Genomic DNA, 60,948 nt, shown 5'->3' with positions numbered 1-60,948 from the left:
AGACCAATATTTTTAATATGAATACTAAAAATATTGGTCTTTATAATTCAATTAGCCAATTCTGAGCCGCCTGCATCTAGCGAATCCCTGCGACTGATAGCCCAGTGGATATGAACTCTGCCTCTGATTCCGGAGGGTGTGGGTTCGAATCCGGTCCGGGGCATGTTTCCCCGGTATGCCGGTTGTGTATAATAGTTAATTCTAGTTAGTAAATCCGATAATTCGAGCAATTGGACAGCTTTTTGTAGACTATAATTATAATAATAATTGACCAAGCAAATGACTCACCAGTAAAGGATTCATTTAGTGAAAGATTATTATAAATAATCATCATCATCATCATTTTCAGCAGATGGATGTCCACAGCTGGACATAGGCCTCTTGTATGGACTTCCAAACAAAACGGTCTCGTGCCGCAGCATCCAGCGGCTGCCTGCAACCCGCTTTATTTCTTCGGTTCATCTAGTGGTAGGTCGACCAACACTGCGCTTTCCGGTTTAAATAATACTAGCTGACGCCGCGCAGTTTTATCCGCGTGTTTTCCGTTCCCGTAGCAAAACGGGGACAATATATAGCCTATAGCCTTCCTCGACAAATAGGCTATCTAAGACTGAAAGAATTTTTCAAATCGGACCAGTAGTTCCTGAGATTAGCGCGTTCAATCAAACAAACAAACAAACTCTTCAGCTTTCTAATATTAGTATAGATGTACCATTAAAAGCGCCTTTAAAATGGATGGATAAACAAAATACAGGATGTAACCCGGAAGGGATCGGGGAAGTTGATTGAGAAAGCAAAGAAACGTATTGCCGTGTAAAATATGAAGGGATAACACGACAGCGCTTAACTAGTTCGCAGATCACGACCGTCTTTCGACCATTGATATACAAAAGATTAGATTTATTTTATTTTTATTTATTTACATCTTTAAGGCAAGCAAAATAATTTTTTAGGCATGATTGTAGTGATAAAAAAATAATAAATTGGATTTGAGCCGCACGATAAGCAATCGTTATTTATTTGTTCCCTATGTGGGAAGTAATAACCCTAACCCTATTTTTTTTCAATTTTTTTTTATTCTTTACAAGTTAGCCCTGGACTACAATCACACTTGATGGTAAGTGATGATGCAGTATAAGATGGAAGCGGACTAACTTGTTAGGAGGAAGATGAAAATCCACACCCCTTTCGGTTTCTACATGACATCGTACCGGAACGCTAAATCGTTTGGCGGTACGTCTTTGTCGGTAGGGTGGTAACTAGCCACGGCCGAAGCCTCCCACCAGCCAGAGCTGGACCAATTAAGAAAACCCCAATCGGCCCAGCCGGGGATCGAACCCAGGACCTCCGTCTTGTAAATCCACCGCGCATACCACTGCGCCACGGAGGCCGTAAAAATAATAGAAGCTCACCAATACGTGAGAAGAAAAAAAACTGTCATTAGTAGAACTGAATGTCAGAAAAGAAAACTTTCTATATGTTCTGTTGCTAGCATGGCTGCGTACATACTTATGAATTGCACAAAATTTTTAACTGACTTCAAAGAAGGAAGAAGTTCTCAATTCGTCGTTTTTTTTTGTGTATGTATAATACGAGTACCTACCTACTTATAATCTGTACTCTGTCTGGATCCCCCTTACCGCTTTAATTTTTGTTCTGTCTTATTCTCGTCCGTATCATTTAATTTTCAGACTTTTAATTCAATCTATCATTAAGTGCATTTACATAATTATTTAAAAATACTTTTTGGTATAAGATTAAGTACCGCTACCCTAAGATTCGATTAATAATGTGATATTTTCACTACATGATCCTACGAGTAAATGTGAAATACACTGATCCATGACACGTTAATTTATCAAGATTAGCGATATAGCTCAATCAAGCGTATATACAGGAAGTCTTTGGTTTTTGTCCATCGACGTTCGCAGCCTAAATCTTTGGGAAAACATAACGGTTCATTAGACGCACCGAATGCTGAAAGCAAACATTCTACAGTTTATCTTACACAGTTTCACACATCAGTAGATACGGTGCAGGGTACGAAAAAAAAAGAAAAATCCAGTACAAAATATCGGATCGACTGTACACAGTAGCAATGCTGTTGAGGATAATTTGCTTGAATTTGCTCGTAGCTTGCAAAGCGAACGTTCGAGAGAGGAGGTACCTGGTTTACCCTGATGGTGGACCGGCTAGAGCTCAGGTATTACTTTTTTATAGGTCAAAGAGATTTGCTTGTTTAACAGATTGCAGAAACGATTGCATAATATCTAAGGGTTGTTAATACCTGTGTGCACTTTATAAATGCTTTATCTAACTGCGATTTTTATTTCGAATAATATTTTTTAATAGTCAATTCGTGTCCTCGGATTATTACTGGATAAATGATAATCTTGAATACAAACTTTCAACCACTATTTAACCCCTGCTTTTATATTTTCGCAATATAAAGTAGTACATCAAGTTCTGTTCCAAAGTTCTATTTATAACTGCACCAAAGTACATCTAAATCGGTTAAACAATTAATCAACATGTATCATACAGTCAGGCTTACCTTTATGCTATAACAGTAAAAAGTTACTTTTTAAAACACTAGCAATTTCGCCCATGAGAATCAGCGTAAGCTTTTACCCCCTTGTAATGTAAAATATATACGATATTAAAGTGTTTTTCAGATAGCATGGGTACGGTGACAGTCGACTGTATGACATAATACGTACTATATCGTGAATCGCGGCAAACTTTCAAGAGTGAAACGAACTGTCACACGCGTCATCCTACATGAAACAAACTGTGTGCCTAGAGGGAGTTTTCAATATTTTCATACTATTACTACCGCGTTGACGTAAACGCGAATTCAGGCACAGGCAGGTCATCTCCTCCCGGACAAAAATCCAGGTGGGGGTACGAGCCTCGAGGCTATGCCTCCTTGCCCGGGTAAGGCGCGGAGGATCTTGTTCCCCCGGTCATGTTCTTCCAGCCCCTTTCGGGGCTGAGACTTTTCGACCTAAGGGTAGTAGAGGATGTCAATCATGTGCCCCGCGCGAACTGCAATTACTCGCTATCCTACGCTGGGGCGGTATCAAGTCGCTGCTGTTTCAATTCCATATAAACGCGAATTTATATGGAATTGAAACAGTTGTGCAGTACTGCCACTAGATGGCGCTGTTTCAATTCCTTACAAATTCGCGTTTACGTTAACGCGATATTAACTGTATCAAACCGCTACTAGGCCCTCTGTAATTAGGTATATTTTTCATTTCTGTAACATTGGGTCCATTTTGAGTTTATCCGGAAATAGTATTGTTTACGAATACAAATCCGGTCTACAGTTTTGTTATCTTCGGTCTCAACGGATCCAAATTTGCGTAACGTTGCTGATTTTAACTTAAGCAAATGATGTTTGCCTCCACTGGATCCGGCCTAACGAAGCGATGTTTTTGTTCGCGACTCAAAATGCAATTAGCTCTGACGCCTCGACGCCGGGTGAATTATTTTTTTATTTATGCCCGATGATTTTAAAATTTATATAAGCTCGTGGGGCAGTATTATCAGCCTTATTTTATATATAGGGCAATAAAAAAAACTGACTTATAAATCACCGTTATGTGACATCCGCCATTTCCAAAATATATTTTCAACCCTTTTTCAACCCCGTTACATTTTACATTTTATCGATAGTCTATGTTATCTACTATTTATAAATTTTTAAGCCGACTTCAAAAAAGGATGAGGTTTCTCAATTCCACCGAATATATTTTTTTATAGTGTTTTTTATACGCATAACTTTGTCGTTTATGGACCAATTCTGATGATTCTTGTTTTGTTAGAAAGGAGGTACTGCGAGGGTGGTACCATGATAAGAATAATCTGATGATGACCCTGGAGAAATAGAGGGGAACTATCGAAAATCATAGGGGCGGCCTATGCGTTTTATATTTTTCTACATGCAAAATATAAATATTTAAACATGTACAATGTTTCTATAAAAACTTGAAAAATCGGCCAATTGCGTGTTGGGCCACGTGCAATATAGGGTTCCGTAGAATAGTACTTTAAAGCTATAAATTAATGCTACTATTTTAAACTACGTATTCATTTACCATAAAGTGATATCACAGTCAAGGGCAAACTTCTGTTTAAAAAAATTAAAAAAGAACCCAGAACCTTGTAGTTATAAAGCATAGACTATAGACTATAGACATTGTAAGGAAATCGTCAGTCTAAGTGTTGGATTTTTCCTATAACATAATTAGTATGAGGGTGAAAAATTATTATTTCGGGAAATTCCATTCCATTTGGCAGAGTTCTAGAGTAATTGAAAAATAATGGGCTGGTGGGGTGAGAAACATCATTAAAATTAAGCTCGCCGCTCATTTGTGCTACTTTATCGACTTTAAAACTTTGCATCTCAAATTAATTGTTGCCGTCCTTTTTCTTGAATGGAAACCATAGAAATTTCTACCATAGAAATCTAAATTTCAACGTGAAATATTTTCAAGGCACTGTGTTGTAACTTTAAAATTATGAATTACACGCATCTCATTTTCATCTGGGGTAATAGAAAGAAATTCATAGCTTACACTGCACAATGTTATAAGACAATATATAAAAGCTAATAATCTTAAAAAAAAACTTAAACAGAACAAGTTACATTACAGGCATTTCAAATTCGATAACATCTGGGGTAAATGGAAAGGAATGCATATCTCCTATATCTATAATATCTGTGCAGTGTTATTTATAAGAGAATAAATAGAAGCTGTAGCCGTGATAGCCCAGTGGATATGACCTTTGCCTCCGATTCCGGAGGGTGTGGGTTCGGATCCGGTCCGAGGGATGCACCTCCAACTTTTCAGTTGTGTGCATTTTAAGAAATTAAATATCACGTGTCTCAAACGGTGAAGAAAAAACATCGTGAGGAAACCTGCATACTAAAGAATTTTCTTAATTCTCTGCGTATGTGAAGTCTACCAATCCGCATTTGGCCAGCGTGGTGGACTATTGGCCTAACCCCTTTCATTCTAAGAGGAGACTCGAGCTCAGCAGTGAGCCGAATATGGGTTGATAACGACGAAATAGAAGCTAATAATCTTTTAAAAAAACAAATACGCACTAAGTAAAATGTAACAGAAAAAATGAAGTCAGAAAACAAAGATAAAGAAAACATAAATCAGTCTATCAAAGTTTTACAACTCTCGGGAAACGTTGCTTGACTAAACGGACAAATATTAATAGGCCAAGTTACAATAAGGGTTAATAACCACTAAAACTAAACGACCCGGGAAGAACCAATCGTATTAAATAATAAAACAAGGATATTGGAGTCGTTCGATTTCATCGTTTTTCGATTTCAGATTCGAACGGTACCATATAAAATAAAACGTTTAGGTGGTAATATTCGTATCCAATAATATATTACCCTTTTGAGTAAGACTTGAATACATTTATTATTATGCAGAATTGGAATCCCACTGTTCTCTACTTGAAAAAAATAATGAAATTGTTGATTAAAAAATATTAGTAGACAAAAATTACTACAAGAATTATTTAAGAGTAGAGTAGATTATCCCATGGGAAAACAAACTTGGGATGGTTTCGGTCTCTGGTGAAATAAGAAAAAAATTGCATTTTCTAATTTCGCCAGAAAAAAAATCTATTTTATTTAAAAGGTCTTGCCTTAAAGTGGTATTTTATCTAATTTCAGTTCATCATCGGTTTGGGTGTACCTGTAGATTTGAAGGAAGCTTCCGTCACCGTTGGTACTGTTATTAAATTTCAATATGACTTACCAACAAACAGTTCGGAATACACGAGCAGAATCTACGGCTTTGCCAACACTGTATCAAGGGACATGGATGGTGATGAACCAAATGATGACAAAGAAAAAGGCAATGAAATTGATGCTAACATCTCAAGAGATTTTAATGCAGACAATAGTACTATAGATGATAGATTTGACTCCAATAATAATACATTAGTTGACATCACTTTTGATGATAGAAGAAAAAGATCACTAATATATTCAGAAGGCGGTTTAATTAATGAATTAGATGAATCAGATGTTAAAACAGAAATTCCTTTAGAAGAAGCAATAAGGCGACAAGAGATACTAGATAAAAAACAAATGGAAGAAAATTCAGAGCCTCAAAGAATGAACAGATGGGACTTCTATAAAATTATTGAACATATGATCGAAAGGTATGTGATATATCAATCGAACATAAATAAAGCTAAAGTCACATGTCTAGCTATAGCCATGGCTAGTAGCCATATTTTTTTAAATATTTCTTCGGATTTGTTACCGTTCAGATCGCTTGAACGAACGAAAAATTAACTTTTTCAATAGTTTGTTGGACTTCTTGAGTAAATTTCACTCAGCCAAAGTTCATTTTATTCCTCGCATTCACGGATCAAGTTTGTTGATTTCAGCAAAGCTTATTCCCAAGTTAATATTTATACTTATACATAAGTATAAATATTAACTTGGGAATATACATTGTTCAAAAGTTGTGAGACTGAATCAGATGACAAACAGTGTTAAATGGATACTCGAGTTTGGCTTAACGTAACAGAAGTTTTATGTTGTTTATAGAAATGCTACGCTGGAAAATTTCTGTCAACGCTTTAGTTGAAAAATTGGGGGTACAAGAGAATAATAAATCACATTGTAAGAGAGCGTTTACACTAAACTTAAAACTGACTGAATGTGAACTTTTCGTTCGCAACAAAACCATATTGGTTTAGGTGGGAATCAAATCTGAGAACTTCTAGAGTTCGATCAACGACTTATGAACTATTATTAAACACTGGTTTTTGTCTACTTGGAACAGTATATAATAGTGATATAAAAAACGTTAATAGAAATTAATCAATTATTAATTATACATAATAAACTTCCACACAGTAACTGCTATTCAATGGTGGAGAAATAACGTTCAAGTTAAACGATCTTTATACAAGAGAATATTAAACCACATTGTAATAGAGTCAACTTGCCGAAAATTTTGCAATACTCGCACATGTATTAAACATTATTTCAAAAACTTCAGGTACGGCTATTGAGGGAGACCTTGTTACGAACCATCTGCAAGGCGACGGAGGTACCTTTCACATACCAGAATGGGTTGATTGGAGAAATTGGCCATATATTCAGATAGTTTGCTAGTGATAATAACTAGGTCCGAGGGCTTAGCCCCCATTCGCACGAGCGCTTTTTTACCTTTTTTAGACGTTAAAAAAGCGTTCAAATAAAACCCTTGAAATAGAAGACCTAACTTCTTGTACGCTTTTTTAACGCCCGTTAAAAAACGCTCGTGGGAATGGGGGCTTAATGTGCTCTCCGAGATACGGGGGTAGGTATGTAGCACCACCAACTTCCCAACGACAGATTAAAATGTTTACGCTTAGTATTTCATAGCAACTGTAGGTACTATTCTTTTGTATAGCACGCAAATGCGTGTTTCAAATTTACCTCTATCTTTCTCATTCTATTGTATCGTATTAGACAGAGAGGTAGAGGTGAAATCGAAACTCGCACTAGCGAGTTATAAAAACGTCGTTACAGAATTAGTCCTACAGATATTTAATGAGCCTGAAATTGTTTTAAATTCTCTACGTGTGTGAAGTTTGCCAATCATTGGGCCATTGTGGTGAACTATTAACCTAATCCCTCTCATTCTGAGAGGAGACTCGTGCTCCACAGTGAGCCATATATGGGTTGTTAATTCATAGCCTGGCTCTGGACTCCAATCCATGAACAAGTCACGTAGGCTAACCAACTACCAACTATACCAAGAAAACAGGCTTCTATTCAATGATGAATAGTTAATTTATAAGTTAGACGATCTTTTATACATACAAGAGAATATTAAACCACGCTGTAATAGAGAAAACTTGCCGAAAATTTCACAGTACATGTATTGAACATAATTTCAAAAATTCTCCAGGTACGGCTATTCAGGGAGACCTTGCTTGTTACGAACCATCTGCGAGGCGGCGGAGATACCTTTCACATACCAGAACGGGTTGCTTGGAGAAATTGGCCATATTTTATTCACGTAAGTGTCTTGGCTACTTGTAGGCTATAAAAGATTTATAACGACGGTGGTTCGTAATGTATAGCTAGTGGAGATTGCAGTTTGAAGCTTTAGAATTTTTTATATCAAATCTATGTCTAGCATCTATACTAATATTATAAAGCTGAAGAGTTTGTTTGCTTGAACACGCTCATCTCAGCCAACCAACCAACGGTAATTAGACTTTAACTGAAAAAGTTGTTGTATAGGAACTACTATTTAAACACATTGTCTATTCATATACTTTATTAAAACCTATTGTTATGCAAATAAAAGAACAGGGGTTGTTACAATAATTACGTTATTATCGCACTCGACCACGAGTGCATCCGTTTGCTTATCGACGTTGTGATCAACTGCTGAGAACACGCGGGTTGGGAAACGTTAGTCCTTGTCCAGAAGTGGCGAATTCGTCGCGAATCGTATCGCGCGAATTCATACGCGCGTTTTCGAAGTACCAGACATCAATACAAGCATCGAACGAATTCAAAATGCGCGCGTAAATAGCGTGCATTACGCCAGACTCTCGACACGCGAATCGAGATACTAGGAACGCCTTGTTGTGTCCTGTTAAAGCGCGAACTCTAGAGCGAGTGCACGTTCAACTCAATGTTTCGTACTGAATTCCTCACCAAATGCTCGCGCGTTGGTCGCAACGGTCCAACCTTGTGGACGCAACGGTCGCGTGTAATACGCGCGAGAGAATCGCGGCGAACTCGCCCTTTCTGGACTAGCAATTACGAGTGATGTGCTATAGTTGTATAATTTTCAGACCATCGACCACCAAGGATTCTCTCTCCCATCATTCAGACAACGAATTCCACGCAGCGGAGAGACTGGGCAGAGAGGTTGGCGCGGACTGCGAGTCGATGTTTCCCGACTGCGAGTCCTCTATACTCGACACATTCACCGGGATTGGAATCGACACGCTCCATAAGTTTGGACTGATCTAATTTCAATAAACATTGACAGGAGTTGTTTCATTTTATTTTACAAAGGAGATGGTCCAATTTAGGTCCATTCTTGTACACCGTATCATTAAAATTTAAAAAATACAAAGATTTTATTAAAATCTAAGTATGTGAATAAATCTAACAAAATAAAAAGAAATAAAATTATAACCCAAATTTTTGAGTTATATCAAGATGGCGCCCTTAAAGCGTGACATGACAATTGAGAGCAAACGTCAAATCGACTACTGCATTGAAAACGTCATCAATAATCCGTTATTAGTGTTACATTTCTTGGGAGAGAATGAATGTATTATTTTGAATGAATTAAAGTAAATTCGTAGATTTGTATAATCAAAAATAGGTAAAAAAAAAATTTTTATTTCCGCCAGGGTACAACGACTGATCCTGTGCTCCATACAATTTTGGACCATTTCCTTTCATCCTTGTAGAATTATACTGGTTTTCTATATTTTTAACCGACTTCAAAAAGGAGGAGGTTCGAGCACGTGTTCGAGGAATATTGACGATGTAGCGGTGCAGATCTCTGCAATGCCTAGCAGTCCTGTGGAAGAACGGCGAAGGTGGTTTAGGTTTAAAAATTGATCCCATCCGATCATGGCCCATTTTTATTGTAGGAGAGGAGGTATCATAAACCTGTTTTTAATGTCCTTTAGTGGGCATAGAGTATTGGGGTAATGGTCCTTGGAGCCTTGATCCCAACAAACTATTCATTTGTGACCATATTGATTAAACTTTGTCTATGTATTAAACAAGGCCGGCTGACAAAATTATGAACCAAATGACTATTATAATGTTCGACACTGCAAGGATCCAAAGAGTCAGATAACAGAATATAGTTTTAGAATGTTTATAATAATTTTATTAGTGCAGACTAGTAAATAAATCAATCAGAGATATATGGCAATCATTGTATGAAACGATACAGTCTTTACATTTTCTACCCTCTTCGTACGCGTGGATGTATGGGGATGATTCTTCCTTGCTCTCCTCTGAGATATCGTTAAGTGGACTGAAAAAAATAAATTAAAACATTTTAATATCTATTCTGATAAAAGATTTTATTTATTATTATTTACAAGTTAGCCCTTGACTACAATCTCACCTAATGTTAAGTGATGATGCAATATAAGATGGAAGCGGACTAACTTGTTAGGAGGTGGATGAAAATTCACACCCCTTTCGGTTTCTACGCGACATCATACAGGAACGCTATATCTCTTGGCGGTACATCTTTGTCGGCAGAGTGGTAACTAGCCACTGCCGAAACCTCCCACCAGCCAGACCTGGACCAATTTAGAAATCTTCAATCGGCCCAGCCGGGGATCGAACCCAGGACCTCCGTCTTGTAAATCTACCGCGCATACCACTGCGCCACGAAGGCGGTCAAAAGATACCGAATTTAAAAAAAAATAAAAAGAAAAATTTAAAATTAATCTATTCAGTGAAGTCTGCCAATCCGCATTGGGCCAGCGTGGTGGACTGTTGGCTTAACCCCTCTCATTCTGAGAGGATATTCGTGCTCAAAAGTGAGACGAATTTGGATTGATGATGATGATGATTTAATTATTTATCTTTACTTACTTAAGTGTGTAAGTGGCTATTTCGTGCAGCAAGTCCTCGTCACTGGTGGCATGGAGAGGCTCAGCGCCGAGCTGACACAGCGTTCGTAGCACACACGACGTTCCGTTGTATCCAAAACTGTAGGAAAATAAGATTCTTATATAATATACATTACATTAAGTTAAAAGGGTTTTGAGTTGAAACGGTATTCTATATAATTATATTATCTATATGTTAATTTGTAAGTATTTAGTATTTTGTTTTGTAATTATAACTGGCTGTGACGTCACCCGGGCCTCAGCTGAAAATCAACTCCAGGCTTTGTTTTTTTGCGATGAACGGCTAATGCTGAGCTGTAAACCTTTTCTGTTTGGTGCCACAGACAGTCGTATAATATCTAAGATAGGATGTACTGTTTGTGATACTAAAAATGAATAAACATATTTTCTTTCTTTCTTATATTTTAGTAGATATGCAATGGCAGCGTCCACTTCACAGATGCAAAAAATTTCTGCTATTCATCCTACGCTGACTTACATTACAAATCTATACATTTGAAAAGGATTTTTTATAAAATCTGTTCATGTAGTGCCTACTCTGTACTACAGCCTTTCTTGATGAGTACTGTTTACCAACAGACAAATTTAGAATGAGGGCATAAATCACTAGTCATTTCACACCTAATAATAATTATAATTAAGTTGTTCTTAAATTAATGAAAATAAATTTGATTAGCTTAGAACAATTAGATACGGTTAATATATTTTATATAACATTTTATAAACAAACCATACATCATTTAAAATAAATAAGTTATTAGTTAGAAATGACATGCGTTTTCTACATTCATTTCTAATTTCTTTGTTGGTAAATAGTACTCATCAAGAAAAGCTGAGAGAGCCGTGATAGTGGATATGACCTCGGCCTCCGATTCCGGAGGGTGTGGGTTTGAATCCGGTCCGGGGCATGCACCTCCAACTACTCCAAATTAAATATTACGTGTCTCAAACGGTGAAGGAAAACATGGTGAGAAATCCTGCATGCCAGAGAATTTTCTTAATTATCTGCGTGTGTGAAGTCTGCCAATCTGCATTGGGCTAGCGTGGTGGACTATTGGCCTAATCCCTCTCATTCAGAGGAGACTCGAGCTCAGCAGTGAGCGAATATGGGTTGATAACTCTCTAAGAACGGCTGTAGTATAGTTATAAACCCTGTGCGTGCCACAGGCGAGCCCCATGCTAGAACTCGCTCTAGCATGGGGCTCGCCAATGGAAAGGAAAGGGGGGGAAAACTTATGCTACAGCTCGCTCTATGATGCATGAGTCTCCCCTCATTACCAAATCCTTGAATTTTGGCGGTTTCTCTCCCCTTCCTCCTAAGATCGTCACTGCGTTTGCTTTTACCCTATTGTAGTAATTTCTTAATTACTGAAAATGTAATTGATGATTTTTTTATAACAGTTACCCACACATAGCACAACTCCATTTAAACAAACATTATGCCATAATAAAATGAAAAATATAATTTATAACTTTTTGACAGTCCGTTATTGTAGATATAGGAAGCAATTTCCAAATAAATTACTTTCGTCAATTTCCATTTTCCGAATGTCATTTGTCATTTTAGTAATTTATTGCTGTTTACTCACTTCGATGAAACTTGCACGAGTACATTAGCATGCGCAATATTCATTTTATTGGCCATTCATCAAAATAATATCACCGCATGGAAATTATTAAACATTCACCAAAAATGGCGCTTCCAGCAATTAACCACAACCAAAACTCAAAAGTGAATCGCACATACGATTTCACACCCGCTCAGTCTTTCCGTTTCAAATGGTGAAGGAAAAACATCGTTAGAAAATCTGCATACCAGAGAATTTTCTTAATTCTTGGCGTGACTGAAGTCTGCCAATCCGCATTGGGCCAGCGTGGTGGACAATTGGGCTAACCCCTCTCATTCTGAGAGGAGATTCGGGCTCGGCAGTGAGCCGAATATGGGTTGATAATGATGATGATGAAGTCCGATGACATCGAGCGGATTGCAAGGAGTTGGATGCAGGCAGCTCAAGAATGAAGACTGGGTAAATGGAAAAAGGCCTAAGTAAAACTGTGAATGTGGACGAATAACGATGACCTTAACTTTGGTAATTCATGATTTATGTATTATGATAAATGAAAGTAGACATTACATACCACATCACCATGATTGTTCCCTAGACAGACAAGAAAAACAATTTCCGGATAAGGAAAATGGGGTGTACGGTATATTGTTATAGCGTGACATAATTAATCTTTCGGGCACGTGCACTATAATAATGAGCGGGGGTTATTATGGGATCTAATTGAGGATCTCAGTAATACCAGACGTCTACGCAGTTTGGGCGGAAATGAACATCCTATGTTACAACCGATGTGAATATAATTTTGCCTTAGAGAATAACCACGCAGACCCTTGTTTTCAGGTTAATTGACGTGTTACGGCGATTTAACATTTGGAAAGGCATAGTTCAACAGTTACAGAGATGAACATAAAACCGAAAGTCTTTGGGTCGATCCCTGCCCACAGTGGACTTTGAGTTGTACCCACTTCTTCTATTGCGTAGGTATTGCGTACCTTTGCATTGTCTTTACTTATTGATTGAAGGAATTATTTTCGGAAGTGATTTCTACTAACTTAACTTGTATTTTTTAAATATAGTCGAATATTAATGAATATTAGTGCACAAACCACTGGATTAGTCCCTTGTGTTGTATAGAGATTATCTGTCACATTTAATTTATTTTCGATGTTATGCTGATTTCTTGCTCGATTTATAATGTACAGGAACTTCTATCTTTTCAAATGGTGGAAATGGCGATGGACAATCAAAACAGCGATAGGTAAAGTTGTTCTTCCAGCGCTGGATTGACCTCGCATTATTACCAGCAAAGACGTACCGCCAAGCGATTTAGCGTTCCGGTACGATGTCGTATAGAAACCGAAAGGAGTGTTTATTTTCATCCTACGCCTAACAAGTTAGCCCGCTTCCATCTTAGACTGCATCATCACTTACCATCAGGTGAGATTGTAGTCAAGGGCTAAATTGTAAAGAATAATAAAAAACAATTCCATTACAATTTGAAACATGTACCCAGCTACCTATATTGTTTTCATACACTTAGCAAGAAGAATTTGCTATGAAGATGAATTACTATAATGCAATGGTCGGCATAACACCCAAAAATATTTCATATTATTATTATTTTTTTATTCTTTACAAGTTAGATCTTGACTACAGTCTCAGTGGTAATAGATGATGCAATCTAAGATGGAAGCGGGCTAACTTGTTAGGAGGAGGATGAAAATCCACACCCCTTTCGGTTTCTACACGACATCATACCGGAACGTTAAATCCCTTGGCGGTACTTCTTTGCCGGTAGGCTGGTAACTAGCCACGGCCCAAGCCTCCCACCAGCCATTAAAAAGCGTATTTGTTTTAATTAATTGCCAAAGTTCACTCAATTAAAATCCCATGTAAAAATTAAAAAAAAACCTCAACAATACCTCCCCAGGTTTACAACGTTCGATAACCGATCGTTCGCCCACTTCGATAATTTTACGCAAAAATAGTGAAAACAAAAGGAATCAACCATTGAAAACATTGGAATCGTTCACCTTTTTCCTGCAGCGCTTTTGCTTTCCGTTGCACAATCAATAGGAAGTTTGGCGGGCGGCCAGCGCTCGTTAGGGCCGCGAACCAAATAACCTAACCAATTATGCGCCCGGGAAATATATTTTAAAGACTGTATAGAAAGAAAGTAGCGAATAGGAACGACAAAATGTTTAACAGTATTACTTTTTACTACTTTACGGGTAAGGAACTGTGAGCTTTGTTTTAAATAAGCAAATAAAAATATTTCTAAAGCTAACTCAGGCAACATTGGGGTATGAACCAATAATCCACCCGGGAAATATATTTTAAAGACTGTATAGAAAGAAAGTAGCGAATAGGAACGACAAAATGTTTAACAGTATTATTTTTACTATTTTACGGGTAAGGAACTTTGTTTTAAATAAGCAAATAAAAAAATTTTAAAGTTTACTTAAGTGACACGATTATAAAGAAAGTGACAAATAGGAACGATGAAATGTTTAACAGTATTATTAGTGCTTTACTGGTAAGAAACTGTGTTAGTTATGTTTTAAATAAGCAAATAATAATATTTCTACAGCTAATTCATAATACTCGTAATATTAAGGTTTGAACCAATTATGCGTCCGGGAAATATATTTTAAAGACTGTATAGAAAGAAAGAAGCGAATAGGAACGACAAAATGTTGAACAGTATTATTTTTACTACTTTATGGGTAAGGAACTGTGTTAGTTGTGTTTTAAATAAGCAAATAATAATATTTGAAACATTAAGGAATTAATGAATTACGCGCCCGGGAAATATATTTTATAGACTGTATATTTTAAAGACTGATAGAAAGAAGCAAATAGGAATGACAATGTAACAGTATATTTTCACGAATCATCATTATCACCGCACTGCTGAGCTCGAGTTTCCTCTCAGAATGAGAGGAGTTAGTCCAATAATAGTCCACCACGCTGGCCCAAATAGGCAGACTTCACACATGCAGAGAATTAAGAAATTTCTGTGATATGCTGGTTTCTTCACGATGTTTTTCCTTCACGAGACACAATATGATATTTAATTTCTTAAAATGCACACAACTGAAAAATTGGAGGTGCATGCCCCGGACCGGATTTGAACGTGTGGGTTCGAATCCAGTGGATAACCTCCACTGGGCTAATTTAATAGGCATATCAAGCAAAATATTTATTGATGACCAAAATCAGCTGTCATGGTTCTCAGCTATTAGGTTGTAATTTTTTTTAAGAACTCAGTTTTTTGTAGATAACGAATATGAATACCTGGTCAACATATCTTCCACGTATTTATAGAAATGGTACAGTCTTGCATCGCTGGTATACTGTTCAGAAGTGTCTCTTCTCGCAGTTCCAACGTATCCGCTGTTAACTCCGAAGATGTCAACTGGTATTTGAGATCTGTTCCACGGCAGCTGGAAGTTGAGCTGGAACGCCCAGTTGACGTTGATGGTCTTGATTGGAGTTGGTGTTCCTACGCCAATGTTGAGCTGAAAGTTGATAAGCAACTGTGTTAAGCAATAGCTTTTTGTATAAAAATAATTGACGGACTAATGTTAGGCGTCCACAGAACTGCATCATACGTATCAAATGGATTTTAGATTTTACGGTAGATTGGTGCGATCCGTACGATACGGATCGGTAGACGCACTTGTATGGCTTTCTTTAAAATAATACTACAATCCGTTTGATGCGATGCGTCGGATTCGTACGATGTGGATATGTGGACGCCTAACGTAAGGCGCCAGAAATAAACATGATTTTTGTACATAATTTATAAATGATTCTTAGGTCCTCGTAACTCTAAAAAGCAGTGTTACTGTTTTACGGTCTAAAGGGAAAGAAAAGAAAAGAAAAGAAAAGAAAAGAAAGAAGTATCTTTATTTTTAGATAGTGCCACATATTACAATATTAGATTCTAAATATAAAGTTTATAGCTAGAATAAAAATAAAATAATAAATAAATAATAGAGGACGCCCTACAATATGTGGCATAACCTACAAAAAGGTTACTACACAAAAAAAAGTATGCAGCACTGATTTTTAGTTAGGATCCAGTTCAGGTGCCGCCACGTACACAGTTCAACATCCTATGTAAACCAACAACCTTTTAATAATGTAAACTATTATAGAAAGAAAGAAAAGAAAGAAATATCTTTATTTTTAGGCAGTGCCACACATTACAATAATAAATTTGAAATATATAGCTAGAGCAAAAAAGAAGAACGCCCTGCAATATGTGGCATAACCTAGAAAAAGGCCCTAACTCAGCATTTTGCTACATACTTCCTATCCAAAAAAAAGTATGCAGCACTGATTTTCAGTTAGGACCCAGTTAGTTCAGTTATCAATTAGGGTAGTTCTGTAGATGATTTTGCTGTTCGCAATTTATTAAAAAATATCTTTGTCAATATCCTTTGTAATTAGGACAGCCCACAAAAAGGTAACAGAGCTAAAATTTCAAATATATAAATAGTAGTAGTACATTTTTTTAGGTGTTCCTTTGCAGTAATATTTGCAAGACATCATATACATATAATCCAGTGTATATTGTATGTTGGTGTAGCAATGAAAACACATCACTAGAGTTGAGTGCACTTGCGGCGGAAGGCGTTAGTGGAATGGATGCACGTTAATTAGAAAACACACCCGCAAACCTACATAGGTGACTGGGTGCTTACGTGGCATCCTATACGTAGCTGTAGCCACATATGTTCCATTTACGCGCATATTCTTTACAAGGAAGCGCGGTGTTCAGCTTTACCGTTAAAATAACTACAGTAAAAGCTCATTATTCGCGGGGGATACATTCTCCAAATGTGTCGCGAATACCGAAACCGTGAATATGGAATGGTATTTTCTAAGGGATAATGGTTCTTGGGTGACAAAATAATTATAACGAAGATATAAAGAAAAAACAATTAATTGAAATTATTGATTAACTTGCTTGCTTGACGTTTTTTAAAAGCTTCTATACAGAGCAATTCAGAGTTATTTTACGCATAAACAACCATTCGCAATTTCGCCAATAGATATTTGCAAGTTTAAATTTGCAGATTTTACGTCAGTTCCGTCAGTCAGATTCGCGAATAACGAAATATTTAGCCGCGAATATAGGAATTGGGACGCAATTTTTTAATCCGCGCATAGTGAAAACGTGAATAAAGAAAGCGTGGATAAGGAGCTTTTACTGTAGTTTCCTGGATTAATACTATAATATTCCGCCACAACAATTGTTAACTAAATTAATCAGAAACGAAGACATCCTTAAAAAAACCATGGATATGAAGTAAGACCTAAAAGTACGACCTCTGCCTTCGATTCGGAAGACGTAGATTCAAATCCGGTCCGAGGCATGCACGTTCAACTTTGAAGTTATGCATTTTAAGAACCGGAAAATTCTTAGATATGCAATCTAAGAATTTTATTAATTCTCTACGTATGTGAAGTCTGCCAATCCGCATTACTGTGTGGTGGACTATCAGCCTAACCCTAAGTGTTGAGAGGAAATTCGTGCTCAACAGTGAGCCGAATGGATTGTTAATGATTACGATGATGAACTGACAATCAGTAGCGAAGCTGAAGTTGCAATAAGTGGGGCACATAGTTCGTAAAGCTGATAGATTTTGGGATCATGAGGTTCTACAATGGCGATGAATGTTCTGGAATGGAATAGGGCAATGTTGGTAGATCTACCACGAGGTAGACCAAAAAAAACGTAAGTAAAAAGAGTAAGATGGAGCAGCACTTTGGGACAGGATTGTTTGAAAAGCCTTTTACATTTTATTCCATGTAGTAAGCGAAATTGATATGTTTACATTAAATTTGATATGAGTCAACTACCCTATGCCACCGTTGTTTATTTAAGGCCTCATAATATCTAGCTATCGCAGGTACATAACGGAAAAATGCGTTGTGTATGCATTTGAAGTTCTGTTCACTTGGTAACACTTCACTTGCACTTTCCTTTGAGAAACCGCGAGTTCATTGTCTTGCCTATTGACACAAAAGTGTAGCTGTTGTATATCTAATTAAATTTATGGAATAGTTTTTGGCTAACATACTTGCAACAGTTTGAGTTTAGGAACAACTAAGTTTATTTAAACTTATTCAGATTAACGGCCGAGCTCTTTACCTATTGACATATTTATTCAAATTTAGAATAGTTTTTGGCCAACACACTCGTATTTGCAACAGTTTTGAGCTTAGGAACAACTTCGTTACAACGTAAGCTTATTTAAACTTATTCAGATAATCGGATGAGCTCTTTACCTATTGACATAATTATTTAAATTTAGAACAGTTTTTGGCCAACATACTCGTTATTGCAACAGTTTTGAGTTTAGGAACTACTAAGTTACAACGTAAGCTTATTTTAACTTATTCAGATTAGCGGCTGAGCTCTTTACCTATTGATATAATTATATTGAAATTTAATATAGTTTTTGTAAACTTTTGGAAACACAACTAAGCACTGCACTTTGCCTTTTGACATAAAAGTATAAATTAATATTTAAATTTAGAATAGTTTTTGCCAGCTTGTGGAAACACAACTAAACACTGCACTTAGACTTTTGACATAAAGGTATAAATTAATATTTAAATTTAGAATAGTTTTTGTCAACTTTTGGAAACACAACTAAGCACTAAACTTTGCCTTTTGACATAAAAGTATAAATTAATATTTAAATTTAGGATAGTTTTTACAACTTACTTTGTAACTACTTTGAGTTTGTAAACACAACTAAAGTGTTTTTCAAATATTTCAGAACTAACGTGTTAGTGGGCATGGTGACAGTCGCCTGTATGACGTTTATAATACGTACTATTATCGTGAATCACGGAAAACTTTCAAGACTGAAACGAACTGTTACCCGCTCCATCCTACATGAAACGAACTGTGAGGTATGTGCTTTGATTATTGTCATAAAAGTATGTTTATATAAACTTTTTGTCAACTTGAGTTTCAACTTAACCACTGCCTTTAAAGCAGTGAAACATTTAACTGAACTTGCTCAAACTATTGCCTAGACCCTGTGCTTTGCCTGTGGACATACGAGTACAAGTATTATATAATTGTATAATATATTCATTATTATCATCATCATCATCATCATCATCATCATCATCATCATCATCATCATCATGGTCAGCCGATGGACGTCCACTGCAGGACATAGGCCTTTTGTAGGGACTTCCAAACATCACGATCCTGAGCCACCTGCATCCAGCGAATGCCACTTCAGCTTCGCGACACGCCGAGCTATGTCGGTGACTTTGGTTCTTCTGCGGATCTCCTCATTTCTGATTCGATCACGCAATTTCTAGCATAGCTCGTTCCATCGCCTGTTGTGTGGCTCTGAGCTTCTTATGTGGCCCATAGTTAGCGACCACGTTCAGAACCATTATAATAAGCATAAGATACTCAGAGACACAAAATATCCTCCCACTCTAATATACTCGTGTCTTATCAAAGTGGGCGGATAATTGTGCCTCTGAGTATATATTAAGAATATTTATTTCAAACTTACTTGCAACAATGTTGAGTTGGGAAACAGCAGCTGTCTTCGACTGCGGTGTGAACTAAGCTTATCTAAACTGAAATCACTTATACTAACAACTAATAATGCCGATAGGTTCAATATTAATGTTAATAAGATGATTTTTCCCTTAAAATACATGTTTAACTAAGTACGTACAGCCAGTAAGTGCCACGGATATGGTTCCATGTGAGCTGTTACGTAACGCGTTTGCAATGATTGCAATTATCGAAATATGAGAAAATAATTTCGATGAATTTGAACACGTATTTTTCAATTGAAAACTACATATAACTAATATTTTTTTATGAAAATCATTATTTTATTTGAATTTCAATGCAGCCTTTAGTCATCATTTGTGATTATTAGATAGGCTATGAAAAAAAATAATGATGTTTAAAAGATGTCTTACTTAAAGAAAATTTATTGAAAGTAAATTTAGAGGTTTGGTTTTCAAAATTTACGTTAGGCAATATCTTTTTATCATAAACATAGCAATTGGAAAGTTAGCTTTTAAAATTACTTCTTACAATATTTTGTGGTTATTAAAAATATATAGAGACTCGAGTGAGAGAATAAAATGTGTTACATTTCATTGAGAGTCAATTATTTTCCTATGATCAGACCAACGATTTATTTTCACGTTTACAACATCAGCAAATATACGAATTAATCATTCTGCGATACAAGAAGGTAACAGGTATAATATTTCCAGTCACAATCACAAAGGAAGCGATCGATACGAGAACACGCAATAGAACCGCCCGCCGTATTTCCTCGTGACGCCCGTTGTTAGGTAAACAAATTAGTGCACGGGAGTCATGTGACTCCCGAGATTTGTCTCTAAGGTGGTGTTCACATTGGACTATCGTTAGAACGGTATTCATTTATTTCATAGAAACTTAATATGAATAAATGCCTGAGATATGTGAGAATTGAGGAGTATGTATAGGTAGGAATTGGTGTAAATACATTGTAGAACATTGTAGTTTTAAAAGAAAGTAGTTGGTCCAGGTCTAGCTGGTGGGAGGCTTCGGTCGTGGCTAGTTACCACCCTACTGACAAAAACGTACCGCCAAGCGATTTAGCGTTCGGGTACGATCTCGCGTAGAAACAGAAAGGCGTGTGGATTTTCATCCTCCTCCTAACAAGTTAGTCCGCTTCCATCTTAGATTACATCATCACTTACCATCAGGTGAGATTGTAGTCAAGGGCTAACTTGTAAAGAATACAAATATAAAAGTTACCATGTAGTTATCTTCAATGAAAGTGTTACATAGTAGGTATACAGAAGATGCGACCACGGCTCTTCTTTCGGACTAATTAATTAAAAATAAAAGTGCCACCAATGGCATTAATTAAATGAAAGTTAACTATGAGACAAATTAATAAATGAAAATTGAATCACCTAAAAATACATTAAAAAGAATACTCTAGGGTTACTTGTTTTTAGAGAGGTTAATTGTTATTGTAAATTGAAAAATCACTTACATGGACGTAAAAAATAAAAACAACTCGGAGGTCCTGGGTTCGATCCTCGGCTGGGCTGAGGTTTTCTTAATTGGTCCAGGTCTACCGACAAAGACGTATCACCAATCTATTTAGCGTACCAGTCCGATGTCGTGTGGATTCTCATCCTACTCCTAACAAGTTAGTCCGCTTCCATCTTAGATTGCATCAACATTTACCATCGTGAGATTGTAGTCAATTGCTAACTTGTAAAGAATAAAAAGAAAAGACTAAGGTCGAAAAAGGTAAATTAGGCACAAAGAGAGGATCAATGGAAGGAGATTAACAAAAGGGATTTTTAGGGCGAGGGTGAATGGTAATGTTAGAATGGTGAGGCCATGGCAAATGTTTTTGGACCAAATCCAGGACATTATTAATAAAGTATCCAAGCCAAGAGTATCCTTAACCGAGGAATTTGTAAAAAAAAGTGATGAGAAGGGAAGAAAGAAGCAAGGATTGTAGGGAGTGTAAGAACATGATTTCTGCCTGTTTCTACGGGAAGGCGTGATCGATGATAATAAGTATATAAGTAAACTTACGTAATATTCATAAAAAAAAATATAGTAGCAAATGAAAGACTTTGAAAACTCCCGATTATTACAAAGAACAGGTATTTATACTAAGTACCGGTTTTCGTTTCCTTACATACACTTTTTCTTAGTCAGAAAACAATATGTCAGCTTAACGTGTCGCGAAGCTGAAGTGGCAATGGGCGGGGCACATAGTTCGAAGAGCCGTTGGCCGTTAGGGTACCAAGGTGCTGGAATGACAGCCCCGCACCAGAAAGCGCAGTGTTGGTTGACCCCCCTATCAGGTGGACTGACGACATCAAGCGAGTCGCAGGTATTCGCTGGATGCGGCTCAGTATCGTGGCATTTGGAAATCCCTATAAAAGGCCATGTCCTGCAGTGGACGTCCATCGGCTGACATGATGATGATGATGATGAAACAATATGTCTCAAAAGGACTAATAAAATTACAGTTCTAATTTATGTTAAAACTATTTCCCTTTTAATAACTACAGTTATTATAATATCAGAATAGAAAATTGTTATTAATTTCCATTTCACGTTAATATTACAGTGAAGGCGTCCAATTAAATATGATTATGAATATAATTCAATAGGTATTTGATTATTATCATTCGCGATGAAATCTAACGAGATTCAATGGACAAAAGTTAATTTGAATATGCAATTTCAAATTAATCAATTATTGTTCAAGTAATGGATTAATATTTAAGGACGTCATAATTATGAAAATCTGGTTTAGCAAGTTTCATTTGTATGCTATAAACTTGGTTTATTTTAAGTATTTTGTAGATACAACAAAGATGATTTGTGTCAATAATTTGTTTGGTACGCTTTTTTACTTAAACCACTAGGCTGATTTTTAGCTACATTATGCGTGTGTTACGTTGACTATTTTGAGCCGTATAAATCTATACTAATATATAAAGCTGAAGAATTTGTTTGTTTGTTTTATTCAACGCGCTAATCTCAGGAACTACTGGTCCGATTTGAAAAATTCTTTCAATGTCAGATAGCCCATTTATCAATAAGGCTATAGGTTATATATTAGCCCCGTACTCCTACGAGAACGGGAACCACGCGGCTAAACCGCGCGGCGTCAGCTAGTCCATTATAGTGCTCGCCACGGATCTTTATGTTTGTGAAGTTAGCTCCGGAATCAGTATGCGCAATCTTGCAGACGCGAACACTCCCCGCCCACGCCGTTTGTACCGTTATTGATTCATTGCGCAGTCATTTGTTGCTAACTTCACAAACACAATATCTCGTGGCGGGTTGTACGTTGGGTATCTTCATATAACTACACAAGGAAATAGTAAATACGAGGGGTGAAATCGTGGGGCGCTCGTTCGTATTTACCTACCATATAGTAATCTAGATGAACGATGACAGAACGTTGGACTGCGTGCAATCCTAGAATCGCATTACACACAGAATAAAGAATGATCCAGAATGAGTCTTTACTCATTGTAAATATTTGTGTGATGAGCATGGGTGTTTTCAAGTGTCTGTGTGTATTTATACATTATATAAGTATTTATATGCAGTATATAAATGTACATAAATATTATAATATCAACTATCTTAGTACCCATAACACAAGCTATTCTGTATGCTTACTTTGGGGCTAGATAGTGATGTGTATTGTTTAAGTATATTTATTTATTATTTATTTATTTAAAACAAACGTCACGCGTCTCCTTGACATCCGAATATGCAAACTTTTTTAAATTTGTATTTCAAATTTTAATTCTAACAGCAATACCGTAAATTATTATAATAGGTAAACAATAATTACGAATAAAAAACTACTCCATCTTAATTCTTTTGTTTTCAAAATTTTCTTAAAAATATTGAATAACTCAAGACGCCATTTTTCTTGAATAATATTGATAATTGCGACTAAATAATGCGACGCTTCGTGTCGTACTGACTCGAGAATGTATTCGTTCTTAATTTTGTATTTGGAACGGCTACGACACCGTCGCTTTCCGTGCGCTCTATCTAGCTAATAATCTTCAATCAAATCGAAGAAACAAAAACATGTTTTTTTATTCAAGTAGATCATTGACTGTACAGTGTGTATGTGCCTTTAGAATCTTTTAGACTCGTTTACAGCGCCGTTGAAATTTACTCACAAAACTTGACGATTAGGCGCGCAAAGGGCTTGCTGGGAACATGTGATGTGCTGTGTTTCGTTTCGGAGCTTTTGTTTGAGCTTCAACATGCATGTACGCAGGTAGGAGCGGAAAATATTTTCCTAGGAAACAGTTTTTCTTATACTATAGCACGTCCCGCAGTTTTATCCGCGTAGTGCCTGTTCCTGTAGGAATATGGGAATAAAATATAATTCATGACACTCGTAAATAACGTGGCTTTCTATTGGTAACAGAATTTTTAATGTCGGTTTAGTAGATCCAGTGATTATTCACCATAAACTTTCAAATTGTACCACAGTTTCTCTTATACTATAGCGGATGCCTTGCAGTTTTATCCGCGTAGTGCCTGTTCCTGTAAGAATATGGGAATAAAATATAATTCATGACACTCGTAAATAAAGTGGCTTTCTATTGGGGAAAGAATTTTTAATGTCAGTTTAGTAGATCCAGTGATTATCCACCATAAACTTACAAATTGTACCACAGTTTTTCTTATACTATAGCGGATGCCTCGCAGTTTTATCCGCGTAGAGCTTGTTCCTGTAGGAATATGGGAATAAAATATAGCTTATGATACTCGTAAATAACGTGGCTTTCTATTGGGGAAAGAATTTTTAATGTCGGTTTAGTAGATCCAGTGATTATCACCCATAAACTACTGTACCTCTTTAGTATAGATTTGCGCTTGACTACCTTGCTTGATTAAAGGCAATGTTGCTTGAATTGAAATTTAACAGTGTTTTTAAAAGATTGCCACGATGGAACATGATTTCTATTCATGCCGAAGAAAATGTAAAAAATGCTACGCGCTACTACTTAGAACCCTCCCCTCTCATTCTGAGAGGAGACTCGAGCTCAGCAGTAAGCCGAATATGGGTTGATGACGACGACTACTTAGAACGTATGTCTAAGTAGTTAGCGCGTTTACCTAGAAGCTATAAAACGTATTTTTTATATTTTCTTCGGCATTGATAGAAATAATGTTCCTATTGTGGCAATCTTTCGAAAAACACTATTAAAACTTTAAGGGTTTCCTTCATCTAAGTCTATGGTGACTGGGAGATAATTTATCATATCATCTGTAAAATTAATTAATTTGTTTTTAAGGTCCACATTCATGTTGACAGTTGTGGTTATAACAATGACTCGTGGCGTAACAGCAGAATCATCCAAATCAATTAGCAAGGATTTCAGAGATAAGAGACAAGTCAACGGACTACCACTAGTGTACCCATATGGAGGAACTTATAAGGTAATTTTATTTATCTAAACATCTGTAGTAATATTATAAAGAGGTAAAGTTTGCTGAGGTTGAAATTATAAGGTAATTTTATCTATCTAAACATCTATAGTAATATTATAAAGAGGTAAAGTTTGGTGAGGTTGTAATGAACCAATTTTGGAAATTCTTTTAGCAATAAAAAGCTACGTTATTTGTGAGTGTTATAGGCTATAATATATCCCCGGGTTTCCACGGGTACGGGAACTATGCAGATGGAACTGCGAAACGTCAGCATCAATTGTATAAATTGCTGGAATGACGATCTCGTACCCCCAATAGATGGAACGATGGGGTCAAGCGGGTAGCAAAGGGGGCTGCTGGATTTGAACAGCTTTAAGCCGTAGATTTGGAAGTCCTTCAAACAAGCCTCTTATAAGGATAGCTTTCTATACCCATTTTATCTATCTTCAAAGATCACATAGTTATAGTGAAAGCCAAATTTGACGCTGACGAAGTAGCGAACTTCCGCTTTTATTTAATTCTTTTTTTTTAATCTTTACAAGTTAGCCCTTGACAATCACACCTGATGGTAAGTGATGGTGCAATCTAAGATGTAAGCGGGCTAACTTGTTAGGAGAAGGATGAAAATCACACCCCTTTCGGTTTCATACTGCGCCACGGACGTTTTATTTAGTTCATTTGAATACAGCCTTTAATTTTCAAGCTTGTAAAGAATCCACCAACTCGCACTTGCCTGATTTTTCATTTCAATTCAGTTACCAGTTTCAGTTCAGAAAAAAATATTCTGAAAATTACATTCGACGCATCATATTTGGCTTGTGAAATACAAAGTGCAAAAATGGAGCCGTATACGAAATTGTTTCCGAATAATAAAAAATATTACTTTTTATTAATAAAACTCCTGTCGCCTACATCGCAGAGCTTGTGGTTACACGCGGCGTGAACTGTCGCATATGTCAGTTCATATTGTGAATATTAAAATTGTTAACAGAACGCAACAAGTTTCCTTAAAAATTGCAATCATATTCATGTTTTAGCACTCTCTTTTGAGTGATATAACTTTTAACTGGTGGGAGGCTTCGGCCGTGGCTAGTTACCACTTTACCGGCAAAGACGGACCGCCAAGCGATTTAGAGTTCCAGTACGATGTCCTGTAGAAATCGAAGGGGGTGTGGATTTTCATCCTTCTAACAAGTTAGCCCGCTTCCATCTTAGATTGCATCATCACTTACCATCAGGTGAGATTGTAGTCAAGGGCTAACTTGTAAAGAATAAAAACAATTAATAGTTTATTCTCTTGTAGTTGGTCGGTTGACTGGTTGGTTGCTTTTGGTAGATGTTTGAGACAAGTTGAAAATTTATCGTGTACCTACTCTAACATAGAACTGGAGATCATCATCATCACCATTATGAACCCATATTCGGCTCACTGCTGCGCACGAGTCTCATATAAGAACAAGAGGGTTTTGGCTAATAGTCAACTAAAATAGGCTGTATTTTATTTATTTCTGTATTCTTAGGAATAGAATACAGCCTGGAAACAGGAACTGGACCTACGCGGGTGAATCCGCTTGCCGTTTGCTAGTAAGTACTTAATATAAATGATTGGAAATTTGAATTTTACTTCCAACATACTTTTCATCGTGAGAAAGCTTGCACACCTGAGAATTTTCTCAATTCTCTACGTGTGTGAAGTCTGCCAATTCGCATTGGGCCTCTCATTCTTATAGGAGACTCGTGCTCAATAGTGAGCCGAATAGGGGTTGTAAATGATGATGATACTTTTCATTTCAGCTCCTTATAGGCTTCGCTCTTCCAGTGCCAAGTGAAGACCATATCAATTTGTTATTTGCGTGCAACTTTCAATACCAATATCTTCAATTCCAAAACATAACAGAACTGTCCCGTTACTATTTCATCAACACAGTGTCGAGAGAACAGCGGGATGCCGAACTTGTATCGAGGAGGGATGAAAGGATCGTTTTCTATAGAGCTATGGCTGAATTATTGGAAATGTAAGTACTTGGCACTTTGAACTTTTTTTTGAAGTGATAACTTGTGGGAGGGTAAATCGCTTCGTAACGTAACGTGTTACGGCGTCACTCTGTCTGGCTTCCCTTTCTCTCACGCATATGGCAGCAGCTTCTGTCGAGTGTCCCGAGACGCAAACTTTTTTTTTAATCTATACTAATATTATAAAGAGTTAAAGGTTGTGTTATTGTAAAGGGTAATCTCTATATATATTTAACCGATTTTAAAAATTATTTTACCACTAGAAAGACACGTTATTTTTGAGTGACATATATGATAAATTATTATCCTGGTTTTATTATAGGAACGGGATATACGTGGGGCTTCGGATAGTTATAAAAAGAGTCCCTCGCTGTTTACGATAAACAGGAAAACTACTGAACGCATTTACAAACATCAAATCAAATGAGAAATGTTGTCCTACTGTATGATACCCCGACGGGTCGTTAGTAAGCATCGGATGACATTTATTATAGAATCTCAATGTCAACTAACATACGTCAAAGTTAGTGAATTGGCCTGCTGGCCATATAAGTCTTCCATTGTAAGACATTGTTCAATCTTCTGACTGTTGTGTTTACAGGAAAGGCATGAATGGTCAGGACTGCGTGTTGCGAGCTATTTGCGAAGCGGCCCAATATCCGGTACACGAGGAAGCTCTTGTCGGAGAGGTCTTACACATACTGTTAACGTGAGTACAAACATCTAATTCGATTTCAATTCCGGCCATACAGTGTCTATATTATGTTTGAAATAAGTACTGGTCTACGGCCCGAGGTTTCACTCGCGCAGTTTCTGTTTCAGTGAGACTACGGGATAAATTACACTCACAAATTACGTGGTTTTCTAGTGGTAAAAGAATTTTCAAAATCCTTCTACAACACTACAAACTTAACCTCTTATTAGGACATGATATAGATAAACCTATAATTAAATCGTAGTTTATTTATTTATTATTGTACTTGTTTCTACTCCAATTTCGTAAGCTTTTTTTTTATTCTTTACAAGTTAGCCCTTGACTTCAAACTCACCTGATGGTAAGTGATGATGCAATATAAGTTTGTATGTTAAGTTTTATTAATTCTTTTATTTTTTTAATCATGGTCGTATAAAGTTTTGAATTCCACTTCATAATTAGCTATTGTTGTTTATTTCTCTTTGCTTCTCTGTTTATCTGGTTTTTTGTTTACCTTGAGTTGTGGATTTGGAGGGTTGTTTTTGGATACCTTAGGCAAAATTTAGTCTTTGTTTCAATTTAAATTCGTGATGTGCAAAATAATATGCTATGTAGACTGTAACTAGTTTCTCGTCCTATAATTTAGCTTGTTTTATCTATACCGTCACTTACCATGCAGTTGCAGATCATCTTAGTCAATACCTAGTTACATTAATTTTTAGAAAAAGTTATTAAAACTTGTACCTGCTGCAACAACTCGTAAACATTTGTGAACGGACGAAGGCTGTAATAGAAAACGGAATGTTGTATTTCCGATGTAATCGTCAAGAACAGAATACACGTCAAATACCAACAAGCACAATCGCTATGAGAGCAGGTAGCTTGACTGCGGCTTTTCTTGAGTAGGGTGACCATATTAAACAAGAATGACCATAGTCTTCACAGACAAGGCAGTTTGAGTAAAATAAAGCTAATTTTAGTATTTAAACTATCGTGGGTTGTCAAAGTTTGGATCGTGCCGTGTTGTAAGAACCAGCTCATGAGTAAGGGTCCCGTATGGATTCTAGTCGGGCATACTCACACATTGTATCACGTGAGTTTTAGTCGTTTTTTATAATCAATTAATATAAAACTAATTAATATTAATATCATTAAATTGGCAAGTGCAACTGAATTATTTATTTTCTTTTCTGTATCAACTCCGTATCCACATAGTAGAGTATTCTACAGTCTTTTTAGATGAAATGGAATAAATGATAACTGGCAGTGGCAGTTAAAATTGGATCATAAAATAAAGATTGTAAAGACATTAACCAGTAAATAGCAATATCACTAACTAGTAAAAAACAAAAACATTTCTGTTACATTTTTGATGAAAATATTTAAAAGAATGAATTTTTACTTAATGCGTTAAGAAACTTAACCAATTTTTTCCTAATACCTATACAAATCATGCCTATGTGAAATGTTCGGAGTAATACATGCAGGCCGCTTCTCCGCGTTGGTCTCTTTAATTTCTACTCGCAATTAAAGTGAACTTATTGAATCAGCTTTCAAGATATTTATTTATATTCAACAGCGAAGTATTTATCCTTAAGTAGCCTTATTTTTGTATAACTTTTACTAAGTAAATTCAAATTCAAACTTTTGACACGTCAGTTGACTATTTGTAAAGAATCTACCACCGCACCGGTTCGCAATGCTGGTTCTGCTGGGAAGAAACCGGCAAGAGACTCTACAGTTGCTTCTTTAAAAAAATCATACAATTGAAGACAACTAAACACAAGTAATAAAACAAAATAAGTCTTCTTAAGATTACAATAAAAGTAACAGTACAAATGAAGTAAGAATTTAATCTACAAAGTATGAGTATCCTCGTAAGTCCAGTTTTGTTTTCACAACGTGTGGTGTGTCTTCTTTATCAAAACCACTGCTTGTATATTTTATCGCGTTTCAGTCTTCCCCTGTGGTAAAATAGAGCTACACGTACTACGTCTTTTAGAGTTTTAAAGATGAATGTATGCAAACTTCACCATCACGTGCAAAGAACCTTTAGTACGGAATTCTCACAGAGAAAGCTAGTTTGCGAGTATGGGTGGATTATTTTCTAGTCATCATTATCAACCCATATTGGGATCACTGTTGAACTTGAGTCTCTTCTCAGAATGAGAGGGGTTAGACCCAATAGTCCACCACGCTGGCCCAATGCGGAATGGCAGACTTCACACACAATGTTTTTCCTTCACCGTTTGAGACACGTGATGTTCTTAAAATGCTCACAACTGAAAAATTGGAGAAGAAGAAGAAGAAAGAAGAAATATACTTTATTGTACATTAAAAACAAAAATAAACAATAACTTATAATAACACTTAGAAACTAATGTACAAATGGCGGTCTTATCGCTAAAGAGCGATCTCTTCCAGACAACCACTGTGGAAGAGAAAAAAAAAAACGTAAGCACCGATTCGGGTATACGCACACAAAAAATAAGAAAAGTTAAGTAATTTAAATACATAAATATTAAGCAATAATACATAATAATAATACATAGACTATACTTAACTACATCATACATATATACAAAGAAATACATATATACATACATACATACATACATACATACATACATACATACACACATACATACATACATACATACACACATACATACATACATGAAAACCTGCAAAACATAAAAACAAGACGGCATCTAAGGGAAGACAAAAGAAAAATAAATAAACAAAATAATTCAAAAATAATAATAAATAAACATAATACACATACAAGCGTAATTTGGATTAATAAGTTAAATTAAAAGATCAGGGAGGAAAAAAGTGCATGTTTACCAGCCGTTTGAAAGAGGTTAGAGATTGGGCACGCCGAAAGTCTAAGGGCAATGAATTCCAGAGCCGAGCAGCTTTAACAGAAAAGGATTTAGAATAGAAGGAAGTATTATGGGAAGGAATTTTTAAGATTAGGTTGTCTTCAGAGCGAAGGGAGCGACAGTGAGTATCACTTAGAAAGCTAAAACGCTCTTTTAAATAAATCGGAGTCGTAGGATTAAACAGGACATTATACAAAAAAGACAGAATGTGAGTATTCCTGCGAAGGCGGATCGAGGGCCACTTGAGTTTTTCGCGAAATTCGGAAACATGGTCATATTTGCGAAGTCCAAATATGAATCTTATACAAACATTCTGAATGCGCTCAAGTTTATCCAGTAATTCTTCACTCAAATTTAGATAACAAGTGTCCGCGTAATCGAGAATTGGTAACAGGAGAGATTGTGCAAGCGCAATTTTAGTAGATAAAGGAAGGAAGTTTCGTAACCTACGAAGTGACCCTACGGATGCAAACACCTTCCCACTTACTCTGCTTACCTGAGGGGCCCAAGTGAAATACTTGTCAAAAGTAACTCCGAGATTTTTAACCGTGTCACTAAATGGCACACGCGTTCCATCAAAGATTACGTATGGAATATTATCCCAGTCAATACGTGCAACCAAACTGTGACTGCCTATAATAATAACTTGGGTTTTAGACGGATTGACTTTAAGGCCATAAGCCTTACTCCATTGCACTATACAATCTAAATCTTTATTTATGGCATCTATTGCATTGGGTAAATCAGCCAGTTTGGACTGAGCATATATTTGGAGATCATCTGCATACAGGTGATAGAGCGAGGTAAGTTGAAGAGTAATAGAACTTATAAAAAGAGAAAAAAGAAGAGGAGACAACACGCCACCTTGCGGTACGCCGGCAGAAATTGTGCACCAATCAGACACAGAGTCATTGACTCGCACACGCTGCCGACGTCCGAACAAGTAACTATGAAACCAGTCAATCACATTAGGAGATATGTTGAGAGAAGCTAGTTTGGCTAGTAGAAGTTCGAAATCGACATTATTAAATGCATTGCTGAAATCTAGTAAGGCCAACACTGTGACACACTGATTGTCCATATTAAAACGAATATCTTCGGTAATTTTTACTAATGCAGTAGTCGTACTATGACCAGTGCGGAAACCAGATTGAAAAGGATTTAAAAGATTCTGTCGGGTTAGGAAAAGGCTTAATTGACGATGGACTAAACGCTCAAAAACTTTCGAAAGGAATGGGAGGATGGAAATAGGCCTATAGTCAGAAAAGCAGGAAGGATTTAATTTTTTGGGTAGTGGAATGACTTGAGCATCCTTCCAAGAGGAAGGAAAACTCCCGGAAGACATGGAGAAATTGAATAAGGATTTAATTATTGGAGCTAGAAGGTTAATGAGAGGAATAATCATCTTCCGACTAATGCAGTCAGTACCAATAGCATCAGAGTTGACCTCACGAATACTTCTCTCAACATCACTATCAGTGACTTGACAGAAAATAAAAGCAGGATCATCAGAAGTGGGTAAAGCTAGTAAATTATTTTTAGTAGTAAGTTTAGTGGCGTCATCAATGACGCAAGTAGAGGAAAAGTGGCTATTAAGCTGATTTAAATTTATGTTGAAGGAGCTATTATTTTGACGCGCTAAATTTTTTCCTAGAGACTTAAGAAATGTCCACACTCGACCTGAATCTTCTTCTTCGAGTATGGATTTGTGGATATGGCGTCGTTGCATGTCTCTACACAACCTGTTGCAGCGATTCCGAATAATATGATATTTTTCCTTATTGGCATCACAATTGTTGGATCTATACTTGGCTTTAGCCGAGTTTTTTTTACCCTGTAAAATTTTAATTTCCTCAGTAAGCCAGGGAGCAGGGAGGTGCTTAAGCCGAACAGGACGTATTGGAGCATGTACTTCATATAGTTGAGTAAGGAGAGAATTAAAGCTCTCAACCCTACTGTCAATGTTAGCTCCAGTAAGAACATTGGTCCAGTCAATCCCAGCAGCGTCTTCCCTCAAGCGATTTATGTCCATACTACCAAAATTACGCAGCAGAAGGATTCTCGATTTATTTTTAGGTGGACGAATTTTGTATGAGAGAAAAATCAAGTCATGATACGAAAAGGCATCAGCGGGACATTGGCCATGTTTGGCGACATGATCAGGGGAAGAAACTAAGATGATATCCAGAAGAGATGGGCACGAATTAGGAAAAGAATGTGTAGCTAGAAGAGGAAGTATTTGTAAGTTGGCTGCTCTCACTATTGTTTTTAGACGCAGAGAGCGGAAATCTGCTTTTAGCAGGCAGGTATTGAAATCCCCCATAATAATATTATGCGAATACAATGGAATAAATCTGTCTAAAAGAGTTTCAAAAGCAGGGAAGTAGTCAATAGTGAGATTAGGATTATAATACACGCCAAGTAAAACTTTAGTATTAGAAAATAATACTTCGATAAATAAATGTTCCGCTCCCGGCGCGGCCTGGGCGTCAGATAAATTTATGATATTAAAGGGTATGTGAGAGCGTAAATATATGGCAACACCACCCCCAGTCCGGTGAATGCGATCATTACGTATTAGTTGAAATCCCGGAATTGCATAGGTTGTAGAGGACAGACACGGTTTTAACCATGATTCTGAAATCAGAATGGCGTGTATGAACTTATTATCAAAAGATGAGAGCAAATCTGGATAATGTGCAGGAATACTCTGGGCGTTGATATGAACAACATTAAAATTTTTAGGAACATCAGAGAAGTGAGAAGTAAGATCATCAGATAAAGAAGGAAGGCTGTGAAAACTGGAATCACTATTGATTCCCTCGAGGGATGAAAGTGAAAAAAATGAATCGTCAAGGTTTTCATTTTGACTAGACATGTAAAGTATAGTACTATAATATACTATATAAATAAATTAAAAATAGTTAAAGCAGAAAAAAAAAATAATAATAATAATACTAATTAAAATAAATATATATTTTAGATAATAAAAAAAAATTATAATAATAATAATAAATATATATTTTAGATAATAAAAAAAAAAAATTATAATAATAATAATAAAATAATATAAAATATAAAAGTAAATAAGCCTTGTGACGTTTGATCGCCAATCGAACCCTTACCTTCCAGATAAACATAAGGAAAACTAATTAATAATGCTAACACACAGAATCAGCAACAATAATAAAAAAAAAGAGAATTAAATCAAAAATAAATAGCAATATTAATAACAGAAATTTGAGCACGAATGGTAAAGATATTCCAAATATTAATTTTTATATTATTATAAACGAATCTTGAAATTCCTCAGAAACACAAGATGCTTGTATCAATTAAAACATTTTTAGTAAACATTTTTAGTTAGCCTGTGGTGCTTTGACACTACGTTGACAAATGACAAGTTGACATCATGTATACTACTCTGTGGTTGACATAGACAATACTGACGTACGATTTCACGACGTACGATTTGACGTACGATTGGAGGTGCATGCTCCGGACCGCATTCGAACCCACACCCTCCGGAATCGGAGGCATAGGTATATCTAGTGAGCTATCACGGTACAGTTTCTTGTAGTTATAGTTATTTGTGACAATGATCGACTGGAAAAGTGTTACAACCATGCTACCCGGTAAACAGCATTGATGTGTTGCGGTCTGGAGAGTATTGCAGGACTGCAGGTGTAATAACATTGATATGAGGTTTTAGCATTACTTCAAGTTGGTAGGACGTCCATAGCAAACTATTGCTCTGTTATATATTATACCTTTTTTGTAAAAAAACCCACTAAAATCGGCGCTGCAGCTAGCTGCAGCTTTATGAGTGATGACCTTTATTTGGTTAACATGTTATCATTTATTTATCATTATTAACAACCCATAATCGGCTCACTGTTACTGATCACGAGTTTCCTCTCAGACTGAGAGGGGTTAGGCTAATAGTCCACCACGCTGGCCTAATGCGGATTGGCAGACTTCTCACTTCGCACACGTAGAGAATTAAGAAAATTCTCAGGTATGGTATAATAATAATAATAATAATAATAATAATAATAATAATAATAATAGTTTATTTAAAGGTAAAAACCCAGTGTAAAACAAACAATAATATTAACAATACAAAAATAGTAAAAATAGTAATTAAAATTGACATTACACTAATTTAATTGTCTAACTAGTATAGGTATTATCTATACATATTCGTATGTTCTGCTACTTTCTATTAGGCTCTTGGTGCACTGAAAGCCAATGTATAGGTTTCTTGTCCATTGTTTATGACACCGAAAAGTCAGAAGAAAAGAAGACGCATACCTCAGACCAGATTCGAACCTACGCCCTTCCGAAGCGAAGGAAGAAGTTATATTCACTATACTATCACGATTTATTTATGTATTGTTATTATATTTATTTCCTTATATTTGCCTGTCGCATTACGATAACATTAATTACCTTCTTCTGCATATATGCAATGGTTTACGAATTAATTATAACGAGTAGACGGGTAATTCCTAAAAAAAAATACTTTGAGAAAAAAAAAATACATGTTGGTATTTCTTTTTCGTAAAACATAAATATTCACACTCGGGTGAAAATCGATGCTTTTATTAATAATTCGTTATATTGTTATTACAGGCCAGATTACGGGCATTCGTCTTTCGAAGAGCTAGAGCCGGAGTGGCAGGAAGCGATGTCGACGTACAACGACGCGGCAACGGCGGGGCGGCAGATGTTCGACTGCGGATACATATACAGCGGCTGTCCCCAAGAGCAGGCCATATTAGATATAATCACAACACTGAGAGATGAATAATCCCTTTATTCAAATGTTAGAATATTCCTTTATTCATAACAAAGTGTTTCTCCCCTTATAATAAAATCAAAAATCATTTATTTCAAGTAGGCTCAGTTTACAAGCACTTTTGACACGTCAGTTGACTATTTGTAAAGATTCAACACCGGTTCGGAAGGCAGGTTCTGCTGAGAAGAAACCGGCAAGAAACTCAACAGTTGCTCTTTTTAAAAAATTATACAGTAATCATCAATATTATATCAGCCGGTCATCATCATCATCATCATATCAGCCGATGGACGTCCACTGCAGGACATAGGCCTTTTGTAGGGACTTCCAAACATCACGGTTCAGCACGGCTATTCTCTAACGATGTTTTGTATAACTCGCAAGTGCGAGTATCGAATTCACAGCTATCTTTCTCATTCTATAGTTATCGTGTAAACAGAGAGAGATAGACGCGCTTGCGAGTTATAAAAATATCGTTACAGTTTTTGCCTAGCTGAGCCGCTTGCAACCAGTGAATCTCTGCGGCTCGCTTGATGTCGTCATTCCACCTGGTGGGGGGTCGACCAACACTGCGCTTTGTAGGGTCACCATTCCAGCACCTTAGGACCCTAAAGTCATACATTATGCATAAAGGAGTAAATTCAATATCTCTCATATTTAGTTATAGATAAATAAAATACCAGTAAAGTTAATCGTACGAATGGTTTGAGGGACAACCTTACTTTGCCATTGGAAAATTGTTAGCCCCATACATTGATATAGGTCAGTGTACCAACTGTATAAATAGGTTTCATGTGTATTAATTTTAACTTACGAATGTGTATGATATCCAATTTACCAATAACATTTTTTTTTATTTTATAACTTTACCAACACGGTGGAAAAACGTTCATTGATTTAATTTTATGTATGTACACGTACAGAATATAATGTACAGGGCTACAAAAACATATTTAAAAATCTTTTTTTAATGTAATTCATGTAATCACGTCTCGAAAAAATATGAAAAAACATTTTTTCAATCTAGTAAATGAATTATTTAAGAACATTAAAAAAGTGTCAACTAGCTTATTCAAGTAAATTTTGGAAATATTTAACCCTAAACTGACCCAATGGGAATCGAACCCAAGACCTCTCTGTTGCAATCCACATCACTACCAACTGTGCCAGATAGGTCGGCAAAAGTCGTTTACTAACATGCGAAGCTATAAGCGAAATCTAGTTCACAAGTCATGTAAAAACTAAACAGATATTGTAAAAAATATCTTCCAGACATCGTTGATCATTAAAAATCAGTTCGTCGGAATGAATCTCTCGTATTCGCCATAAAAACTCGTAAAAGACTTTGTTGTATGGAACATCACTTCAGTAAATTAAGTGAGCCTCATACCCCGGTCACGCGCCGCCACTCCTGAAACTATGCGCAGACTTCAGACACGACTAAGATTTTTACTTTTTATATTTAATTTTTCGGACACCTGCAAAGAGGACCCTTCTACGAGTTTCCTAGGTTGATCCTAGAAGGCAAGATAATCGGAAAAAAGCACGAGGTCGACAGCAACGTAAATGGGTGGATGGTATTAAGGAGTGGACCAAGAGTAATTACAGCCAGCTGAAAAATATCTCTAGTGATCGGAAAAGTTTTCTCCATCTGATAGCCAAACTTCAGTTTGAAGAGGGCACCTGATGATGATGATGATATAAGAATTTTTAAAATATATTTATATAAAGAGCGTTTTTTATCTTACTAAACCACTAACTATACATTATGGTCACTTGTTTTTTTAGCGTTTAAAGGGTTGCCTTTGACTACAATTACGTCAGATGGAAAACAATCACGAGGACTAGGATAGGACGCGCTTGCCTAGAAAGTGCCTATTCAATCTTGCCTTGAAGATGTTTAGATTGCAGGAAACACTGTCTCCGGAAGGGTATTTTGTTTTATTTTATAAGGTTGGTTGTTATATTTAGTGCTAATAGTCGTATTACACAAAGGGAAGTTGTGATTGTTTGTTTGTTTAATTTGAATAGGCTATGAAACTACTAGACCAATTGCTTTTACCACTTACATATTTCCCACGGGAATGGAAAATATGCGAGTGGAACCGCGGGGTTCTGTTAATATTTTATTAAATAAAAAGCCCCATCTATAATTTTACATGTATTAAAATATTATATTAAGATCATTTAACTTTATTTCTAAAAATATTTGCACACCTAATTTGTGGCATATACCCATGTTTGTATCTGTAAATTGTTACTTGTCCATGTTTGAAAAATTTAATGTATTCTCTTCTGTTCTGTCGTGTCTAATGTCTGCACCAAACATGATGGGTGCAATGCTTGCTGTAGAAGGTTTTATGGGAATGTATATGCAATGCTTAGAGTAGAAATTTTATAAGGCTGGTACATGCATCCAATATATCCAATATCGATAAGACCGTACACCAGGAATTGGTGTGTTGGAATTTTCAGGTACATTAAGGCAAGTAACGGCGAGATTTATGAAAATCGCTTTCCAAATATGCGGCTAAATTCCTAATAAATATCAGTGGTATTTTATTAAAGCCAAAGGCTAAATTACAAGAAGATTTTTTTTCAGAGTGACAGTTTCTTTCTCATTGCCGCCGATGGGCGTCCACTGTTGGACATGACTTGGACTTCCAAACATTAAGGTTGCAAACATCCAGTGGCTTTTTTCTAGTTAGGAGAGCCGATGGACGTTGGTCCCAAGGTGGTGGAATAATGACCACTGGAAAGCCTTGCTATGTAAAAGCAAGACTTCGCTAGAAACATGACCTACAAATGTCAACCTGTGTGTGTGTCAATGGAAAGAATCTAACCTTCAATGCCTCTTTGCCAGTTGTCAAATGCCTGAAATTAAATCGGCATCTATAGTGAGACCGAAACACAGCAAGGCTGCTGTTTGAGGCATGATGGTGGTAACTGGTAATACTTCTCCGTGAAATTATGGGCATGATAGTGGTAACTGGTGAAATTATGGACACAGCCTTGACGCTATGCCCAGCGCTATTCACTTCACTCCGCGGCTGTCTGAAGGTGGCGCCAGTGACAGAAAACTTGAGGAGTAGAAGGTTAGCTTGGTATGGACATGTAATGCGTAGGGAGGAAAGTCATATTACTAGGAAAATGTTGAATGTGCAAGTGGAAGGACATAAGAAGAGAGGAAGGCCAAAGAAGAGATGGTTGGATTGTGTGAAAGAGGACATGTGTGTAAAAGGAGTGGATGATGAGTTGACGAGTAATAGAGACGAATGGACAAGATTGACATATTTTTCCGACCACACTTAAGTGGGATAAGGGTAAGGAGATGAGTGGTAACTGGTGAAATTATGGACACGGCCTTGACGCTATGCCGAGCGCCATTCACTTCACTCTGCGGCTGGCTGTATGCGTCATGCGATAGATGAATTTGAATTTAAATAAAATTGAGGCAATAGAAAAATTATTGAATTAAAATAATCTCCTACTATTTAAAAAATACACCATAGCAATTACTAAACCTCCGACAAATAGATTGCCGTGTTGGGAATAGGTTAAAGTCCCATAATCCAGTGCTTTGCCCAACTAACTAATGACAATACCACAAAATGGATGTTCCCTAATAAATTCCGATTGCATTGAAATCAGTTTATCCCCCGCTGATTGTTCGCCTCACCCCGGGGATGTGCTCGCGATAGCGTCCATCAACTACCGTCATTATTTGTGGATTTTAACACTATTTTCAAAATCCCAAGTTGTGTAACGCATTTAGTTAAAGCTTGTTTTATAACGTACTAGCAGACGCACCGTGGTTTTACCCGCGTAGTTCCTGATGTCGCAGAAATCTATATTACTATTATTTATTTATTTATTTATTTATTTATTTATTTATTTATTTATCTATTATAAAGCTGAAGAGATTGTTTGTTTGATTGAACGCGCTAATCTCAGGAACTACTAATCAGATTTGAAAAATTCTTTCAGTGTTAGATAGCCCATGTATCGAGGAAGGCTATAGGCTACATATTATTCCCGTATTTCTACAGGAAAGGGAACCACGCGGGTGAAACTAGTACTAACTAGTAGGCGTCAGCTAGTACGAACATAAAACATAGCATATACCACTCGTAAATAACGTAAATAAAGTAAATGGGTTTTAAAATCAGTTCAGTAGATTCAGAGTTTACCCCCTTCAATAGCACCACAACTTTACTTCTTTATAATATTTCATCATCATTATCAACCAATTTTCGGCTCACTGCTGAGTCTCCTTTCAGAATGAAAGGGATTAGGCCAAATAGTCCTCCACGCTGGCCCAATGCGAATTAGCAGACTTCACACACGCAAAGAATTAAGAAAATTCTCAGGTATGCAGGTTACCTCTCCTTCACCGTTTGAGACACGTGATATTTAATTTCTTAAAATGCACATAACTGAAAAGTGCATATGCCCGGACCAGATTCGAACCTATACCATCCGGAATCCGGCAGAAGCCATATCCACTGAGCTATCACGAGCTGATGATTATGCAATATTATAACGATATAAAGCTGATCTGATGATGGAGCTGGAAGGTGGCTATTGGAACTTCGTAATTAAACGACGCTACCCAATCGAGTTTCGGCTCGTTTAATTTGTCTTGACGAGTATTTTAATACTAGAGGATAGCCAGGATCTGATGACGGTGCTGAAAGGTATCCATTGGAACCCCGTAATCTCTATTATAGTATGCAGCATACTTGTTTTGTCAATATAATTTGTGAGAAAGCTATCTATATTTTAACAGTATACTCGTATAATAAATGAGAAGTAGTCTACGTCCATTGGTTGAATTGACGAAGATATTGTATAGAAAAACAAGAATAATAATATAACAGTAATAAAAACATAATATAAAAAGGCTAACATGAAAAAGTTCCTAATGAAGCCTCGCAGTGAACCGGCCGCACTAACGAGCCGCGTCTCGCTGTTTTATAATCAAATCATTTGTTAGATGTATGACTATTCATACATTTTTTTTCGTTTATACAATTTTGACACTGTCTTCATACAAATAAATAAAATTTTAATGAACATTCCTACTGTAATGGACTTAAAATAGGAAATTTATGGAGAAAATATTGCTTAGCTTGGATCAATCTGGATCAATAAGTTAAGTCATCAATATCAGTTGCAGTTGGTGGCCATATGGTAAAAATGTTTAACTTTTTACGATTATACGACACTCCAAAGAAGTCTAAACGGTGGGAATCTCGAATCCAGAAGACAGGCCAAAGTCTGGAGAGATCTTTCCTCTTTCTTCGAAAAAAAAGGGGGATCGAATTGTACCCAAATGGATTTAATCCCCCTTATCTATTAAGCTTTCATTGAGGATTCTGAAAATAATACTACACTAATATAATATTCAAATTTACTTCTATAGATCGGTGTATGGAGATATATCGAGCACGGAGAAAGGGCACGTGTTGATTGATGTCCTGCAGTCTTCGTTTGTGTGTTCATGCCATTTGTCCGTAGTTGATGAATGCTTTCTGGAAAGAGGCAAGAAATAGGCAGATATCAATAAAGGATTCTCGTAATCTCGCAATATCGATGGCGTTTTGAATATTTATTAAACAATTCGTTTATTTTGCTGGCTCATTGAAGTAATTTTCAATACCTCAAAAACAGCTCTTTATTTATCAGGGAATTATATATGCTTTACTGGCACATTATGCTTAACATCTTTGCCTTAGGTTGATGGACCTATGGTCTGCAAAGTGTTGATCTATACTAATATTATAAAGCTGAAGAGTTTGTTTGTTTGTTTGATTGAACGCGCTAATCTCAGGAAGTATTGGTCCGATTTAAAAAAAAAATTCAGTGTTAGATAGCCCATTTATCGAGAAATGCTATAGGCATATATATATTATATATAATACCTATATTCCCACGGGACCTGAAACCACGCGGGTGAAACCGCGCGGTGTCAGCTAGTTTGATTATAAGCGATAGTTTTCCTTTTCGAGTGGACCATGCAATGATTTTTCCTCTCGTATAGGAAAAAGGAGACGTGAATGAGTGGGGTATTAATAATATCATCATCATCCTTAGTAATCCATATTCGACTAACTGTTGAGTACGAGTCTCCTCTCAGAATGAGTGGGGTTAGGCCAATATTCTACCACGCTGGCCCAATGTGAATTGGCACACTTCACACACGTAGAGAGTTAAGAAAATACTCAGGTATGCAGGTTACTTTACGAACCAGGGGCTAGTTTTAATTATTTAATAAATAGCATAAGTACAGAAAATGTAGTTGGTTACTCAAATGTAATTTTGATGTTAGGGAACAGTTTAAAAATTAAAAGGCATCAAATCATAAAATGTGTTGAAAAGCTTTTGGTATTACATAGTAGAACCAAATGTGAATTTACATTATGTGGATTTCCATACTTTAAGTCAAGTGCTAAAGAAAATAAGCATATCCATAATTTGAATCTATTGTTATACAACTTGACATACCATCACAGCGATGCAATTTTTTATTTTGACATGAATAAGTTTACCTCATCTTATTCGTTGACTAAAGATAATTTATATCTGCCAAAAAAATGTAAGCAGCATGTTGCGTCCCTGTTGGCTTACAACTTAAATAAGTCAGTTACAAATGTTGTAACGCAGTCTATTGACACTAATTCAACTTGTAAAAATAGTTCTTCTGTTTCTATTGACCAGAGTACGAGTGATAGTACTGTCTCAAATGTTAATTTTTATATAAACGATCCAGTTACAAGTAGTGTAACTCAGTCTATTGACATCTCTACAAACTGTAGTAATAGTACAAATATTTCTATATATGACTGCAGTACCAATCCTAGTACTGTTACAATTAAAAATTCTTTAAACTAGAAAATATGACAACGGAGGTGCACTGTAACTTTAACATTGTACACCAAAATATACAGAGCATCAACGGCAAGGAATTAGAAGTTGAACTATTTGTAGAGAAATTCAATATACACATCTTATGTATTACGGAACACTGGCTCACAAAGTCACAACTATCAGTACTTGATATTAAAAATTTTTCATTGTCAAGTGTATTCTCCAGAAGGGCTGGACATGGTGGCTCTTTAATACTCTTACTTAATAACCTAAAATACAAGGATAGAAAAGACATAGTTAGTCTTTCTGTGGAATGCATTGTTGAACTATCTTGTGTGGAGTTGGAGCGAATTGTTATAGTATGCGTGTACCGACCCCCTCCTGCTGACTTTGATCAATTTGAAGAGGTAATGGAGGATGTAATGAGACGTTTGTGCACATCTTCCAAACAAATACTGATTTGTGGCGATTTTAATGTTGATATTCTAACAGAAAACTCAAAGTCTGTTAGATTTCTTAACTTATTCAAATGTTTTGATTTGACTCATGCTTTTAATGAACCTACTAGGATAACGGCTACTTCAGGGACATGTCTGGATAATATATTTTACAATTGTGTGATTGAAAAAAAGATGATAATAAATAAATTAGGCTCTGATCACAGTGGTCAAATAATAACTATTTTAAACAATAAATCCAATAGCAACCAATGGTTCAAGTATAGGCCGATAACTGAAGGTAAATTAGAGCGATTTAAAAGCATAATTTCTTCAAAAATTCCAAGTCTTTCATTTGAAAATAGTCACCCAGACAGGCTATTTGGTACGCTGTTCAAGACAATAGACAAAGAGTTTTGTAAAATTTTTAACTTTAAACGTATTAATGTTACTCAAAAATTAAAGTTTAGCGAATGGGCTACTGAAGGCATTTACAAAAGTAGAGACAGATTGTACGAGTTGTACGAGGAGAAACAGTATAATCAAACGCGAACATATTTAGAACATGTAAAAAACTATTCAAAAATTTTCAAACGTGTTTGTATTCTTGCAAAATCATTACACATCAAAGATAGAATAATAAAATCTGAAAACAAGGTACAAACAACCTGGAACATAATTAATAAAGAATCAGGCAAAATTAGACCACGTGATATGAGTTTTGAATTAATTGTCAATGATAAAAAGATAAACACCGATAACGAGGTTGTTAATGCCTTTGAAGACTTTTTCCAGAATGTTCCTATCTTGTTAACAGATTCACTGGACTCTTCTGCTATCAGACATTAAAAAAACTTTTAAACTGTTAAAATTAAAAAGAACTGGAGACATGTGGGGCATGTCAGTGAAAGTAATATCTAACATCATTGATGTCATTGCTCCCCACTTAGCTATTATTTTTAATGAATGCGTGGATTTGGGTATCTTTCCGAACCTAATGAAACATGGCAAACTGTTACCACTTTTTAAATCAGGTGACAAAACTGATGTTAATAATTATAGACCAATTACAATACTGCCAACACTTAGTAAGGTTTTTGAAAAAATCATTTTAAATCAACTTTTAAGTCATTTTAATTTAAATAATTTATTTCACCCTGAACAGTATGGTTTTACTAAAGGTCGCAGTACAACTGATGCAGGTGCTAAACTTTTAAAACATATATATGATGCATGGGAAAATGCTAAGAATGCTATTGGTGTATTTTGTGATTTGTCCAAAGCATTCGATTGTGTTGACCATAACATTCTTTTACTTAAGTTAAGCCACTATGGCATTAAAAGTGTTGCACTCGATCTCATCGCCTCTTATCTTAGTGATAGAACACAAAAGGTATGCATAAATGATTCAAAGTCTCGCGGTTTTTCTAACACAATGGGCGTCCCACAGGGTTCAATTCTGGGTCCTTTTCTATTCCTAGTGTACATAAACGATTTACCACACCATGTTAGCGGCATCTGTGAGATAGTACTGTTTGCTGACGACACATCCCTAATTTTTAAGAGTGACAGAAGTAAAGATAATTCCGACGATGTAAACCGTGCCATATCGCATGTGTCGCATTGGTTCACTGTTAACAACTTACTTTTAAATGCAAAGAAAACTAAATGTATTGAGTTTTCATTACCAAATGTTATAAAATTAGATAAGTCTATAATGATCAATGGTGAAACACTAGAAATAGAGAATTCCACAGTTTTCCTGGGAGTGACCTTGGATTCTAAACTTCAGTGGGGTGCTCATATAGAAAAACTGTCAGGTAAACTCAGCTCAGCTGCTTTTGCAGTGAGAAAAATAAGACAGTTTACTGATGTTGATACAGCTAGACTTGTTTATTTTGCGTACTTTCACAGCGTAATGTCTTACGGTATTTTGTTGTGGGGCAAGGCTGCTGATATACATTCTATATTTGTACTTCAAAAAAGAGCAATTCGAGCAATATATCAACTAAAATCACGCGAGTCCCTTCGTCAAAAGTTTAAAGAAATAGGCATTTTAACAGTAGCCTGTCAGTATATATATAACAGTATAGTTTATGTGAGACAAAATATTAATTTGTACAAACGAAAAGGAGATCTAAACCCACGTCTTACTAGACACGGGCATAAGTTAGTTATTTCTGCATATCGTCTCCAAAGAGTTAAAAAATCTTTTGTGGGTTTGGGTGTACTCTTCTATAACAAGATCCCCAAGACTGTGATGGACTTGCCAATGCACAACTTTAAGCAATGTGTTAAAAAACATTTACTTAGTCGAGGTTACTACACTATTGATGAGTTCCTTAACGACAAAGGTGCTTGGAGGCCATTGGATCAGCTTCCACCTTCACACAGGAAATAAAACTATAAGAAATTGTAATTTAATTGTTATCAAATGTAAATTGTAATACTGTATGACTTTTTCAAAAGAGCAACTGTTGAGTTTCTTGCCGGTATCTTCTCAGCAGAACCTGCCTTCCGAACCGGTGGTAGAATCTTTACAAATAGTCGACTGACGTGTCAAAAGTGCTTGTAAACTGAGCCTACTTGAAATAAATGAATTTTGAATTTTGAATTTTGAATTTTGAACTTTTTCCCTCACCATTTGAGACACGTGATATTTAATTTCTTAAAATGCGCACAACCGAAAGTTGGAGGTGCATGCCCGGACCGGATTCGAACCTTCGCCCTCCGAATCGAAGGCATAAAGTCATATGCACGGTTCTCATAACTAATATACTGGTAATAATTATTTATGATTAGGTATATTGTAGTATGTACAAATTAGTCAAAATTATGGGTATATTAGTACATAACTGCTCTAAACCACAACAAGCCACTTTGGCGAGTACCTAAGTTAGATCCAAGTATCGGCAAAGCACCGCTAAGTAGCACTCAGGTACGTTGCCGTATGGGAGCCAATTAGGGGTAAAGCTGAGCTTCCAAGTGTTGCGAGAGGAAAAGGGCGGTGAGATAACACGGAGCTAACAGCTAAGCGATGTTCAATCGAGGGTTAGCTCATACTAACTTGTTGGGTAGTACAACCCGTTTATAAAATAAGGTCGCCTTTAGATACTTAGCGATAAAACCGTATCTTCTGGTGCTGTGTTTTCTCCACCCAACTTTCAGAAAATAAACATTAACTTGTTGGGTGGCATGGACTGTTCATGCAATAAGGTCTAGCGATAAAAACCTGATACAAAAATTTAATATTGGGACATCTTCTGGTGCTACATATTCCAACTCAGTCTGTTTCAGAAAATTAAATTCACCGGAGTTTTTTTTTCACTTAGCCTTACCTATTCAAAATTTCTAGAATATAAATTAATTGCAATGCCATAATATTTACCTGAAGATCATTTTTAGAATTTTCAATGAAATAGATTTTGGTTCAACTAAGTCTATTTCGCATATTGCACGGCGAACGCAGTGGAATCCGTCTAAACCATTTCTGGAAAAGAAATTATTATCTTTTAGGAAAAAAAATTATGTGAACTGAACTGGGTTTTTGAACTTCTTTATAAGCATTACGAGTAGGTTTGAATACTATAAAAATATAGAGAGTTATCTCATACAAATGACAAAGCTCGTAGTCGATAATGACTTTAGATCTAACTCCTTTCATGACCCTACTATGTATCTACACCTATATTATAAAGAGGTAAGTTTATGGTATTGTAGAGGTAATCTCTAAATCTATAACCGATATTGAAAATTCTTGTAACACTAGAAAGCCACGTTATTTGTTAGTGTCATAGGCTATATTTTATCTCCGTATTCTCAGGAAAACGGGAGCTACGCGGGTGAAACCGCGGGGCGTCGGCTAGTCTCTACTCATAATCATACATTTTTACTTTAATATTAGAAATGTGAAACTAATTCTGTCTGTCTGTCACCTTTTCACAGCTAAACCGCTGAACCGATTTGGATGAAATTTGATAGAGAGATAAATTAGACCCTAAAGCAGAATATAGAGTACTTTTTATGTCGGAAAATTTCATGGTTCCCGCAGGATTGGTAACAAAAAGAATTTCACGAGAACGGATGCATGGCCGTTGGCAAGTGTGCGTCTAAATCGAAAAGTAGGGTTATTATTATCATCATCACAGATGCATATCCATGTCCACTGACTAACCAAGGCTGTCTTGTATAAGCCTTTAGAGATGCCAGCATTCAGTATACTGTATATTTGTTGATATTGTCAGTCCACATAGGCAGGGGTTGACCAATAACCAAAACTACCCTTTCAAAAATGGAGGTCGAAGTTCCAGAGGAGTCGCTCCTAGGACTTTTCTTAGTTCAAAGAAAAATGTTATTATTCGACAAAAAATAAGATTTATATAGCTGTCTTTAATTAACCATTGCAATATGATCTGCATCTAATTAATAGCAAAATTTAATGTATTCCACAGTAATTGTTTTTTAAAATGATAAGCCACGACGTTTATTCCAATAAGCTGATAAAATAAATATAACGAAGAAACCTACCTGTTCAAGAGTATCTCAATACTCTCATACACAGCCCTTCGACTGAGATGACGGTAGGGGCGAAAGGAGTCAGGAGGGTCGTCCCAGTTCATTCTAAAGCCTAAAGCTTGCGCGAAGATCTGGGTCCAAGGCACCATGTTCGCTTTGAAGTTCAACCGCACCTGTAAGTTCGTCATTTATATAATCAACTAGCGGACGCCCGTGACTTCGTCCGTATAATATAAGCAAATGGTCACGTAGCACTATGCTGAGTTGGGGCATTTACTGGGTTATGCCACACATCGCAGGGTATTGTCCTGGTGTACTGGAATTATTGTGATGTGTGGCATAATTTCGAAATATCCGCATTTTGCTTTCTTTCCTTCTTTATTTATAACGGCACGTTAGGGGGGCAGGCGTCCCTCCTCAGGTCGTATTCACGTCTAAAACAGTTTGCCTGGGCGAATCAACGATCTTCATGTCGCAGTGGTATGCGCGGTGAATTTAGTTGGTTCGATCCCCGGCTGGACAGATTGAGGTTTTCTTAATTAGTCCAGGACTGGCTGGTGGGAGGCTTCGGCTCTGGCTAGTTACCACCCTAGCGGCAACGACGTACCGCTAAGCGGTTTAGCGTTCCGGTACGATGTCGTGTAGAAACCGTAAAGGGTGTGGACTTTCATTCTACTCCTAACAAGTTAGCCCGCTTCCATCTTAGACTGCATGACCACCTACTGAGATTGTAGTCAAGGGCTAACTTGTAAAGAATACTCTCTGAATATACTCGGCTGAAATTCGAGAATTTCTTGATGGGTTTAAATAATTCTTTTTTTATTTCTTGTAGCACAAATATTAGAAAAAATGTGAAAATCGTAAATGTAGTTACATCGGTTTCTCTTTAGAAGGAAATCTATTAAGACGGAATATAAAAATAACCTCGTAAATCGGTTAGTATAATCGAACTATCAGCGTGAGAGAGAATCACACTCGTCCGTATTTTTGAAATCAACATAAAGCATATACTTACAAAAAATTTGGAAAAGTTTCCAAAACTTAAATATCTTCTTTGTCTATCTATATATTTAGATTGGTTCGCTTCACCAAATTCAAAAAGCAAAATAATAATACAACAAACATAACAAACTATAATCACTTTGCACGTTCGGTCCATAGCTGTGTAATATAGTTCAATTAAGGAACAATTAAAAACGAGTTGTAATAACGTTCTAAAAATAAACACTTTCAAATACAGTTCAAAAATGGAACAGTTGAAATCGAATTGTAATCACGTTCTAAAAATAAACACTTCTCGAATACAGTTCAAAAATGGAACGATTAAATTCGAGATGTAATACACATTGTGCTAAAAACTACCTTCGTTTTTTTTTAAATTATCAACAATTTTCTGTATAGAAGAGCTCATTTTTTGTAACGTTTTGTTTTGAACTACACTTTTCAAACAGATATGGTTACAGAAAATTGGTTTAAACATAAATGAACTATATTTGCTTTTTGAACAATTAGAACCATTAAATATTATTGAGTGAGAATTATGTGCAAGTCACTAGAAGTGTTACGTTTGATTTATAGCTAATCTAACGTCTTAAACTAATTGATATGTGTCTGTCTGTACATTGGTATAATAACATTATCTTCATTGTATCACAAATTATTAACTAAACAAGCAAAGATCAGGTTTAGTAACGAAATATGTTAACAGTACCGTGTGAGTTTTGATTTTATATCTATATCTCTCTTTCTAACATAACGTAGATAGAGAGAGATAAAGGCGAATACGAAACTCGCAATATCGAGTTATGCACAACTCAATTTGTAAATAAATACGTATGGTTAAAGAAAAAAGAATCAATATTTTTTGAACTTTCAAAGAACATGTTCCATTTTTGTATGGAGGTTGGGCCTTTATTCCGAGTGTCAACTAAGCAGAAAAAATATTTTTATCTTAAAATAACATAAACTATAGGGCTTAAAACACAAAATAAAAAAATTTTAGAACCCGCATTTTTTAAAATTAATTAAATAAAATGTATTTTTTTTCATTAGCTGACAACATTAAATAATAAGAATTTTTATCATGGCAACATGCTTGTAACTCACACGCTGACAGATTGTCAATGATCTTGGCTTAATAGCGTTCGTGTATGGCATTTTTAAAGCAATTTAAGGTATTTTTTGTTTAATGCTTCTCTGTTTACGTTTAATGTTTTTTTTAACTTGTGTCTTTATGACATTTGACAATATTGCATGACATTAACAGCTTACACTGGATATGAATTCAATTTCAGGTGTTTTTATTGGCTGTTTTGAACACTTTTACTGTATTGTCTATGTTTAATTTCGTAGACAATGGAGCGAAACAAAAAAAAAAATCTAATTAATGCGGGTTCAAAATTCTGAAAATTATTTTCTCAACAGCAATTTGCATCTTCTATCCGTAAAAAATACTATCGACCTGCTTATAAATTATAAATAATAAAGGCCCATTTTGGGACATGTCCTTTAATCTAAAACAATTGGTGCTCGAGCAAAACAGAGATAGTGAGCTAGTTAACTTGTGTAGTGTATGTAGTGTGTGTTTACACTGTGTGCATGACACACTAACACACTTTTATATTTGACTTTTCATTATAGTCGTTGTTGTAAGCCGTTAACTATGTGACCTCCGTAGAGTGCAGTGTATTAGCCTCATAAGTGGTAGGTCTAGCATTCATTTCCAAAATTCTTTTTTGATGTGAAACATCTATAGCCGCACGTAAAACCGATTTCTGGCGTGGCGACGCATCCCGTGGCGACGCATCGCCACGCTGTATGATCATCATCATCATCATCATATCAGCCGATGGACGTCCACTGCAGGACATAGGCCTTTTGTAGGGACTTCCAAACATCACGATACTGAGCCGCCTGCATCCAGCGAATCCCTGCGACTCGCTTGATGTCGTCAGTCCACCTGGTGGGGGGTCGGCCAACACTGCGCTTACTAGTGCGGGGTCGCCATTCCAGCACTTTGGGACCCCAACACTCAACTGCGGTTCGCGGATGATGTAGTCATCATGGCACAGACTCTGGATGACCTTAGTACCATGCTCAATGACCTCAGCAGCGTTTCTCAACAGGTGGGCCTGAAAATGAACATGGGCAAAACAAAAATAATGTGTAATGCTCATGTATCGCTCCACCCAGTTATAGTTGAGAACGCTGCACTCGAAATTGTAGACGAATACATATACCTAGGACATATGATCCAGTTAGGTAGGTCCAATTTCGAGAAAGAGGTGAACCGTCGAATCCAACTCGGCTGGGCTGCATTCGGGAAGCTTCGCGACATCTTTTCGTCCGAAATTCCTCAGTGCCTGAAGACAAAAGTCTTCGAACAGTGCGTGTTGCCAGTGATGACCTATGGTTCCGAGACTTGGTCGCTAACTATGGGCCTCATAAGAAGGCTTAGAGTCACACAGAGGGCGATGGAACGAGCTATGTTAGGAGTATCTCTGCGTGATCGAATCAGAAATGAGGAGATCCGCAGAAGAACCAAAGTCACCGACATAGCTCAACGAGTTGCGAAGCTGAAGTGGCAATGGGCGGGGCACATAGTTCGAAGAGCCGATGGACGTTGGGGTCCCAAAGCGCTGTATGATAGTATATATATATACAGTCTATATGCAGTTGTGTGTTGGGTGTGGCGACGCGTCGCCATGCGCAATCAACTGTGCGATTCTCTCCCACTCTATCCCGCGTTAAGCCATCTCTCTCGCTACACTGAGCTCGGATACCTATAGTGTTATACTCCGTAGTGTATATAGCGTTGTTTAAGTTACAAAATAATGTCAATGTTTCACATCTGCCAGGCGTCCCGTGACGGCACACAATTTTTTGTTTGAAAGAGTATACTTTCAGATTGGTCCCATTTCATTTTCATGAAAATCGGTTTAGTAATTTTGTGTAATAATTTTATATTATATGTGTATCAAAATAAGTGAAATACGTCTTTCAAGTCAATTCCAATTTATTCACCACCAAACATTCACCACCAAACATTTCATTTACCATCCAAAAGATTAATATTATAAAAGTTTTAATACTTACGAAAAAACGTGATATATTCCTGAAGCTTAAATAACGCTTTGGCCGGTACACAATCTGTGTTTTATTCGCTTCACTGAAGTCGAAGAAGATGAAAAATGTAATGCAGGCATAGCTGAATACAATTACTAGAGATATTCTTTTCATTATCACTTCTTGAATGTTCAGTCCTTGTGTTAATAAAAGTTTTGGTTTCTGCTGTGCTTAGGGATGTTATTATAAACTGTAAAGTTGTAATGGAATTATTTATTTATTTGGGCGGTTTAAATAGTCCACTAATAATTTTACAAAAATATAACTCAAAACACGAACGAAATATATTTAAAAAAAAATCAACCCTTTTTTAACCCCTATTAGGTATTATTAGGTACAATTTAGAAAAATCTTGAATGACATTATTTTACGTATTTTTCTGGTAGTATAACCTATATACCTTTTTTAACAAATGTAATTTGTTGAAATAAATAATAAGAAGGACTTTCCATACAAACATTCAACCCCTGTTACACCCCTTTCTGATTTAATTTAATTACTAATACTAATATACTATAATACGAAGGAGGTTATATATATCTTATAACCTCACAGGTGAGTTTCTTGTTCTTGATAGAAAATTTATTTTTTAATCGTCGCCACTGTTCACTGATAGACTTTTCCAAGTGTTCGTATAGAAGCATACTTGAAATGAATGAATGATTTTATTTCAACGTATTTGGTCAAAAATTTGAAAGTAACTGGTTTCAGTGACCGTTATCGGAATCACGTGAGAAATTCTGTTCATCACTTATTGGTTTCACGTTTCTTTAGTGTGTTAGTATGTTTGGGTCAATACTTGAAAGTTTAGTTATTCATTCACTTTTTGCTTTAGTGCTAAATCATAATCATTATCAACCCATATTCGGCCCACTACTCGAGTCTCCTCTCAGAAGTTTAAGTCTCAGAGGGGTTAGGCCAATCGTCCACCACACTGGCCCAATGCGGATTGGCAGACTTCACATATGCAGAGAATTAAGATAATTCTCTGGTATGCTGGTTTCTTCACGATGTTTTTTCTTCACCGTTTGAGACAAGTGATATTGAATTTCTTAAAATGCATACAACTGAAAAGTTGGAGGTGCATTCTCCGGACTGGATTCGAACACACACTCTCCGGGATGGCAGGCAGAGTTCATATCCTGGACTATAACTGCGCTCTAAATTACTGTGTTAAATCATTGAAAGTGAATTAACTTAAGTCAGGTCGGGCTATTTAATACCCTACCGCCAATGACCACCAAGCGACTTAATGTTTTAGTGTTGAAAGAACCGACAGACATATATGTATACCTACCATAAGCTTAAGCTACCAGAGACTATCGTTTGTTAATTTTCTAAGGTATCAAATGAAATCACAGTCAAGGACAAATTAAAAAAAAACATACAAACAGACAAAAATGTTACGAGTATCTCTGAGTGCATCAGAAATAAGGAGATCCGCAAAAAAACCAAAGTCACCAACATAGCTCAACGAGTTGTGAAGCTAAAGTGGCAATGGGCGGTGCACACAGTTCGAAGAGCTGATGGACGTTGGGATCTCAAGGTGCTGGAATCGCGACCCCGCAACTAGAAAGCGCAGTGTTGGTCGACTTCCAGGTGGACTGACGACATCTAGACTCAGGTGTCTCAGTATCGTGATGCTTGAAAGTCCCTACAAAAGGCCTATGTCCTGCAGTGGACGTCCATCGGCTGATATGATGATGATGACCAGACATTATGACAGAGGCAAAATCTAGCCTAACTTGGAAAATATAAAATGCTAAATTGACTTATTTTTTGAGGAAAGAATCGCGCTCTTTGTCTAACGCGGCCAAATGCAGATTTGTATAGGATATTAGGATAAGTTAGCCTAAGTTTCTTATAATATTCTTTCCCAATTAAAAAAAAAGCCCACACTAGAAAAATAACCCTTTAACTTACGGTTATAAGCAAGATATCATCAATTAAACCTGAGAGTCATCAAATTTGTAAGCTTTCACTTACAGAAGTCGGTAAAACTTAACACCTGGCTACATTTATCTAAGGATCCGTTATGTAATGACGTACTAATTTAGCAAATTAGCATCGTTGACCCGGCTCCGCCGCTCCCCGGTAGATTTAGCTAATGGACTGATTTAGCATCTTGCCCTGGCGCTATTAAATTTTACCACCCAATTATAAAGAGTTATGATTTTCAGTGAATGTAATAATAATATTTTTATAACAACAATAGTTTGTCAATCATGTCAATTTTCATATAAACAATGTTAATTTCGTGTAGTACATAGAATAAGAGTCCAAAATATATCGATATCAATTAATAAAAGTTTATTATACTTATCTCATAAAATCATGTATTTTTCACGATTTCATCACGTATTAATTCAAGCCATGACAGAATATCATAAAGATAAAGGTTTTTCAGATTGTGTTCTTTCATGTAGCTCTTGAAACGGCTTAAATTAATACGACACTGGTTTACACCGCCTTCAAACTGATCAGTGGGTAGAACATAATACGATTTAATTTTTCGCTTTTTAGTTTAGTCGGTAAGTTTTATGTTTTTGAAGTCGGTTGAATTTTTTTTAATAAATTTTTTTATTTATCAATTTTTAGTGTAATCATATTTCGAGTAGATTTGGATGTAGGCAAGAAAAATTCCCCCAAGGTATGTTTCTCTGTGTAGTCGTGTTAAGACCCCTAATGCCAGTCACAACCTATATCTAGGTGAAATGTCCTCATCAATATAAATTAATCAAGCCCAATCACAAGATAACTACTTTTCACCACTCAAAAGGTTTGTAGCTAGGCGCGGTTCTTACGATTTTTGAAAGTTCCCCTCGATTTCTCCAGGATCCCATCATCAGATTGACAGACAGACCCTTTCGAACAAAAATAGAAATATTCAAATCGGCCTAGGCGTCTTCGAGTATTCAGGTATTATACATTAAAAAAAAGAACATACACTCGAATTGAGAACCTCCTCCTTTTATTTAAGTCGGTTAAAAAATACAGGTCTCCTGTGATAAACTGATATTATATACAGATAACATTTTCAGCATGACGCAAAAATTAACTTACCATAAACAAGTACATTTAATAAATTATAATGTAGGTAATCAGTTATATCTGAATAGTTATCATAACGTCAAGCAAAGATAACTACACGACTTTGAATGATTAAAAAAATAGAGTAAGTAAAAATGCCAAATGAATAAAGTAGACCTGTTTAGTTTGAAATTAACGAGTTTTTCTATGCTTAACCTTAATTTTAAGTATATCAGGTCAAGTTGAACATACAGGTGGATGTAAATTTTATTTTTTGCCTCGTGAGTTTTATTAGACGTATGCTGCCATGTAAAAACACTAATATCATTTTAGGTATGTAAGTGTTAAGAACGAATATAAATATAATTTTACGTTTTTAAATTGGTTTAGTCCAAATATATTAGGTATTAGGACTATTGGCCTAACCGGCCTAACCCCTCTTATTCTGAGAGGAGACTCGATCTCAGCAGTGAGCTGAATATGGGTTAGTAATGATGCTGATGATGATGACTTAATAATAACATAGCTTTCCATGGATAAAAAATAAAATCGATTTAGTGGCTTAGGCTTAAAAACGTAACAAACTCACGTTCACATTTAATATTAGGATTAAAAAAAATCACACTGTATACATTTTGTAACGGTTAAGATATTTGACTGTCGTGATTAACATTTCCATACACCATCCACGTTTGGGGATAAGCTAATATACTTAGTACTGTCCCTAATCTCTGAAAAGAAACACTTTTTACTCCAAATTACCAAAAAAATCTCTGATTTATCGTTTTTTTTTTAATTTCTTTGCGCTTACGAATTTATAAAAGTAATATATAATTTGAAAATATATATTACCCTCTCATTAATCATATATATATCATAGACTAATATATAATTTTCTTATACGACTAATATATTATGTGTGTAATATATAATTTGAAATTTTGGTTGATCTACCTCACGTTACAAGCGATTGCAGTCAACTGCAACGATCGGTATGGAGCTGAAGTTTTATCTCGAAGGAAGAGATTTCTTATTTTCCCGGAAGGAAGTTCTTTACAATTAGGTAAGTCTATTAAACTATAAATTGAATGAAGTTTTGAAACAACAACTTATTATTTCATAGAAAATATTTATAAAGGCTTATAAAATGGACTTATTGGGATAATAAAATGCGTAAAATATTTTTTTTTAGAAATATTTTAACTGGTTATGTTTTTCGGGCGTTCTTTTTCGAATATTATGCTTTGTGGGTGTCAAATTCAAGAGAATTTAAAAATTTTATATCATGGCCATATTAAACACTACAGTTAGAAAAACGTTATTTATTAATAGCTAAACAAAATAAGGCAGGCGGATAACTGGATGCGGGCAGGTTAGGCAGTCGGGTATTTTTAAGTTTTTAATTATTTTTGAGTACAATACATGTAAAGAACACGATTTTGATAAGATAATTACAGACTGTTTTTAACCTTTTGACATACATTTGCGCTTAAAAATAAGTTACCTTTGCAATAAAGCTAACTATTTCATTAAAGAACTCTGTTAAATATAACTTTAAAACTACAAAGGTCCAATTCTTCAACATTTAAGATATATATATATTTTTTTATTTTTCATTATATAATTAATGTATTTTTTTTAATTCTCGTTTGTATGTCCGTCCTTTTATCGGCTGTGTATAACGCAAAAATAATTGTAGGGTCGTTAATAATTTATTCAATTTAGTTAGTTAAACTTTATCGTGTATAATTTTAAGGTATGTTTACATTGATTTTCAGTTTTCTGCGTCACCTATCCAGCTATATTCACAATAGGGGACATTTTCCTATGGGGCAACACAGCCGCCTTGGCGTTTGAACTACCCCAGGACCCCTACTCCCCCTTTAACCACAAAGCGGACCCTCTTCACAGGAGAATAGACACAAAGACTATCTATTTCACGGATTATAATGGAAAAATTATTCACCACCAACCATACAAAAGGTAATAATTTATTTATAAGTACTTGCTCGCAGTTATTTCCTACTTCATTTGCGTATTTAATTAATTTCCTCTGTTAAATGTAGCTTGTGTTGGTTAACAGAATGCAAACTATCTCAGCACCAAATTACTTTACGATTTGTTCAGTGGTTTCATCTTGAAATTATTTTTGACGGCCTCCGTGGCGCAGTGGTATGACTTACAAGACGGAGGTCCTGGGTTCAATCCCCGGCTGGACCGATTGAGGTTTTCTTAATTGGTCCAGGACTGGCTGGTAGGAGGCTTTGTCCGTGGCCTTATGATCATCTTACACATAGGTATTTCAATAAAATGATCTTGACTACGTCATTTTACACCAAATGCCAGTGTTTTTTCGTTTTACAATCAGCTTACGTAAATAAGGGTTCTTTTTTTTTATTCTTTAGAAGTTAAATAATCTTTCTCGTTGAAATAATCGGTTCTCGTTGAACTTACTTTCTATAACCTCTTATATATTACTGTCACTATGTAAAATGAAAATACTTATGTCATTTCGTTGAAAATACGATGTTAGATGATTGCAAACCGAAAATATGATGAAAAACTTTGTAGTGACTCATTATTTGACTGGTAAACCGAGATACATAATAACCTGCTACTGTGAACGCGAGTAGTCAAATAATAAAATAAAATAAAAATAAAACGATACATAAGCATATTATGCTTATATAATTCAATTCGAATTCATAAAACTTCTTACAGCATTCAAATATCTGTACAAACCGAGCGGCATACAAAATAAATCTTTGCAGTAGATACGTTGGTACGCTTGAATTTGCAGCAACGGGATTTAAAGATAAAAATCGTCGATGTATTCCAGGAAGTTTATAGTAAACCCAGCGTTCGCGAAGCGTAGCGTGGACGGATCCAACGCGGCTCACGAATACAAAATAGATAGGAGAGAGTTGCACGCCTCACGACACACAAGAGAGTTTTTGAAAAGGGACCAAATGGAGAACATTGGGTTCCATAGACACGGGCGAGCTACCTTGTACCGGCATGTTGAGGGACTTCTGCAAGGGTTGGTAGATATTTATTTATATTTTAACTTAACCTGTAAGTCTAATACGCATACCAAAAATCTCGTGAGGAGGAAGACATTGTCGATTAATAAAGGTGACATACAACTGTATCGGCACGGGACTTCTACAAGGGTTAGTGGTTATAAGTTTTTATTGCAATTTTAGGATACGAGCATCAAAGAAAAAGACACATTGTGCACTGAAATCATCGAAAATATAGCTGTCTCTTTCATCACATCGCAATGATAGAGTGATATTTTCTGACGCTGTTGCCACCACAGGGCATCAAACATGCCAACTAAGTGTCACACTGTCTGTGTGCCTCGACTTCAGGCATAATAGGCTACTTGCCTCTTTTGTAAACAGTACAATTATTTTTGTAAACTGAATTATGGAAGTATTATAAGGTATATTTTATTTTGTCCCGTCAATAATAATCAGTAAAAAAATTTATATTAATTAAAAAATATTTACATAAAATTTTTGCCGCCGAAACACTACATTAGCAAGTGACGTCATTCATAGAGATAACAGCGTGATCGGCGTTTGCAGTGATGTGTTATATCACGTCACCGCAAGCGCCAATCACAAACCGATGCCTTGTAGCGAATGACGTTACAATTTATGATTGGGGTTTGCAGTGACGTGATAAAAATACAATTTTGTTTTATAAAAATATTACAATTACAAAATTATTTTCACAATTAAAAATATTGAAATGAGTTTCTAGGCATCTAAACTATCCTATGCAAAAAATCTTCGTAGTTTTCTACAGCAGGCGAGTAGCCTATTAGCCTATTGAGACAAAATTTGTAATTTGTTATCTAACGTTATTTTAAACGAGTATTCGTATATCGTCACCTGTTAGGGTGTTGAACGATGCCCGTTTGTCCATAAACGCATTATTGGGCTATTTAAGGTGTGGATAAACATATTCCTCAAAGGCCAAAGGTATTGTGTAGCAAATATGTTGATATTTGTGACACCACGGCAGCATACTTGCAACACTAAAGCCGCTGATAATGCGGTGCAGGCCTTTGAGCGATATATTTATCCCCTTAATATTAAAACACTTTGGGTACATGGTGGAATTAAAAAAACAGTAATCTATACTTCTATACTAATACATAAAGCTGAAGAGTTAGTTCGTTTTTATTGAACGCGCTAATCATAGGAAACACTGGTCTGATTTAAAAAATTCTTTCAGTGTTAGATAGCCCATTTATCGAGGAAGGCTATAGGCTATATATTATCCCCGTTTTCCTACAGGGACGGGAACCATGCGGGTAAAACCGCGAAACGCTCGCGCGCAGCTAGTATTAGATTAGCTGACGCCTCACGATTTCATTAGTGTAGTTCCCTTTTCCATGAAAATACTGGGATAAATATAGCCAATGACGTGGCTTTCTAAAGGTTAAGGATTTTTTGAAATAGATTCAGTAGTTACAAAGATTACCCCCTACAACGGCACAAACTTTACCTCATTAAAATATTAGTATAGAAAGTATAGAAGTATAGGTACACTATGCCTTCAAAATATATCAGTTTTCTTATTTTGAAGGCATAGTGCATATTTTAACGGGTCACTTTCCAAAGACAAAGACCAGGTTTTCAGAAGATCTTAGGCCTACTGGTCCAATGTTGGTTAGTTTTAATGCATTATAATGGTTTTAGAAGAAATAACGCCGAGTTGGCATAGATCACTAAATGATCGGAACTGATGGCTTAACATGCTCATGACTGAAAAATTGCACTGAAAATTTCCAAGAAAGAAATGTTCAGTATTTCATAGCTCGACCCACGACTCGAACCCAAGACCGAGTCTTCTTCATCGTAAGTCCCCATAGGCTAACCATTGGAGCAATGAGGCAATTAAGCAAGTATTAGGAGATGGTACGACAAAAGACCAATGGACAGTGATCGTATAACCTTTCGGTGCTATGTGTTAAGTCCAACCTTTTACACCGTTGAGCTACTGAGGCTTTTATTTAAAAAAAAATAATAATACTTTCCATATCTTTTAAATATGACCAATTTCCGTTAAGAAATTAAACATGTCTCAAACGGTAAAGGAAAAACATCGTGAGGAAATCTGCATACCTGAGAATTTTCTTAATTCTCGCGTGTGTGAAGTCTGTCAATCCGCAATAGGCTAGCGTGGTGGAAACCTCTCATTCAGAGAGGAGACTCGTGTTCAACAGCGAGTTGAATTTAGGTTGTTAATAATGATGATGAATTCCCATTACCTTCCAATTATTCGGAAAAGACTGTTAGTTTGTTTGGAGGTGCATGCCCCGGACCGGATTCGAACCCACACCCTCCGGAATCGGAGGCAGAGGTCGTATCCACTGGGCTATCACGGCTTCATAGCTAGCATAGCTACATATGTGGGAGAAATGATCTGTTTTTATTTCAGCATTGGTGCCGACGGAAGGATGTGCCTGCTAAATATGCTCTGTGAAATGGGACAGTCCAATACTAATAACCCACAAGGTCCATTTCTACAGGAAATAATGAGAGTTGTGTTCACGTAAGTTACACGTAAAACTGTTTATATTATTTTTTACCTACTTCCAAAAAGAAGGCCAATTATCTATATCATAAGATTTAGGTGTTTTCATACAGTTTTTATCTGGTTCTTTCAGAAATTACTTAAACTAATATATTACTGGCTTTGAACTACCTTGAAATTAATTATGATTTTCGCTTTTTAGTTTACATTCAAGTGTTTTTGAAGTCAGTAAATATTTAATTTTTTATTTTTTTCCGAGTATTGATGTCGAGTAACATAAAAAAAAGGTGCGCTTTATACTTGGAAGATTTCCAAGCCTTCCTTACCTACCTACCTTACTTACTTACTTACCTACAGTAAAAGACAAATTGTCAGCCTTCATGAAATGAGGTATGTGTGACTATCGCAGACTCTCGTTATATTACACATTCACCGTCATCATTATCAGCTTATTTAAACTGCCCATGGGCCAGACATCCTTAAAGGAGGGATATAAAGCTTAGACTTACCACGCTGTTCCAATACGGGATGGTGGGCAATTTATACACATTCATCATAAACGGCCCGCTACAGGGCCAGGCCTGTCTCCTTATGGGAGAGGAGATAGAGCTTAGATCCACGATGCTGCTCTAATGTGGGTTAGCGAGATATATATATATTTTTTAAAAAGAATATTTGCCATATTTTTTTAAATATGACCAATATTCCCATTCCCCTCCAACTAGTCGAGAAAGACTGTAATTAGGAGTGGGTACGACAATAGTCCAACGGGGA

At 36.1% G+C, this 60,948-nt stretch overlaps 5 protein-coding genes across 5 annotated transcripts in view; 3 read left to right on the top strand and 2 right to left on the bottom strand.

Annotated features, from left to right (window-relative positions):
- The first annotated feature begins 2,021 nt into the window (after positions 1-2,021).
- On the top strand, positions 2,022-9,043 carry LOC112044668 (uncharacterized). Its single transcript, XM_024080587.2, has 4 exons — positions 2,022-2,203; positions 5,708-6,201; positions 7,950-8,060; positions 8,851-9,043. Exons 1-4 carry the CDS (start codon positions 2,099-2,101, stop codon positions 9,029-9,031), a joined length of 891 nt encoding a protein of 296 aa, XP_023936355.2. The 5' UTR covers positions 2,022-2,098; the 3' UTR covers positions 9,032-9,043.
- Positions 9,044-9,513: 470 nt separating this feature from the next.
- Positions 9,514-16,359, bottom strand: LOC112044690 (uncharacterized). The gene is made up of 5 exons (XM_052886683.1): positions 16,348-16,359; positions 15,537-15,760; positions 10,634-10,750; positions 9,994-10,061; positions 9,514-9,593 (listed from the first exon to the last, which is right to left on the bottom strand). Exons 1-5 carry the CDS (start codon positions 16,357-16,359, stop codon positions 9,514-9,516), a joined length of 501 nt encoding a protein of 166 aa, XP_052742643.1.
- An 8,790-nt stretch (positions 16,360-25,149) lies between these two features.
- On the top strand, positions 25,150-35,865 carry LOC112044686 (uncharacterized). Its single transcript, XM_024080606.2, has 4 exons — positions 25,150-25,260; positions 27,046-27,266; positions 27,866-27,973; positions 35,479-35,865. The coding sequence occupies exons 1-4, from the start codon at positions 25,150-25,152 to the stop codon at positions 35,654-35,656; spliced, it is 618 nt and encodes a 205-aa protein (XP_023936374.2). The 3' UTR covers positions 35,657-35,865.
- Positions 35,866-41,063: 5,198 nt separating this feature from the next.
- On the bottom strand, positions 41,064-48,738 carry LOC112044652 (uncharacterized). The gene is made up of 4 exons (XM_024080558.2): positions 48,482-48,738; positions 47,479-47,639; positions 46,340-46,441; positions 41,064-41,178 (listed from the first exon to the last, which is right to left on the bottom strand). Exons 1-4 carry the CDS (start codon positions 48,623-48,625, stop codon positions 41,064-41,066), a joined length of 522 nt encoding a protein of 173 aa, XP_023936326.2. The 5' UTR covers positions 48,626-48,738.
- A 5,226-nt stretch (positions 48,739-53,964) lies between these two features.
- The window catches only part of LOC112044669 (uncharacterized), an 11,002-nt gene continuing 4,018 nt past the window's right edge, over positions 53,965-60,948 (top strand). Inside the window, exons 1-5 of the mRNA XM_024080588.2 lie at positions 53,965-53,989; positions 55,598-55,684; positions 56,400-56,604; positions 57,461-57,661; positions 60,079-60,192. Coding sequence (XP_023936356.2) covers positions 53,965-53,989; positions 55,598-55,684; positions 56,400-56,604; positions 57,461-57,661; positions 60,079-60,192 — 632 coding nt within the window. The remainder of the gene's footprint in view (positions 53,990-55,597; positions 55,685-56,399; positions 56,605-57,460; positions 57,662-60,078; positions 60,193-60,948) is intronic.

This window comes from Bicyclus anynana, chromosome 17 (assembly GCF_947172395.1).
Source record: "Bicyclus anynana chromosome 17, ilBicAnyn1.1, whole genome shotgun sequence".
NCBI classification, from domain to species: Eukaryota; Metazoa; Arthropoda; class Insecta; order Lepidoptera; family Nymphalidae; genus Bicyclus; species Bicyclus anynana.
The sequence above is the reverse complement of the archived record's forward strand: the minus strand, read 5'-3'. Positions and strand labels throughout refer to the sequence as shown.

What these genes read in the sequence shown, in the direction of transcription:
- LOC112044668 (XM_024080587.2), top strand. Translation starts at nt 2,099, where the DNA reads ATGCTGTTGAGGATAATTTGCTTGAATTTGCTCGTAGCTTGCAAAGCG. An exon ending in GTGGACCGGCTAGAGCTCAG is followed by an intron (nt 2,204 to 5,707) that starts GTATTACTTTTT and finishes ATCTAATTTCAG; the next exon opens with TTCATCATCGGTTTGGGTGT. An exon ending in ATTGGCCATATTTTATTCAC is followed by an intron (nt 8,061 to 8,850) that starts GTAAGTGTCTTG and finishes TATAATTTTCAG; the next exon opens with ACCATCGACCACCAAGGATT.
- LOC112044690 (XM_052886683.1), bottom strand. An exon ending in ATAGCCACTTACACACTTAA is followed by an intron (nt 10,062 to 10,633) that starts GTAAGTAAAGAT and finishes TATTTTTTTCAG; the next exon opens with TCCACTTAACGATATCTCAG. An exon ending in CATCCACGCGTACGAAGAGG is followed by an intron (nt 9,594 to 9,993) that starts GTAGAAAATGTA and finishes GTTCTTCCACAG; the next exon opens with GACTGCTAGGCATTGCAGAG.
- LOC112044686 (XM_024080606.2), top strand. Translation starts at nt 25,150, where the DNA reads ATGACTCGTGGCGTAACAGCAGAATCATCCAAATCAATTAGCAAGGAT. An exon ending in CATATGGAGGAACTTATAAG is followed by an intron (nt 25,261 to 27,045) that starts GTAATTTTATTT and finishes TTTTCATTTCAG; the next exon opens with CTCCTTATAGGCTTCGCTCT. An exon ending in ATGGCTGAATTATTGGAAAT is followed by an intron (nt 27,267 to 27,865) that starts GTAAGTACTTGG and finishes TTGTGTTTACAG; the next exon opens with GAAAGGCATGAATGGTCAGG.
- LOC112044652 (XM_024080558.2), bottom strand. Translation starts at nt 48,625, where the DNA reads ATGGACCGAACGTGCAAAGTGATTATAGTTTGTTATGTTTGTTGTATT. An exon ending in ATTGAGATACTCTTGAACAG is followed by an intron (nt 46,442 to 47,478) that starts GTAGGTTTCTTC and finishes TTTCTTTTCCAG; the next exon opens with AAATGGTTTAGACGGATTCC. An exon ending in ATTCTAAAAATGATCTTCAG is followed by an intron (nt 41,179 to 46,339) that starts GTAAATATTATG and finishes GCCTCTTTCCAG; the next exon opens with AAAGCATTCATCAACTACGG.